The sequence below is a fragment of the Pan paniscus genome, chromosome 23, assembly GCF_029289425.2.
Source record: "Pan paniscus chromosome 23, NHGRI_mPanPan1-v2.0_pri, whole genome shotgun sequence".
Taxonomy (NCBI): Eukaryota; Metazoa; Chordata; class Mammalia; order Primates; family Hominidae; genus Pan; species Pan paniscus.
The window spans coordinates 45,561,669-45,633,492 of NC_085927.1; the positions used below are offsets into that span (position 1 = coordinate 45,561,669).

The window sequence follows — 71,824 nt, forward strand, 5'->3', positions numbered from 1 at the left end:
GGCCCAGCTGAGTCTGCCTCACAAGAGAAGGAGCAGGCTCACCCAAGACTTTTCTTGTCCAGACTGAACATCCCAGGACTTCCACTGAGCACCCTCCCCAGGCAAGGCAAGTTGGGGGCCTCAGTCTGGTGGAGAAAGACGGGCTCCGCCATCTTCGGTCTCCAGCCACTCTCACCTCTGGTGACATGCACAGAAAGAGAATGCTATAGCAAAGGGGATTCCAGCACCCACCTGCACAGGTTTGAGCCCCTCAGGCAGCTGTGCACCTGGCCCACAATTTTTATGGTCAGAAAATCCAATCTAGGTGACCTAGGAATTTGCCAGCCCTTGGACAGCTGACAATTCCCTTTGGTAAATCTGGGCTTAAGACACCACCAAGGGAGATCAAAGATGTGGCAAGAAGGAGAACTCTGGCTCCTCAAAGCCAGGACTCCCCACGATCTTCACTACTCTCTTCCTCCTCCTTCTGGGAACCAGCCTTTGGAGGCCAGTCTGGGCAGTGCCTCCCTCCTGCCAGCAGGCCCTCCCACCCCACCCCCAGCTTAGCTTGTGCCTCCCTGGCAGAGTCTACCCTCCTGGACCAGCGCCAGGCCAGGGCTCAGAGCAGGGCTGAGGCCTGGGAGTTGCAGGACCTGCTCAAGGCCCTTGATGGGGCAGCAGGACCCCCAAGCTTGCTCCAGACTCCCAGGAACCCACCCCCCAGGGCTGCTCCTCTCCAGCCCCTCAGCATCCATCATACTGACCACAGCTCCCCTTCTCCCCAGCTGTCCTCGCAGAGCCTCCAGCCAAGCGGCCAGGGCTGGGGGTGGGGAGAGGTGTCTTATAGCAGCCGGGGAGAGGCACAGGGAACTAAAAATACAGTTTACATGGCAAGGCTCCTCCTCTCCCTGCAGGCCCAGAGGGGCTTATTGGAGGAGGGCTGGCAGGGACACAACATCCTAATCCCCTAGTCAACAGGTGTGGCCTGGGACACCGACCTGCCTCCCCCCTCCCCCCTCCCCAGCCTTGGAGGCTCCGAGTGGCTTCTCCAGCTCCACCATCCACCTGTCACCTGGACAGAGACCAGCCCCGCCTCCACAGTCACCTAACCCCACATCCGCCCATCCTCCTCTTCCTTCAAGGCCCATTGCATAGGAACGGCTCCCCTGCCAGGACTCCTCCCACCCCGCTCTACCCCTTCCCAGCAGATGTGCCCTCTTCCCCACTCTGGCTCCAGCATGGGTGCAGCCTTCTCATCTCTCTTGCTTTGGGGTGCACCTGTCTGGACTGGCTTCTCCCCATTTCTACCCTGTGAGTGCCTCAGAGGCAGGAATATAAAAGCCACAAACTCATATTGTACTTAGTGCACACCAGGGACACCCCTCCTCCCAGCAGCCCTTTCTTTTGCAGGAGACACTTTTACAAGCCTCACTTTACACTTGAGAGAACTGAGGCACAGAGAAGTTAAGTAACTTACCCAGAATCACACAGCTAGGAAATACCAAGCCCAAGATTGGGACCCAGGCAGTCTGGCTTCAGAGTCTCTGCTTCATGGCTAAGAACTGGTCTAATTTGGAGTCCTTCCCCCTCACTCTCTCACCTGCTCTACAGTACCTAGCAAAGGACCAGGCCAACATGCTTTTTGATTGTTTATTTTTGGATTGAGTCTGCCCAGGGTTTTGGCTTGCTGGAGGCAAAGGCAAAGACAGTCGGTGACCTTGCCCCAGGGCTGACAACGGGTGCCCTACTGCCATCTAGTGGCAACAAGGAAAAAAGCCTGCACCTCTGCCCTTCCATCTGGGCTCTCCGTTTCTCAGTCCCTCAACCCAGCCAGCGGGGAGGGGTCTTTTTCTGTCTCTATATTCGTTATATTCATGGCGCCTTGCTTAGGAGACCATGGATGGCTTGCCAAATTATTAGATGAATTGTGATCTTTTAATATTGTGATCCAGGAAAAGTGGCATAACTTTCCAAGGGCGCTTTTTTTTAAATCTGTAAAATGGAAATTTTGAAAAGAATAACCTACCTCAAATGTCACTATGAGGACTGAAAAAGGGAGCACTGGCCAGGCGCGGTGGCTCACGCCTGTAATCCCAGCACTTTGTGGGGCTGAGGAGGGAGGATCACTTGAGGTCAGGAGTTCAAGGCCAGCCTGGCCAACATGGTGAAACCCTGTCTCTACTAAAAATACAAAAATTAGCCAGGCATGGTGGTGCACTCCTGTAGTCTCAGCTACTCAGGAGGCTGAGGCTGGAGAATCGCTTGAACCCAGAAGGCAGAGGTTGCAGTGAGCCGAGATCACACCACTGCACTCCAGCCTGGGTGACAGAGTGAGACCCTGTCTCTAAAAATAAATTAAATAAATAAATAAATAAATAAAATTAAGAAAAAGGGAGCACTGAATGTGGTGGATACATAGTGATAAAAGAAAAACTTCAGCCAAATTAAATGTAAAGGAGTTTAACAGAGCAATGAATGATTCGCGAGCAGGGCAGCCTCCCGAGCCAGAGTAGGCCTGGAGACTCCACAGCTAAATGGTGGAAGATTTATGGACAGAAAAAGGAAAGTGACATACAGAAAACAGAAATGAGGTACAGAAACAGCTGGATTGGTTACAGGTTGGCATTTGGTTTATCTGAACATGGTTCGAACAGTTGGCTGCATTTGATTGGCCAAAATGCGGTGATTGGCACAGTGTAGGCTATAGTCTGTCTATACCTCCACTTGTTATAGTTCATGATGTACAGAAAAACCTTTAGGCCCAACTGAAAATATGTAAGGAGGCGGCTAGAGGTTAAACTTTTTTAACAACAGTAAGTGCTCAATAATTGCTCACGGTGATATAAGGTATCCATGGTCCTTGCTCTCAAGGGACTCAAAGTCCAGTGGAGGAGATACCTCAGTGGGATCTGGAACGCAGCAGACATTTCAGCAAAGGCTTTGGAAGGGTGAGAAGGCAGTGCCTAGGCCTGGGAGGTGAAGGCCTTTGAGGGATCAATAGGAGTTTGTTCAGAGGTGATGGCTGGCCTGGATGTGAACGTATGAGGGAGCGTTCTGCAGAGTGTTCTAAGCAGAGGTACCAAACAGTGCTGCAAAAGCCTGCCGGAGACGCGTGGGGCAAGTGGGGCTGTGGGAGGTGACACCTACTGGGAAGAACCTTATGTGCCAGGCTCAGGTGATACCTGAGCAGTGTTTTGAAGGATCAATAGGAGCTTGTTAGGAGCAAAGTGAGGAAGGGATATTCCAAGCACAAGGACCAAGACAAGGACTTGGGGGCTCAGAACGGATAGTCACGTTCCACAGCACTCATGCTCACCTGGTGTGTGCCAGGCTCCGTGCTGGGCTCTGGGGGGACCAAGGTGACACCGGCTGGCCTCCGAGCATTGAGAGGTGGTAGGAGGGAGGGATGTGTGACCTAATGTTGTCAGTACTTTCTGATAAGGGCAATAATCGAGGTCATTCAGCATAGGGCTAAAGGCTTTGGAATGAGACTCCTGGACTCGGCCCTACCATGCACTACTTTTGTGATCCATGCAAAGTATCATAACTTTCCAAGGTCTATCTATAAAGTGGAGATTTTGAAAAGAATAACCTATCTTAAATATCATTGTAAGGATTAAAAGAGGGAGCACCCAGTATGGTGCCTGATACATAGTAAGTGCTCAATAATTGCACACTGTGATATAAGGTAGAGAGAAATCATGGAGTAGGGAAACATTAATTCCACCAAGGAATTAACATGTAACTGAGAAGGTGATGTCCGAGCAAGGTTTTGAAGGATCAATAGGAGTTTGTTAGGAGCAAAGTGAGGAAAAGACATTCCAAGTACAAGGATCAAAACATTCAAGGACACAGAAGTTGGTGTGTTAGGACTAGGTTTGGTTGTTGGTAACAGAAAACTCAAAATAACATGGCTTTAGCAAGAGAGTATTAATTTCTCTTTCATATAGAAGTCTAGAGGCAGGGGATTCAGAGCTGACATAGCACACCACAGTCTCAGGGACCCAGCTTCAATCTACCTTAGTGCTCTGTCATGTTACACATATGGCCTTCACCTCCTCATCCAAGATGGCTGCTTGAGCTCCAGCCATCGTGCCCTCATTCCAACCAGCAGGAAGGAGAAAGGGGTGAAGAAGGTTGTGCCCCTATCTTAAAGAACACTTTCCAGAAGTTGTAATTAATACTTTATCTTGCTGCGCATCCAATGGCCGTACCTCACTGCAGAGGAGGCTGGGATATGTAGTCTTTATTTCTACATGGCCATATCACCAGATAAAAATTGGAGTTTCTACTACTTAGAAAGAAGTGGGGAAGGTATATTAGATGAAAATGAGCGATTTCTATCATAGGAGACATAAAATAGCATGCTATGCAGGACGCGTAAATATTTTGGTGTTTCCGTGGTGGAAAAAGTGAAGGGGAGAGTGATGATGACAGAAATAAACAGAGGCCAGGCATGGACAGCCTTGGGAGCCACAGACATGGGGGTGTGTCCCCAGGGAGAGCCACAGAAGGGTTTCCGAGCAAGGGAGAGCCATGGTCTGATTTGCTGTCCTAGAAACATCACACTAATTGCAGATGTGATTAACATAATGGAGGGGACACGTCTGGAGCCAGGAGGCATTTCTCCCTAACATTTTATTATAAAAATTTTCATACATGCAGCAAAGTGGGAAGAATCTCACACTGAAAACCACCTAAACTCTACCACTGGCATTTTACTAAATGAATTTAATCATGTTTCTCTCTCCCTCTACGCACCCATCCATTCTTCTTGTTTTGTGGCATTTTAAATTGCAGACATCTATCTGATTCCCTGCAGAAACTCCATGCAGAAAATACATGACATGAACAAGAGTTCAAAATTTCTTTGCATTTTTTGTTTTGCTGTAAGATGTAAAATTTACATTTAATTGCACACGTCTTAAATATACATTTGCTGAGATTTGACAACTACACTCACTTGTGTAGCTCAAACTGTATTAAGTTAGAGAACATTGTCATCACCCAAAGTTCCTGCACGCCCCTCCCCAGTCAATCCTGGCCCCCTCACCTGCCAGAGACAACCACTGTCCTGATTTTTTTTTTTTTGAGGCGGAGTCTCAATCTGTCACCCAGGCTGGAGTACAGTGATGTGATCTTGGCTCACTGCAACCTCTGCCTCCCGGGTTCAAGCAATTCTCCTACCTCAGCCTCCGGAGTAGCTGGGACTACAGACACATACCACCGCACCCAGGCTAATTTTTTATTTTTATTTTTAGTAGAGACCGGGTTTCGCCATGTTGGCCAGACCGGTCTCAAACTCCTGACCTCAGGTGATCCACCCGCCTCGGCCTCCCAAAGTGCTGGGATTACAGGCATGAGCCACTGTACCTGACCCTGACTTCTTTTAAAACCACAGATTGGTTTGGGGAAGGCAGACATTTGAAAGCCTGTTGGGGGGCCATGTACTGAGTGGGGTGGGGTTCGGAGCTGAAGGAGAGGCAGGGCAGAGGGAGACAGGATTTCCAGGGCTTCCCTGCAGGTTGAACTTGGAGGCTGGAGAGAGTCATTTAACCAGAGTGCCCGTCATCTGAGGCCAGGAGTTGAGTTTCTCGCTGAGTGACCGGGCAGATGGTGGCGCCATTTACTAAGGTGGGGTACCCAGGAGGAGGACGGGCCGGGGGGTGGGTGGAGACCAGTTTCCTTTGGGACACGTAGCATCGGGTGTTCAAGGGGCATGTGCCTGGCAGTTGTAGGGATACACAGCCATCCCCAGGGCAGCTCCTTTCTTCTGACCCCTGTGGAGGTGTGAGCTGTCCTCTGGTGAGGTGGTGCCAGGGAGCGGTCGCCAGGTTTGTCCACCTCCTTCTTGGCCAGCTGGCACCAGCGTGTATCGGGCTCCCTCCACCAGGAAGGGGAGGTGCTCTCCTCGGTCTACCCTGAAGGCTGCACGAGGGGCGTAGAGAGGGCATGGGTGTGGTTACTTCTGGGTGGCAGGACATGGGAAAGGAGACCTTACTCCTTAGGGGAAGCTGGGGAGCGCAGGCGCCCGTCTGGGCAGTCTCCAGGCCAGGTCCTCTCCTTCCTTCTTCCCTCCCCAGCATCCTGCAGCCACACACATTCTCTCTCCCCAGGCACCGCCCATCCCTGTCCCAACACCTCCCACCATTCCCTTGAAAAACAATCAAACCCCAGCTCCCCCAGGAAGGAGGCGTCAGAGTCAGCTCTGCTCCAGGGAGGGCCCCCCAGGGAGGGGGCAGGAGAAGCAGAGAGGGAAAATGAAACCACGGTCACCCTGGGCTGCAATTAGGTTTTCTCTGGTCTCTCACAAATCAAACACAACCCACAGCAGAGCCATTTCTTCCTTAAAAGCCCATTTGTGGTTCACGCCTGTAATCCCAGCACTTTGGGAGGCCGAGGCGGGTGGATCACGAGGTCAGGAGATTGAAACCATCCTGGCTAACACAGTGAAAATCCATCTCTACTAAAAATACAAAAAAAAAATTAGCCGGGTGTGGTGGCGGGTGCCTGTAGTCTCAGCTACTTGGGAGGCTGAGGCAGGAGAATTGCTTGAACCTGGAAGGCGGAGGTTGCAGTGAGCCAAGATCACACCACTGCACTCCAGCCTGGGCAAGAAAGCAAGACTCTGTCTCAAAAAAAAAAAAAAAAAAAAGAAAGAAAAAAGAAAAAAGCCCATTTGGTACTCAGGAGATATTGCTATTCTTCCCATTAGCGTGAGTTGGACTCATTTCTTGGGAATCAATGCCCCATCCTTATTCTGCTAACACAGGATTGGGTTCCCCTTCCAGAGTTGCATCACAAAACATCCTGAATTTATCTGGCAATTTGGAGAAGCCTCAGTTTACCCCATCGGGCTGAGGGTTACAGTCTAAGCTATAGGAAGTGCCAGCGTAGAGGAGGCAGCAGACGTCACCTGGGGAGGATGTGAGGGAGGAAGAGAAGGACCCTTGCGGGGGTCAGCAGCATTTCAGAATTGGGAAGAAGAAGAGGAGGTGGGGAAGAAAACTTCCTAGAGGGGACGACAGGGTCAGGCCTGCATTTGAAGGGTGGATAAGAAGGAAGCCTCATGGGAGATGACGAGGACTACTAAGGGCTTCTTATGTACCAGGCTTGGGTGAGGGCAGAAATACAAATATGGCTGCCTACACTGGTGTGTTAGCATACTAGCTGCTGTAACAAACAGCCCCCAAATCTCATGATGTGTCCTTAGCCATGGCTCAAAAGATTTCGTTCTCATTTATCTCCCAGTCCAATGCAAGCTGAGAAGAGGGCTCTCCTGCACCCAGTGATTCAGGCACTCAGGCTCCCTCCCCAAGGACTTCCAAAACCCCCATCCCTCTGCATCCAGCAGGCAAACCACTGGAGAAAGAAATGAGGGTGGGCTGGGCAAGGTGGCTCACGCCTGAAATCTCAGCACTTTGGGAGGCAGAGGTGGGTGGATCACTGGAAGCCAGGAGTTCGAGACCAACCTGGCCAACATGGTGAAACCCTGTCTCTACTACAAATACAAAAATAAGCCTGACATCGTGGTGGGCGCCTGGAATCCCAGCTACTCAGGAGGCTGAGGCAGGAGAATCACCTGAACTCGGGAGGCGGAGGTTGCAGTGAGCCGAGGTCACGCCGTTGTACTCCAGCCTGGGCAACAAGAGTGAAACTCCATCTCCCAAAAAAAAAAAAAAAAGGGTGGAGGATCTTGTAAGGGGTTTTAGGGGGTATGCCTGAAAGTGGTGCTCATTGCTTCTGCCCAAATTCCATCAGCCAGATCACAGCCACAGGCACCGCTTACTTGGAGGGAGTTGTGGGAATGAGGTCTCTCTGTGTGCCCAGGAGGAAATGAAACAGGGTTTGGTGACTGTACAGCATTGCCTGCCCAGTCATGGCCCAAGATAATAATAATCATCCAGTGGAAAGATGAGAAAGGGAAGCTGGGAATAAAATATTTATATAAAGAATGTACCCTAATATTCCACACAGCGCATAATAGGTGCTCAATACTTTTTCAAGTGAGTGCTGTATCACCACTGATCAAATACACAGGCGCTGGGGCAGGTTCCGGGGGCTGGGGAGAGGGTTGATGGCACAACAGAGGCATGAAAGGTGGTAAGAGCAAAGTTAGAGAAGCAGGAACGCACGTGGAATGTTCAGAAAACCCAGAGAAGACCAGTTTGGCTGGGTCAGAAGTTTTGTGAAGAGGATGGGTCACGGAGGCAGTTGGAATGTGGGCTTGGAGGGCATGGGGAATGATTTTGAACTTGAAGAATGTTGGCGGCTCTCAGCAGGCCCTGAGGAGTGGCTGTGGTTGTGGGGTGGGGTGGGGGTTCCCAGGCATCCTGGATGAATCATCAGGGTCAGTTAAAATTAGTCACCACGACCCCGCAGGGGAAGCCAAAAGACAGTTGTGTGGCTTATGTGGTAGCTGGGATTTGCCTCGCTGGGGGATCTTTGGCCTTCCTAGTTTGGAGACGGGGGAGCAGAGGACGGAGAGGAGAGGAGGAGGAGGGGAGGAGGAGGGGAGGAGGAGGAGGGGAGGAGGAGGAGGAGGAGGGGAGGAGGAGGAGGGGAGGAGGAGAGAAGGAGGAGGAGGAGGGGAGGAGGAGGAGGGGAGGAAGTGGAGGGGAGGAGGAGGAGGGGAGGAGGAGGAGGGGAGGAGGAGGAGGGGAGGAGGAGGGGAGGAGGAGGAGGGGAGGAGGAGGAGGGGAGGAGGAGGGGAGGAGGAGGAGGGGAGGAGGAGGGGAGGAAGTGGAGGGGAGGAGGAGGAGGGGAGGAGGAGGAGGGGAGGAGGAGGGGAGGAGGAGGAGGGGAGGAGGAGGGGAGGAGGAAGGGAGGAGGAGGAGGGGAGGAGGAGGAGGGGAGGAGGAGGAGGGGAGGAGGAGGAGGGGAGGAGGAGGAGGGGAGGAGGAGGGGAGGAGGAGGGGAGGAGGAGGGGAGGAGGAGGGGAGGAGGAGGGGAGGAGGAGGAGGGGAGGAGGAGGAGGGGAGGAGGAGGAGGGGAGGAGGAGGGGAGGAGGAGGGGAGGAGGAGGGGAGGAGGAGGAGGGGAGGAGGAGGAGGGGAGGAGGAGGAGGGGAAGGAGAAGAGGAGGAGGGGAGGAGGAAGGGAGGAGGAGGGGAGGAGGAGGAGGGGAGGAGGAGGGGAGGAGGAGGAGGGGAAGGAGAAGAGGAGGAGGAGGGGAGGAGGGGAGGAGGAGGAGGGGAAGGAGAAGAGGAGGAGGGGAGGAGGAGGAGGGGAGGAGGAGGAGGGGAGGAGGAGGAGGGGAAGGAGAAGAGGAGGAGGGGAGGAGGAGGAGGGGAAGGAGAAGAGTAGGAGGGGAGGAGGAAGGGAGGAGGAGGGGAGGAGGAAGGGAGGAGGAGGGGAGGAGGAAGGGAGGAGGAGGGGAGGAGGAGGGGAGGAGGAGGGGAGGAGGAGGAGGGGAAGGAGAAGAGGAGGAGAGGAGGGGGGGAGTAGGAGGAGGGGAGGAGGAGGGGAGTAGGAGGAGGGGAGGAGGAGGAGGAGCCCCACTCCACCCTGCCCCCATGGTGTGCGAGCACTAAGATGGCCTGGGACAGAACTGGATACGACACAGTTTGGGGAGCTCTTCTGAAGGCTAATAATGGTAAGTTCAAGTACACATAAATGTCTTTCTCTCTCAAGGAACAGTCCCAGGCTTAAAAGCCTTGTGGGGCTGCTCCACCAAGCGGCCCTGGTTCTTCCTGTGGCATTGCTCAGCCCCGACCCACACATCCACATTCCAGCCCCAGCCAGCAAGGAGGACCGGGAAGGGAGGGCACATCCCCTCCTAAGGGAAGGCCCACACTCAGCTCAGTCCTCACTGGCTGGAATGTGGTCACATGGTAAAGCCGGCTGCAAGGGAGGCTGGGAAGCCTTTTTAACTATGTGGCCATGGCACAGCTAAAACTTGGGGATCCTATCATTAAGGGAAGAAAGAGAGAAGGGAGACGGGGTATCTAAGCAGAGAAGCCTGAGCTTTTCCTGCTGGTTCCCCATGGATTGAGGGTATCGTGCAGGGTCTGACATTCCCGGGTGCTCCGCTGATGGGAGGTGGAGTTGTGGAGGTGGCTGGTGGTCCCTGGAAAACTGGTAATTGAGACAAAAGAGCTCTGAGCCCAAAGATTCAGCACGTAGACGCAAAAGGTCCTGGCCATGAACTTGACAGCAGAAGACCACAGAAGGCCCGGTGGACCAGGTACACCTCAGCAGGCGTCCAGGTCCCCAGAACAAAACAGTCATCCTGGAGCAGACAGCAGGAACCTGGGGACGCCCCAGCATCTGCACACCTGTCCAAGGGCCCATCTTCCCGCCTTTGCTCTCCTCCCATCTATCCAGCACCACCTTGGAGAGGAGTAGGTGTGGAGGTAGCCAAAGGAGGAAACTGAAATACTGAGTATATACCAGGAAGACTAAGATGCCATTGTTGGCTCATCTAAGTTGCCCCCTGACACGCTGCAGTGAGAGAAGCTTAAAAACAAGAGGCAGTGTCTTACAGTGGTCAAGGGTGTGGATTCCGGAGCTCGACTACCTGCATTTGAATCCTGGTTTCACTGCTTGCTGTGTGACCTTGAGAAAGTTACTTAATCTCTCTGTTCCTCCTTTCTCCATCTGTCAAATAGCAGTAAATAGAACCTGCCTCAGAGGGTGTTGTGAAATCTGAACTACTTATAATACTTAAAACTATACCTCATACGGAGTAAGCACTCAATACACATGGGCTATTGGTCTCAATTATAGATAATAAAGAAAACACATTTTTAAAACATCTGCGTTGAAATGATTTAAAATTTTACCTGTTACATGATGAGTGAATAAGAGCTGTGAGGCCGGCGAGGGCAGGTACTGTATCTATCTTGCATTGCCATTGCTCAGTTCAGGGCCAAGTTCATGACAATGCCAGCCTCACCACCACCACTTGGGGCACCACACCCTAAGCACATACCGCTGGCCTGTCTGGGTCCAGTAGCTTTGAGTCCTTTATAAGCAGTGGCTCATTTAGTCCTCATGAGCATCTTAACTAGGAGGTACTTGGTAATAATTGCTGAATAAAGGAAATGCCTTCCACCCAGGACAGGTGAATAATGGATGGAAAAGTGCTTTGTAAACTGTAAAGCAGGCTACTTGTGAGGATGCAAACACTTAGGACCCCTTCCCCAAGGGCCTAGGATTCTGTTCTACTTTCGGCTTGGCTGTTACCTTGGGAGGAATGCACCCTGTGTTCTAGAATTTTCCCTCCACGTGTCCCTCTTTCAAAATGTAGCTGTCTTGGTGTTCGAGACCAGCCTGGCCAACATGATGAAACCCTGTCTCTACTAAAAATATAAAAATTAGTTGGGGGTGGGCCAGTCACGGTGGCTCATACCGTTAATCCCAGCACTTTGGGATGCCAAGGTGGGTGGATCACCTGAGGTCAGGAGTTCGAGACCAGCCCAGCCAACTAAAGTAGAGACAGCCCGTCTCTACTAAAAATACAAAAAATTAACTGGGCGTGGTGGCGGCACCTGTAGTCCCAGCCACTCAGGAGGGTGAGGCAGGAGAATCACTTGAACCCAGGAGACAGAGGTTGCAGTGAGCTGAGATGGCGCCATTGCACTCCAGCCTGGGCGACAAGAGTGAAATCCATCTCAAAAAAAAAAAAAAAAAAAAAAATTAGCCAGCCTTGGTGGTGCACACCTGTAATCCCAGCACTTTGGGAGGCCGAGGTGGGTGGATCACCTGAGGTCAGGAGTTTGAGACCAGCCTGGCCAACATAATGAAACCCTGTCTCTACTAAAAATACAAAAATTAGCCAGGCGTGGTGGTGCCCACCTGTAGTCTCATCTACTCGGGAGGCTGAGGCAAGAGAATCGTGGAGGCAGAGATTTCGGTGAGCTGAGATTGTGCCACTGCACTCTAGTCAGGACAACAGAGTGAGACTCGGTCTCAAAAAAAAAAAGTAACTGTCTTGTGTATCATTTTTCCTCACAGTTTGTCTTAGTAGTAACTGAGGGAAATTCACCCCTCTCCCGCCCCTGACCTGAGGAATTTTCTTTCAACAAAGGCCAGGAAAGGCTTGATATTCAGCCCCAAAGGAAGGACCCTTTACTCCTATTCCGCTGTAGACTGGACTCCCTGACACTCTGGCATTATGCCCTGTGGACTCATCTGCTTCCACCCTCCCCAGCTGTGCAAAGCCCATGCACTGAGGGCCTCCTCACGGGGCGCCTTCTCCAAGGAGGCTCCCCAAGATCTCCAGCTCCAAGTAGACGTCTCCCTGCAGGCCCCATCCCCTTCTTCCTGGCAGGATACTAACTATGGCCCTTGTCATAGCTCTGTGGGAGGAAACACTGTCTTTATTCATTGATTGATGGATGCAGTAATTCATTCATGAATTCACTCAGCGATACCTATTGAGTACCTCTTCTGTATCAGGCATGACAGCCACAGTGCAAACACAGTGGCCAGCACATAGTATGGGAACAAACACTGACTGAATTTCAGGTGCCAAAGCCAACATGTGGAGGAGATATTTGGGGACTAGGGGTCTCTTTCTACTCTGCTAATATACGCACTGCCTGGGTGGGTGAAAGGCAGTGTTGCTTTTCAGTTTATAATGAAGGAAGGAAGGGAGAAATGAGAGGAGAGGGAGAGAGAGAGAGAGCGTGTGTGTGTGTGGGGGGGTGCGTGTGTGCGTGTGTGTGTGTGCATGTGTGTGTGCGTGTGTGTGTGCATGTGTCTGTGCATGTTTGTGCACGCGTGTGTGTGTGCGTGTGTGCATGTATGTGAGTGTGTGCGTGTCAGTATGTGTGTGTGCAAGTTCGTGTGTGCGTGTGTGTTAGTGTGTGTGCATGTGTTCACGTGTGTGCAAGAGTGTGTGCATGTGTGTGTGTGCGTGTGTGTGAGAGAGTGTGTGTGTGTGTAGTGTGCCTGGACGTGCTTATGTAAGCATGTGCCTGGGATCATGGATGTGTCTCTCTAAGGGTGTGACGCCCAGATCTTCAAGGATGTGGAGAATCACTCCATTTGCTGAAGAAGGGAGTACTAGCTATGGGGAAGAAGACAAATATATACACAGCAGGGTGAAAACTTGAACAGGGTTCAGGGCAGGGAGTGGCTGAATCATAGGGTGCAGAGCGGTAAGAGATGGATCGTGATGCTAGACAGGTGGGCAGGATCCAGTTGTAGAAAGCTCTGACATCATGGCCAAATCCTAACCACCCTCTAAGCCCTGACGCAAAGGACACGCCCTCCAGGAAGCCCTCTGTTGTTGTCTTTTGTTGTGTCTGTTTCACCAGCACCCTCCCCTTCTTCCCTATTAGGAACTTGCTGCATTTGGCTCGCCCTGCCTCTTGACCACAGTGACTTTGCTTCTGAACTGAAGTTCAGAGATGGACACATGGTCAAGCCAGACAAAGCCGAATCTTCCCTGAGACTTTTCTGCTAGAGTTCTTGGAAGGACATTGCCATGTAGCAAGGATGTGAGTTTGGGATTGCAGGTGGCCCCTGGCCTGAAGAACCAAATCAAACAGAGACAGGGGACAGCCAAGAGGTTCAGCAAGATGGAGCCCTGATGATTTTTTCTAAATCACAGGACCCAGCTCTACCTAAAGCCATCTGCACTCTGGACCTTCCTGCTAAATCATTCGTTCATTCAACAAATAGCTATTGAAGCCAGGCGCAGTGGCTCACACCTGCAATCCTAGCACTTTGGAACGGTGAGGTGGGTGGATCACTTGAGGTCAGGAGTTCGAGAGCAGCCTGGCCAACATGGTGAAACCCCGTCTCTACTAAAAATACAAAAATTAGCTGGAAATCGCTTAAACCAGGGAGGCAGAGGTTGCAGTGAGCCGAGATCATGCCATTGCACTCCAGCCTGGGCAACAGAGCGAGACTCCATCTCAAAAAGACAAACCAAAACAAATAGCTATTGAATGACTACTACATTCATCAGAAATCTCTGGAGAAACAGAACCAATAGGAGAGTTAGGTAGATCGATTTATTATAAGGAATGGCTCACGTGAGTGTGGGCTGAGAAGTTCCATAGCCTGCCATTTGCAAGCTGGAGACCCAGGAAAGTCAGTGTTATAATTCAGCCAGAGTCTGAAGGTCTGAGTATCCTGGGAGTAGATGGGGTAAAGCCCAGTCTGAGGACAGAAGACAAATGTTCCAGCTCAGGCAGTGAGGCAGAGAGCAAATTCCCCTTCCTCCACCCTTTTGTGTGATTCAGGTCCTCAGTGATTGGATGATACCTGCTCACGTGGTGGAGACCATCTGCTTTACTCAGTCTACTAATGCAAATGCTAATCTCTTCCAGAAACCTCCTCACAGACACAGCCAGAAATAATGTCCAACAAAATATGTGGGCATCCCAAAGCCCAGTCAAGTTGACACGTAAAGTTAAATACCACACCTACTGTGTGCAAGGCACAGTCCTAAGTAGTAAAAATACAGCGGTTAAAAAAAAAAGTCAAAGATCCAACCAAATGGAGCTTACACAATAGTATGAGGGGATGGATAGAAACACAATAAATAAGATAAATAATAAAAATAGAAAGCATGTTAGATGATAAATCCTATGGAGAAAAATAAAGCAATAAAGTAGAGAAGAAGCATGGAGAATGTTGAGCAGAGAGTGGGAGATTCTTTTTTTTGAGACAGAGTTTCACTCTTGTTGCCCAGGCTGGAGTGCAGTGGCATGATCTTAGCTCACTGCAACCTCCACCTCCTGGGTTCAAGGGATTTTCCTGCCTCAGCCTCCTGAGTAGCTGGGATTACAGTCACGCACCACCATGCCTGGCTAATTTTTAGTAGAGACGGGGTTTTGCCACATTGGCCAGGCTGGTCTTGAACTCCTGATCTTAGGTGATCTGCCTGCCTCGGCCTCCCAAAGTGCGGGGAGTACAGATGTGAGCCACCGCACCTGGCTGAGATTCATTTTTAAATTTAATTTTAAAAGGTACTTTTAAAAATTTTTTTAAAAATTGGCCAGGCATGGTGGCTCACACCTGTAATCCCGGCACTTTGGGAGGCCGAGGCGGGCGGATCGCAAGGTCAGGAGTTTGAGACCAGCCTGGCCAACATGGTGAAACCCTATCTCTACTAAAAATAAAAAAAAATTAGCAGGGCATGGTTGAACGTGCCTGTAATCCCAGCTACTTGGGAGGCTGAGGCAGGAGAATCGCTTGAACCCGGGATGCAGAGGTTGCAGTGAGCCGAGATCATGCCACTGCACCCCAGCCTGGGCGACAGAGTGAAACTCTATCTCAAAAATGGAATCTCACTCTGTCGCCCAGGCGGGGGTGCAGTGGCATGATCTCGGCTCGCTGCAACCTCTGCATCCTGGGTTCAAGCAGTTCTCCTGCCTGAGCCTCCTGATTAGCTAGGACTACAGGCATGCACCACCCCACCTAATTTTTGTATTTTTAGTAGAGATGGGGTTTTGCCATGTTCCCAGGCTGGTCTCAAACTCCTGGCCTCACGTAATCCACCTGCCTTGACCTCCCAAAGTGCTGGGATTACAGGCGTGAGCCCCCACACCCGGCCCTTACTTTTTATTTATTTATTGGAGACAGAATCTCACTCTGTCACCCAGGCTGAATTGTTTAGCAGCACAATCTCTGCTCACTGCAGCCTCAGCCTCCTGGGCTTCAGGAATTTTCCCACCCCAGCCTCCCAAGTGGCTGGGACCACAGGCACATGCCACCATGCCCAGCTAATTTTTGTATTTTTTATAGAGACAGGGTTTCACCATGTTGCCCAGGCTGATTTTTAACTCCTGTGTTCAAGTAATCCAGCTGCCTCAGACTTCTCAAAGCGCTAAGATTACAGGAGTGAGCCACTGCGTCTGGCTTAAAATGTACTTTAAAATTTAATTTAAACGTATTTGATAAAGATTTGATAAAGATTCAGTGAGATAAAGGAAATATTTGATAAAGATTCAAAGAGATAAAGAGAGAACTACAGAAATACCTTGCAGGGTGGGGGGAAAGCATTTCAACAGAGGGAATAGCAAATATAAAGAAAGGCCCTGACGTAAAAGTATGTCTTACTTATTCAAGGTACAGTCACATTCCATGAGCCAAAAGTGATTTCTGTCACTTGCAATCAAAACATTCCTACCAGCCGGGCATGGTGGCTCATGCCTGTAATCCCAGCACTTTGAGAGGCTGAGGCGGGCAGATGTCCTGAGGTTGGGAGTTCGAGACCAGCCTGACCAACATGGAGAAACCTCATCACTACTAAAAATACAAAATTAGCCGGGTGTGTGGCGCATGCCTGTAATCCCTCCTACTCAGGAAGCTGAGGCAGGAGAATTGCTTGAACCCAGGAGGCAGAGGTTGCAGCGAGCCGAGATCGCACCATTGCACTCCAGCCTGGGCAACAAGAGCGAAACTCCGTCTCAAAAAAACACAAAACAACAAAAACATTCCTACTAATATAGTTTCCCTGATCACCCCTCAAGAAGCAGACCCTCTTCCCTCCCTCCCAGCTACCTGCTATCTGTGCCCCTGGCCACATTTACTATCAGTGCTTCACACAGCTGCCTTTATTTCAAATCATTTGTTATTCAGAAACATCATTAAACACCTACTATGTGCAGCATGCATGCTCACAGCCTGACATCGATACTGTCTCCCATTTATGAGTGCCATCAGGAAAGTTCAGAAAGGCTCATTTTTCCCAGGGCCACAGTCCCAGCAAAGGGCACAGTTGGGATGCAAACCCAGGCTTGTCCAAGCCCGAAACCCACGTTTGCAGACTTGGCATCCCAGCTCCATCTCAAGTTGAAGACACTGGGCATATGTTCTGGAAGAATGTCAACTTCTCCTTTGGAACTCAGGTGCAATTCAAGCCTGTAAGGAAAGCAATGCTTTCAATAACAAAGCTTCGGCCAAACAGTACAGCAATCGCTTTACACACAGCAGCTCATTTCATTTCATAAAGCCCTTGTAAGGCAAGGTTTGCTATGTGCATTTTCAGGTGAAGAAACGGAGGCTCTCATGACCCTGCTGCAAACTCACCTGACTGGTCTGTGCGGCTCCTTGTTCCCACGGGTTCTTAATCCCCTCCTCTGAGTCCCGCAAAGCACTTTGCATGGGGCTAGGCTTTGCTCTCAGCAGCCCTTGCTCTCACCAGGGCACCCCCCGAGCTGAAATCCCTGAAGCCCAGAAGCCCCTCTGCAGAGCCAATGCAGTCCCTAGAAAAGATGCTGGCTCAGATGGAATCTTAACCCTGGCTCCCTGTCCCAGTGGGAGATCTGAGCTTCCTGGGGGTGGCCCTGTCAGAGCTGACATCCCACCCACCCTGCTCTGTCCCCTGCAGTTCCTGAGGGGCTCATCCTTCCCTATGTTTGAGTTTCCATCCTCCCACCCCACCCTAAGGCAGCCAGGCCACTCCCCGAGACTGGGAGCCCACTCCAGCCTGGGAAGCCTGGGTTTAGGTGCAGAAGGCGCATCAAGCTGGAGCTGGAAATGCAGTGATCTTGTGCAGGTTTTGGCTTCTCCACTCACTTGTGAGCCTCGGGGTGGGGGCCAAGTTCAGTCTCTTAGTTGCTCCTCTACCCAACAGGAGGCTTCCTGACCTCATCAATGCTCTCAGAGACAGTGCATTAGTTTACCAGGACCGCTGTGACAAACGACCACAGCTTCGTGGCTTAGAACAACAGAGATGTATTCTCTCATAAGTGTGGTGGCCGAAAGCCTGAAATCAAGGTATAGCAGGGTTGGCCCTGCCGGAGGCTCCGAGAGAGAATGTGCTCCATTCCTCCTTTAGTGTTTGGTGGCTGCTGGCAATTCTCGGCTTGCAGCTGCGTCATTTCAGGCTCTGCCCCCATCTTCACATGGCCCTCCTCCCTGTGTGTCTCTGTGTGCTCTCCTTTTCTGTCTCTTTTAAGGACATTTTCATTGGATTTGTTCTTAAATCAGGGATGATTCCATCTCAAGATCCTTAATTACATCGGCAAAGACCCTGTTTCCAAGTAAACTCACATTCACAGGTGAAGGGGATTAGGACTTGGACATCACGTTTTGGGGTCACTCTTCAACCCACTGTAAATGGGAAAACGCAGGCTCAGAGCAGAATGGATTGGCTCAGGATCCACGGTACATTTGGGCAGCCGAAGGACTGCCCTGCTCTCCCGACGCTGGGCCAGTGCTCTGCCTGTAGCCCCCCACTGCCCCGGGTTTCCAAGACTCTCTGGGAATGTGTTCAGTGAAAAAAACATCTGGAGACTGTCTGGGCTCAAGAGTAACTGGGAATGTCATCATGGGAGGGAGTTTCCTTTCCCGGATGGCTCGGTGCCTGGGGCCGTGGCTGGCGTGCAGGCCTCACTCTGGTGAATAGGCCATGTCACACCCTGATCACAGAGTCACTGCTCTCATCCACTGCTCTGCAGAGGCCAGAGTCAGCCCCAGACGCAATGAGAATGGTGAGAGGACTGAGGTCCCCCTGCTCTCTGGGTCACTTTCTTCTCGGGAGATGCTTCCTGCTCTCTTTGGTGAGAACCAGAGAACACTGCATAAAATTTAAACTGATTAATTCTGACTCTAAATCCTTGGCTTTTAGAGACTTCACGGCAGAATGGTTAGGATTCTGGCCTCGGAACCCAGTCTGCCTGGGCTCAGGCCCCAGCTCCGACATTTGCTGAACATTTAGTCTTGGGCACAGTTTTCTTCTCCAAGCCTCACTCCTCTCATCGGTAAAACAGGACAATGGCAGACTGACCTTTTAGAGTTATTAAAAGGATTAACCAGCTGGGCACAGTGGCTCACACCTGTAATCCCAGCACTTTGGGAGGCTGAGGTGGGCAGATCACCTGAGGTTGGGAGTTCAAGACCAGCCTGACCAACACAGAGAAACGCCGTCTCTACTAAAAATACAAAATTAGCCAGGAGTGGTGGTGCATGCCTGTAATCCCAGCTACTGGGGAGGCTGAGGCCAGAGAATCGCTTGAACCCGGGAGGCGGAGGTTGCGGTGAGCCGAGATTGCACCATTGCACTCCAGCCTGGGCAATAAGAGCTAAACTCTGTCTCAAAAAATAAATAAATAAAATAAAATTTTTAAAAAAACGATTAACCTGAGCACATATAGCAATGATCGCAGAGCCCATAGTAAGACCAGCAAGGATGGCTACTGCTATTGCACCATTCATTATGAGCCTGAGGTATAAATAAAGGCAAGTGTCTCTGTAATCAAGTTCATAGGACTCCCAGCCCTCAGCTTATCCTTGCTAGAAGATTCTCTCTTCTTCCCAGCCAGCACGCCAGCGCCATTCAGTCCCAGGGCTTTGCTTTTCTGTGCAAATCAGAATTCATGTCCACACCTTAGGGAATGACTACAGGTCATGTCAATATTGGTTTGAAGAACTTCTAAGAGGTGGGGAGGGATAGCATTAGGAGATATACCTAATGTTAAATGACGAGTCAATGGGTGCAGCACACAAACATGGCACATGTATACATATGTAACAAACCTGCACATTGTGCACCTGTACCCTAAAACTTAAAGTATAATAATAATAATAATAATAAAACTTCTAAGAGAGAGAGGTGGAGAGACCAGCTCATCTGATGTCGTCATCTGCATTCAGTGCTGGTCCGCAATGGGAAACAAAAGAGGTATGTTCTTGCCCTAATAAAATAACCTAAGATCCGCCCATAACACCTATCGCCAAGGACAGATGCCTGTTAGGCCCCTTCTTGTCATGTGTGCTCCCCCCTCCATGGCACTCTGAGTGCAGGTCAGTGGTACAGATCTTTGGGGGACAAGCTGTTTGTAGGGGCTATAGGAGCCTTGTCCATCTCAGCATCAATGCAAGACTCCTGCTTCTGGTCATCTACAGGGAAGGAGCGAGGGGACTTCTTCCCTCTTTTTTTTTGTCTTTTCTTTTTCTTTTTTTTTTGGAGATGGAGTCTCACTCTGTCGCCCAGGCTGGAGTACAGTGGCACAGTCTCAGCTCACTGCAACCTCCGCCTCTCGGGTTCAAGCAATTCTCCTGCCTCAGCCTCCTAAGTAGCTGGGATTACAGGCGCCCACCACCACACCCAGCTAATTTTTGTATTTTCAGTAGAGACGGGGTTTCGCGATGTCGGCCAGGCTGGTCTCGAACTCCTGACCTCAGGTGAGCTGCCCTCCTTGGCCTCCCAAAGTGCTGGGATTACAGGTGTGACCCACCGCACCCAGCCGACTTCTTCCCCCTTAATTCAGAAGACTTCCTGGCCTCTCTGCAAATTTGCCTTGTCCTTAGACAGTAACCCTTGAGCTCTGCACAGCACAAGATAAGATAGGAATTTGAGTAGTTCTGTGTCAAGTCAAATACTTGCCTTCTTTCCCATGGGATTTTGGAATCTAAGCTTTAAGAATTTTAGAGACTTAAAGAAAAATAATCTTCACCTTAAATGCAGAAACGTGTGGGACCTCCTGGCAGCCCAGATGTGGCTGTCACCAGGCACTGCCTTGAGCCTCACCCTAACCAGCCCTTCTTCAGGGCCACAGTAGAGTATCCAGGCCCACAGTCAGAAGGAGCTGGCAGCATCCCAGGGCCATAGGGAGACCATCCTGACTGGATGCCAGGCAGCAACAACCAAATAAAACCCCATTTGCTTTGTGGCTTCTGCCCTGGTCCCACACCTTGCCAGTGCTTTCTGGCCCATCTGGCCTCTTCCCGGCTCCATACCTACTCCATTGCCAGATGCTATGGTTTGCCCTCTTGCCCCAAAAACTGCTTCTCCTAAGGACTGGAGCTTGTGTTCTGTCCTACCTGCTTTGCTCATGGAGGACTGCTCAGTTTAGCTGCCAAGCCCCACCCCTCCACAGGCCCCCACCCTCTCTGGGATTCTGGTGCATGCGATCTTCTCCAACTCATTATATTTGAAGCAGACCTACTATGAGCTGTGAAATTTAGGTCCCTTGGAGTCAACAAAGGTTCACTGTGCTAGGTGCTAACTGCCAAGGAGAAAAGATGTAGGTCCTGCTCTGATGTCACCTAGCAATGGGTAGAGAGGTGGGAGAGCTTAAGCTCATTGCCACTGAAGCTAAGTCCCTTAGATAAGGCAGGGGGCCAGGATGAGAGTGAGGGAAGACACTGAGAGCGACAGGAGGCAGCCAAAGGACCAGGCAGATGGGGCAGGTCCTTGGTGAAACCCTACCTTCAAGCCAAAACACAGCCTGAAGGCTGAAAGACCAGACTTCTGGTCCTGGATGAAACCCTCAACCCAGAGTGAGAACATCTGTTCCTGTTTGCCCACCCTTTCCCGATTGATTCTTTCTGAATAATGCTTTGTAGCCAGTTGAATGTTGCCTTTTCTAATACTGCCTACAGCCTGCCCCTCCCCCATTCTAAGCCTATAAAAGCCCAGACTCAGCCACAGTGGAGGAACTTTCCTGCCTTTGGATAGGGGGGCCACCCACGTGTCACCTCTCCACTGAAACTGTTTCATCACTCAATAAAACTCCTCACCTTGCTCACTCTTCAATTGTCAGTGTATCCTCACTCTTCTTGGGTGCGGGACAAGAACTCGGGAACTGGTACACAAGCCAGACTCAACCACGGTGGGCCGACTGAGCAGGCCATCTCATGCAGCAGGTGGCATGGCCAAGAGAGGCCCAGGTGGGGCATTGCCGGCCAGAGGTCCCCGGCTTGCAAAGTGACCAAGAAAAAATCCTGTGTCAAAACCAATGTATATTTTTTGTGATTGGCCTTCTTGGGATGCAAGGGGCAGTCTGAAAAAACAATCCACAGGGCTGGGGAGCAAATAAGGCTTGGATACAAAGCAACAGAGATGCAAAATACTCTTTGAATCATAGCATCTCAGCAAGAATCACAGAATGGTAGATTCTAAGGGTCATAGGATCACAGCCAAGAAAAGGACCTTGACTTATCCAAGGAGATCCCCTTGTTTTGCAGATGTGAAAATGGAGGCTTAGAGAGGGAGGGGCCCTGGTGTTTCAAGGGGAGCCTGCCCTGTCCCACACTCATTCCTGAAGGCTGAGGCTCCTCCTGCTGGAAGACACTCCCTTCTGGAGCATCATGAGGTCACAGGGGATCCCTGGCTAGCCAGCCAGAGCCCAACTGCCCACACTTGCAGGGGAAACAGCATATCCATAGCCACAGTGGGAGCAGAACTAGGTCTGCTGCTCCTCGGTGGCCTGGTGGACTTTCATCCTTGGCCACAGCAAGGCTTCCTGGAGCCACAGACTCAGATGGCCTGTGGACTTTCATCCTTGGCCACAGTGAGGCTTCCTGGAGCATGTCCAGCAGTTCCCTATGTACAGACACAAAGCCTCTGGGGGAGATAACACCATCTTCAGCCCAGCAGAGATGGAGTCCCGGTGGTCGTGGAGGGCAATTGCCGGAGGGGCCCATTCTCTGTGATGCATGTGGAGTGATGGGAAGCCCAAGCCTAGAGAGGTTATAGGACATCCTAACATGGATTCTTCTAGCTGGAGCAGAGTGGCTGCTAAGCCAGGGTACTCAGGGCACCCAGAGGCCCCCACCTTGGAAGACCAGCTGCCAGGAACATGCCACTTCACAAAACGCTATCGGGGGTCTCTGGGCCACATCAGAGGTAGCCAGCCCTTTATTACCTGACACCCCTTCCCCCAGAGAGGGCATTCGCCAGCTGACTCGTACAGAAGAGCACCCCATTTATTGGGTGCCCTTTTTACCTCTCTCCAACCTCATGGCTCAGTGAGGACTTTCTGGATACTAGAATACTGCTTTTGTTATCGGAGAGGGAATGTAACCTGGACTGAGGAATCAGAGAACCAAATAACCCCAGCCACAGAGACCAGTGGGATACGGAACACAGGTTAACCTAGAGAGACCTTTCCAAAGAATTTTCTTACTGGATCTGGTGGGGAAAATGCTCTTGCATCTCCAATCCAGGAACTAGAAGGACATGAATTGTAATAGACTTGAAATTCTCTTCTTTCTGTTATGGAAAAAGCCCACCTGTAGTGGGACAGAATGAGGCTGGAAGAGAGAGAGAGAAAGAGAGACAGCGAGAGAGCTACAGTGGGGCTCCTGGTCCCTGAATCTGGAGCTGCCTGAAACCTTCTGGGTTTTCCTTTGATTCTGTGAACAGGTCAGTAGCTCTCAAGCATTCTGTCTGTGACCCATTTCACAGTGCAATCCATAACACACACACACACACACACACACATATATATAAGTGTGTGCATCATCACTATATGGATATAATTTCCATGAAACAATACTTATACCCTTATTATGTATGATATACTCTGATATTTTTTACTTTATCTCATTTCATTTTCTTTCTTTCTGTCTTTTTTTTTTTTTTTTTTTTTTTGAGATGGTCTGTCTCCCAGGCTGGAGTGCAGTGGCACAATCTCGATCACGGCTCACTGCAGGCTCAACCTCCTGGGCTCAAGTGATCCTCCCACCTCAGCACCCCCCATCCCCCATCCCCCATCCCCTCAACACACACACCAGTCTCTAGGACCATAGACGCACCACCACACCCGGCTAATTTTTGCATTTTTTTGTGGAGACGAGGTTTCACCATGTTACCCAAACTGGTCTGACTCCTAGGCTCAGGCAATCCTCCAGCCTCAGCCTCCTAAAATGCTGGGATTACAGGCATGAGCCACCATGTCCAACCTCATTTCCCTTTATTATTTATTGAGACCCACTAAGCTGATTTCATGACACAGTAAATTGTGACTTGCAGTATAAGAACAACCAAGCTGGATAAATGGCTTCCTTGTTTTTGCTTACACTGCTCCAAGATGATGTGTCACTTGCAACCTGCTAACCAAAATGCCAACTAACCTTGCCTCTTGCACAACCTGTACCTCCTGTTCCAGCCCCTGCCCACCCCCACCCCACACCTGGCCAGGCTACCACAAGGAGAGCAGTTTGCAAACTCACCGATCATTCAGCCACAGAGCAGAGATGTGGACTTCTGTGATGTGTTTTAGTGCAAAGAACTGGAGGCAGACACATTTGGGTTCTACGCCTAACCCTAGTCATGTCAGACACTGTGATCTTGGATGAGGTCCTTGGACCCATGAACATCAGTCTTGGCAGCTATATATTGGGCTTGTGCTCCCTGCTTCATAGAAGGAACATATGGATAAAATGAGATGATGAGTGAAATATTCCCAGCATGTGCTCCACATGTAACATTCTGCACATGGAAGTTCCCATCCCTCCAACCCAGGATGCCAGACATCTTCATTTTTAATCCAGGGTAGAAAGAAAGAGACATCCCCTCTCTCACTCTCTCAGATCTCTCATGAAAGATGAATCCTTGGGGCTGGGCGCAGTGGCTCATGCCTGTAATCCCAGAACTTTCGGAGGCCGAGGTGGGTGGATCACCTGAGGTCAGAAGTTCAAGACCAGCCTGGTCAACATGGTGAAACCCCGTCTCTACTAAATATACAAAAAAATAGCTGGGGGTGGTGGTGGGCGCCTGTAATCCCAGCTACTCAGGAGGCTGAGGCAGGAGAATCGCTTGAACCAGGGAGGCGGAGGTTGCACTGAGCCGATATCGTGCCATTGCACTCCAGCCTGGGCAACAAGAGTGAAACTTTGTCTCAAAAAAAAAAAAAAAAATGAGTCCTGTGTATATAAAAATGGTAATGATGGCCAGAGTACCTGGTGCGTGCATCAACCTTTACCATTGTCAAGATAACTCATTCCGCTGGGCATGATGGCTAACACCTATAATCCCAGAACTTTGGGAGGCCAAGGCGGGTGAATCACCTGAGGTCAGGAGTTCAAGACCAGCCTGGCCAGCATGGCAAAACCCCATCTCTACTGAAAATGCAAAAATTAGCCAGGCGTATTAGCACATGCCTGTAATCCCAGCTACTTGGAGACTGAGACAGGAGAATTGCTTGAACCTAGGAGGCGGAGGTTGCAGTGAGCCGAGATCGCACCACTGCACTCCAGCCTGGGTGACAGAGCGAGACTGTCTCAAAAAAACAAAACAAAACAAAAAACAAACAAACAAAAAACTTCCTCACAAGAACCCCGGGAAGGAGATGGGATGGAAGTGGGTGAGGGTTAGTTGCTGTGGGCCAAGCAACAAGGGTGTGGCCATGTGAGGCCTGGCCCTTTTGGTGGTCCTGGGTTCAAGTTCAGTGCTCCACTCTCCCCTTGTAATGGCTGCTTCCGTGCTTCTCTCTGGCCTGGGCTCCCAGGATCCTGAAACTGCTTCCAGGCAAAGCAATGGAGGTCATGATAGAACTTTTGCTACCTTTGGCAAATTGCAGTCTCGGGGCAGCGTTTGCTCAAACTCTAGGCAACCTCCGCCTCCTAGGTTCAAACTCTCCCTAAATGCTGTAGCCAGAGAGAAGAAAAGAAATTTCTAGAATCCAAGAATTTCAGGGTCAAAGTGTGCTTCAAGGCCTTTCCCCCATCCCAGGACGGATGGTCCCTGCTTGTGCCAGGGGCCACTGGGCCGAGGCGTGATGAGCTCTCTGGGAGGCAGACAGCCTGAGCCCAGAGTGGGTTGGTTGTGGCTGCAACACAGAAAACCTGCAGCTCCTCAGAGAGGTGCCAAGGCAAACCAGAACCCAGGTGTCCGGGAGCCAGCAATGCCTGCTGGGAGGGTCACAAAGGACCCTCTTTGTGGGCCAGTGGAACCCCAGAGGGCCAGCACAAGCCCCTGCTCCCAGGTGCCATCTCCGAGGCAGGCAAATTTCTTTCTTTCTTTCTTTCTTTCTTTTGAGACAGGGTCTTGCTCTGTCACCCAGACTGGAGTGCAGTGGTGCAATCTCAGCTCACTGCAGCCTCAATGAGAGGCAAACTTTTAAGAAAACATAAAAAGCCCTGATAGAAAATTTGAACTTAAATTGCCTGAACATTCACCCCCAAATGACAGACTTTACCTAAAGATGTGTGTGTGTGTGTGTGTGTGTGTGTGTGTGTGTGTGTGTGTGTGTTTTTGAGACAGAGTCTCACTCTGTTGCCCAGGCTGGAGTGCAGTGGCACAATCTCGGCTCACTGCAACCTCTGCCTCCCAGGTTCAAGCGATTCTCCTGCCGCAGCCTCCCGAGTAGCTGGGATTACAGGTGCCCGCCACCACACATAGCTAATTTTTGTATTTTTAGTAGAGACAGGGTTTCACCATGTTGGTCAGGCTGGCCTCGAACTCCCGACCTCAAGTGATCCACCTGCCTCAGCCTCCCAAAGTGCTGGCATTACAGGCGTGAGCCACCGCGCCCGGTCCGAGAGTGTGTTTTAAATCACAAGAAACTAAGGGGCCTTCAGGCAAGTTTGTTTCTTTTCAGCAGGTCTTGGGTCCCTTGAGGGAAGGGAAGTGGACTCTAGGAAATTAAGCGACTCCATACTTTTGTTCATCTGAGCTATAGGGTGGATGTTTTCTGTCCCCTTACGTAAGCAGCACTTCCTGCCTTTGGCTACAGAACATTTTTCTCACATGGCATCTCTTGGGGCGATTGTTTCACAAGAGCCCTGGTGGTAAACACTGCCCCCATCCAATGGCCGGTCTGGCCCCTGAGACTCCCAGGACCGAGCAGTGACCACAACATCTGGGTCCGTTGCCAGGGAAAACAACAGGCAGGCCTGGGATGGCTCAGTGGCCCCAGCCAGGCAGCCAAGTCCTCCTCAAGGTCAGGCTGTGTTTAGCGTGTTCCCCAAGCGTGGGAGGCCAGGAGCAGGGGTGGGTTGTGGAATCCGGGATGCCACGGTTGGAAAGGCCCCTACAAGACCCAACTCAGCAGCCCTTAACCCCTCATTCCTGCTCGTAGGGCCCAGGGACAGGAGGTGGCCTCTGTCACAGCAAAGCCAGGACTGGCTAGGTGGGCCACACCTTCTGCAAAGCAACAGCCTCCAATGTGGTCTCAGCTAGGGGTGGTGACTGGGGACTTCTGGGCATATAAATACAAACAAACCACATGGCTTCTGATCACAATTTGACACAAATGCTAGAGAGACACAGATCTCAGCCCGTAACCTCACTGTGGGCTCATTCTTGTAGACACAGAGCCTAGGACTGGTTCTTAGCTGTGTAATCACAAACAACCCACAACTTCTAGAAGCCTGGGTTTCCTTTTCCTTAAAGTGGGAGACAGAGTATCACAATCCTATATCTCCAATCCTTGAGGCCAGATGCATGTCAGAGTTCCTGATTTGGGGGATTTTTAGAAAGGTAATGGGGTGCAGGTATCATGTACTATGTAACCCACGCACCCCCAGCAGCCCTCCTCAGTCAAACATATTAATATTTCTGCAGTGACTGTGAATATTCAAATTAAGCAGGAGACATAAAAACCATAGGTGAATTCATGCCAGATCAGGTCAGGTTTTGCCACTAAATGAATAAATTATCATTTTTTTTTTTAAGTTTTCATTTTGAGGCCAGGTGCGGTGGCTCACGCCTGTAATCCCAGCACTTTGGGAGGCCAAGATGGATGGATCATTTGAGGTCAGCAGTTTGAGACCAGCCTGGCCAACATGGCAAAACCCCATCTCTACTAAAAATACAAAAATCAGCCGGGCGTGGTGGCAGGTGCCTGTAATCTCAGCTACTAGGGAGGCTGAGACAGGGGAATAGCTTGAACGTAGGAGGCGGAGGTTGCAGTGAGCCGAGATCGTGCCATTGCACTCCAGCCTGGGCAACAGAGCGAGACTTCATCTCAAAAAACAATAATAATAATAATAATAAAATAAAGTTTCCATTTTCAGAGGATTCTGCATTCAGAGTTATTAGCCCTTTAATGCTGTGCACCTCATAGGGTTGTTACCCACATCAGCGTCACGTAAGATGCTGTGGAGGAAAGCAGTTTCAGAACAATCAGTGATGACAGCTACTGTGAATCCACTATTCAACAGGCGCCCCATCGCTTGCTCATGGGCTCCTCACCATAGCTCTAAGCCACAGGAGCTATTTTCATACCCCATATAGGTCCATCCTATAACACAGCCAGGACAGAGACGAGAGACTCAGGCCTCCTGACTTTGATTCTGCTCTTTCACCTCGTTGTTCATCCAATTAGAGAAACTGGCAAAAAGGAAACTGAAAGTGACAGCTAGAGCCCATGATTTCCTGGAAGAGCCCTAGAGCTTTGCTTTTTCTCTCCTGCAGCACTTAACCGAAACCAGTTTTGCAATCAATTCCTGTTCAAAAGCCACCCTACTCTTCCTATCCGTCTTTCTCCAGCCCAGACACTCACAGCCCCCTGCCGGACCAGGGGACCTCGGAGAGGCAAGGACAGAGGTTCAGGAGCTTCCTCTCCCTCGGGACCCAAGGCCACAAAGGAGAGCTCCGTGGAGAGAAGGTGAGACGGCAGGCAGAAGTCGGGGGAGGAGGGGGCTGCTGCTCTGGTCCCTGAAGGACAGAGCCCCCAAGGGGTTGGCTTTAGGCACCTGACTCAGGGAAAAGAGCTGCTGTGAAAGCAGCGGGGTTCAAATGCCAGCCAGAGCTTGGGGAGAGTCTGAGGATTAACTTCTCCTGTGTTAATCCTGGTAGGTTTCCCTCCCTTACAGCCATTTCAGGGTTAAATCGAAACATGATAAAGCATGCGATGTGACTAGCCAAGTTGCATTTGTCCCTCCACTGCTGGGGATCCGAGGGCTTAGGCAGAGGGGACCTGGCCTTTAGAAAGCAGATGATTACATCAGCCACAGGCGTTTCCCTAGAAATTCAGTAGAGGAGTGATTTAGGGGTGTCATCTCACAAGAAAAAAGGTGCTGGGTGAGTTGTCTAGAAACTGCAAAGCCAACCTACAGAGTTTTCTAGATTGTAGATTTATGTGAAGTTGTTTGGGGAAGAGGGTGAGGGAGTTTTTGATAAATATTAGGGTGACTAGGCCAGGCGCAGTGGCTCATGCCTGTAATCCCAGCATTTTGGGAGGCTAAGGCAAGCGGATTGCTTGAGCCCAAGAGTTTGAGACCAGCATGGGCCACATAGTGAGACCCCGTCTCTACAAAAAATCAAAAAATAGCTGGGCGTGATGGTGCACACCTGTAGTCCCAGCTACTTGGGAGGGTGCTGAGGTGGAAGGATCACTTGAAACCAGGAAGTCAAGAATGCAGTGAGCAGTGATCGCACCACTGCACTCCAGCCTGGGCAACAGAGTGAGACCCGGTCTCAAAAAAAAAAAAAAAAAATCTAGGGAGATTATCTTGAAGCTGTGTTTTCAAAGTAAGCAGATTTTTCTTACTTAGATTGTGTATCTGCAGAAGTTGGTTTTGTGGGGGAAGGCAGGTAAGGAAAGACTGTCATAAATATCCTGTAAGCTTTCAAATGAAAATAAGTTCTCAAATCCTCTCCCAATAAACCTCTCACAACCAAATCCTCTCGCAACCACCAAAAGCAGGTCAGAGGGGAGGGAATGGGACCTGCTTGGATGAGTTTCCTGCTGTTACCTTTGCCCTGCATCCCACAGGACTAATGTAAAAAAATGAGAGAGGTATTGGCGGATGCTGGTAAAAAATGGGGTTCCAGACCAGAGTCTCTTACCCCCAGCAACCTTGTCATGTTCAACCAGGTGATCCCTGGTTGTGGGGGCTGTCCTCTGCATCGTAGGGTGCTTGGCAGCATCCCTGGCCTCTGCCCTCTACATACCAACAGCAGTACCCTCTCCAGCTGAGACCATCAAAAATGTTTCCAGACATTAGCAGTGTCCCTGAGGAGCAAACACGCCCTGATTGGGACCAACTACTCCAGACTCTGCGTGGCTGGAATTGCACAGGCTTTCCTGCTTACTGTGTGACACTGGCCTCCCTATGTCTCAGTTTGCACCTCTGTAAAATGGGCATCATCTTAGCACCGATCTCACTGGGTCACTGTGTAAAGCAGGTAGATGTATGTCTGGTGAAAGTAAACTCTTACAGGTGCCAAGCCCCCTAAACCAAACCTAGCTTCACATACCAAAGAGGGGAGAAGGTTTTTATCTTTGAAGCATTCATTCTTTTTCATAGACTACCCCAAAGAAATAACCAAACATGTAGACAGACGTCTATATAAGGATTTTAACCAAAAATTATAAATACAAAATTTTAAAATAACTGAAAACAACCCAAAGGTTCAACAGTGAGAGAGTTATTGAATGTGTAATGATACATTCGTAAAATGAAATGCGACATGGCTTCTATGTATCGCCTGGGGAACTACTAAGATACAATGTTAAGTGACAAGAATTCACACAAACTACATGAACAGCATGCATTTCCATATGGTGAGCGTAAGGTGGATTTTATAATTTATTTCTAAATTTTCAACCTTAAACTTGTATTCATGGTTATAAGTGAATGGATGAATGAATGGCTATAAATGAATGGCTATAAAAATTTGTGTCCTGGGCTGGGCATGGTGGCTCATGCCTGTAATCCCAGCACTTTGGGAGCCCGAGGTGGGTGGATCACCTGAAGTCAGGAGTTCAAGACCAGCCTGGCCAAACTTGTGAAACCCCATCTCTACTAAAAATACAAAAATTAGCCAGGTGTGTTAGTATGTGCCTATAATCCCAGCTACTTGGGAGGCTGAAGCAGGAGAATCGCTTGAATCTGGGAGGTGGAGGTTGCAGTGAGCCAAGATCGTGCCATTGTACTCTAGCCCGGGCAACAAGAGCAAAATTCAGTCTCAAAAAAAAAAAAAAATTAAAAAAACATAAAGAATTTGTGTCCCTTCAGAGTGTGTGAGGGAGGATTTTTTTCCTAACTTTTTAGAAGTGGAAGGGAAGAGGATGAGAGAAGGGAGGATGAGCTGAGGGAGAAGCCATACCTAGGAAACAGCATTTCTGCCGTAAGCGCTGGACCAAGTACCAAATGTAGGGAAGAGATGCAAAGGAATGTATTGGCTTCCCTAGGGCTGCTGTCAGAAAGCACCACAAACCAGGTGGCTTCAAACAACAGACATTTAGTGTCTCACAGTTCTGGAGGCTGGAAGTCAAAAATCTCAGTGCCAGTAGGGCACACTTCTGCTGCAGGCTCCAGGGAGACCATCTGTGCCTTTTGCAGCCTCGGTGGCTTCTGACAGCACGACTCTAATTTCTGCCTCTGTCTGCGTGCAGCCTTCTTTGCTGTGTCTCTCTCTGTCACCTCCTCTTCTTATAATGACACCAGTGATGGATTTCAGGGCCACCCTGAGTCTAGGATAATTTCACCCAGAGAAATGTATACATGTGCCCTGTTGGTGTGCTGCACCCATTAACTCATCATTTAACATTAGGTATAACTCCTAATGCTATCCCTCCCCCCTCCCCCCACCCCACAACAGGCCCCGGTGTGTGACGTTCCCCTTCCTGTGTCCATGTGTTCTCATTGTTCAATTCCCACCTAGGAGTGAGAACATGCGGTGTTTGGTTTTTTGTCCTTGCGATAGTTTGCTGAGAATGATGGTTTCCAACTTCATCCATGTCCCTACAAAGGACATGAACTCATCCTTTTTTATGGCTGCATAGTATTCCATGGTGTATATGTGCCACATTTTCTTAATCCAGTCTAGCATTGTTGGACATTTGGCTTGGTTCCAAGTCTTTGCTATTGTGAATAGTGCCACAATAAACATATGTGTGCATGTGTTTTTATAGAAGCATGTTTTATAATCCTTTGGGTATATACCCAGTAATGGGATGGCTGGGTCAAATGGTATTTCTAGTTCTAGATCCCTGAGGAATCGCCACACTGACTTCCACAATGGTTGAACTAGTTTACAGTCCCACCAACAGTGTAAAAGTGTTCCTATTTCTCCACATCCTCTCCAGCACCTGTTGTTTCCTGACTTTTTAATGATCGCCATTCTAACTGGTGTGAGATGGTATCTCGTTGTGGTTTTGATTTGCATTTCTCTGATGGCCAGTGATGATGAACATTTTTTCATGTGTCTTTTGGCTGCATAAATGTCTTGTTTTGAGAAGCGTCTGTTCATATCCTTCGCCCACTTTTTGATAGGGTTGTTTGTTTTTTTCTTGTAAATTTGTTTGAGTTCATTGTAGATTCTGGATATTAGCCCTTTGTCAGATGAGTAGATTGCAAAAATTTTCTCCCATTCTGTAGGTTGCCTGTTCACTCTGATGGTAGTTTCTTTTGCTGTGCAGAAACTCTTTAGTTTAATGAGATCCCTTTGTCAATTTTGGCTTTTGTTGCCATTGCTTTTGGTGTTTTAGACATGAAGTCCTTGCCCATGCCTATGTCCTGAATGATATTGCCTAGGTTTTCTTCTAGGGTTTTTATGGTTTTAGGTCTAACATTTAAGTCTTTAATCCATCTCGAATTAATTTTTGTATAAGGTGTAAGGAAGGGATCCAGTTTCAGCTTTCTGCATGTGGCTAGCCAGTTTTCCCAGCACCATTTATTAAATAGGGAATCATTTCCCCATTTCTTGTTTTTGTCAGGTTTGTCAAAGATCAGATAGTTGTAGATATGCAGCATTATTTCTGAGGGCTCTGTTCTGTTCCATTGGTCTATATCTCTGTTTTGGTACCAGTACCATGCTGTTTTGGTTACTGTAGCCTTGTAGTATAGTTTGAAGTCAGGTAGCGTGATGTCTCCAGCTTTGTTCTTTTGGCTTAGGATTGACTTGGCAATGTGGGCTCTTTTTTGGTTCCATATGAACTTTAAAGTAGTTTTTTCCAATTCTGTGAAGAAAGTCATTGGTAGCTTGATGGGGATGGCATTGAATCTATAAATTACCTTGGGCAGTATGGCCATTTTCATGATATTGATTCTTCCTACCCATGAGCATGGAATGTTCTTCCATTTGTTTGTATCCTCTTTTGTTTCATTGAGCAGTGGTTTGTAGTTCTCCTTGAAGAGGTCCTTCATATCCCTTGTAAGTTGGATTCCTAGGTATTTTATTCTCTTTGAAGCAATTGTGAATGGGAGTTCACTCATGATTTGGCTCTCTGTTTGTCTAATATTGGTGTATAAGAATGCTTGTGATTTTTGCACACTGATTTTGTATCCCGAGACTTTGCTGAAGTTGCCTATCAGCTTAAGGAGATTTTGGGCTGAGACGATGGGGTTTTCTAGATATACAATCATGTCATCTGCAAACAGGGACAATTTGACTTCCTCTTTTCCTAATTGAATGCCCTTTATTTCTTTCTCCTGCCTGATTGCCCTGGTGAGAACTTCCAATGCTATGTTGAATAGGAGTGGTGAGAGAGGGCATCCCTGTCTTGTGGCAGTTTTCAAAGGGAATGCTTCCAGTTTTTGCCCATTCAGTATGATATTGGCTGTGGGTTTGTCATAGATAGCTCTTATTATTTTGAGATACGTGGCAAGGACCTTCTTGCTGTGTTATCCCATGACAGAAGGCAGAAGGCAGAAGGGCAAGAGGGCGTGTGCGAGAGAGGTGAAGGAAGGAGGCTGAACTCTACTACTACCCTCAATACTCACACCAATTTACCTCCTTCTGGTCACCAAAATATGTGAGTTTTTTTCCCTACACCAAGCAATTCTCCACTTCTTTATGAGAACAAACTTGGCATCCTACAGTTTAACTCAATTCTGACACTATCTCCTTGGAGATACTATCAGATCCCCCAGGTTAAGGGCTCAGTCCCATAAGACTGCCCCTACTTCAGACACCAGTTGTAAGTGGTGGGTCCCCAGGTTGCCCACAACTTTTGTCCAACTTGGTGACACATGGAAGATTTCCACAACTCCCTCCTCAGTTTCAATAATTTGCTAGAACAGCTTGCAAAACTCAGGGAAACACTTATTTACAATGACTAGTTTATTATAAAGGATCCAACTCAAGAATGGCCAGACGGAATTGATGCACAGGGCAAGATATGGGGGAAGAGACGTGGAGTTCCCATGCCCTCTCTGGGCACACCACCCTCCAGTTACCTCCATGTGTTCACCAACCCAGAAGCTCTCTGAACCCTGTCCTTTCGGGTTTCTATGGAGGCTTCCTTACACAGGCATGATGGATTAAAGAAACTATGGGCCATTTGTGGTTAACTCAATCTCCAGTCTCTCTCCCCTCCTGGAACTCAAGGGGTAGGGCTGAATATTCCAACCCTCAAATCACATGGTTGTTTCCCCAGACAACCAGCCCCCCATCCTTGGAGGCTTTCTAAAGTCACCTCATTAACATAAACTCGGGTGTGGCTAAAAGGGGTCAGTTATGGTTAAGAAAAGATGCTCTTTTCACCTTTACTGCTCTCATCGCTCAGGAAATTCCAAGGGTTTTAGGAGCCCTGTGCCAGAAATGGGGATAAGAACTCTCTCTCTCTCTCTCTCTCTCTCTCTATATATATATGTATATATATACACACACACACACACACATATATATACACACACGTATATGTAATTATATATCTATATATAATTATAAATCACAATATCACAACATATTATGTTCTTGGGAATACAATTTGTACAAAGGGGCCTTGTAAATTACTGCTTTGTTTGGTGAAAATGATCCTTTAATCATTACAGTCTATGTGGTCATAATAACCGTGAGAGAACAGAATAAGCTACCCCAGATATGCCTCTTTGTCATAGGGATTATTGAGGCGAAGGCAATTAAGAAGCAGCAGATGCAGGAAGGTTCTCTGTCCTCTCTCTATTTGCCTAAAAGCAAGATCTAAATTTACAAAGGTCTTTCTATCAAGGAGAATAAAGGTTAACCACTGAGAACTTTAGACCCTTATAGGCCTGGAGATGGTACCAGAGGAAGCTGCGTAACAAAACTTACTGACTAGTTTCTTTCTATCCTTCATTTCCTATTTATTTGTCTGCCCACAATTTGGTGGCCCTCAAGATGCAAAGTCTTTTTTCTTCATCTTGTCCCTTCTCTAAAATTTTATAGTTCTTTGTTGAAGGTGGCTATATAAGCAGGGAGTTCTAAGCCACTCCTTTGAGAATTATTTATTCCCTGGTGTCTCCTACATACACTTAAGAGGTACATATTAATCCACTTCTGTTTGTTTTTCTCTTATTAATCTGTCTTGGGTTACAAGGGTCCTAGCTGAGAACTTAGAAGGGCAGAGGGAAAATTATTTTTTCCTCTCTTATAATATCCATCTAAGGAATCACTCACCCAGGTCAAGATGGAGAAAAGGAGATTTCCTTGTACTTCCTTCTCCCAGTAAATAATCGCACTACCCGAGAAGAAACCTCGATTCTGACTTCTACAACCAATTCATTTGCATATTATTGAGTTTCATATAAATGGAGCCATTTGTTTGATTTCTTTCACTCAATAATAATGTCTGTGAAATTATTCCATGTTGTTTGGGTATCAGTAGTTTTAAAAATTGTTATTGCTATGTGGTATTTAACTATATAAAAAACTATAATTTGTTTGTTTATTCTTCTGTTGATTGATGTATTTGAGTTGTTACCAGCCCTTGGCTATGTATGGGAGGAAAAGTAATTTTTTTCTCAACCCTCATAAGTTCTTAGCTGGAACAGACTCCTGTAACCCAAGACACATTAATGAGAGAAAACCAAGCAGAAGCGTATTAACATGTCTATTTCATATGGACATGGGAGAGATCCAGGGATTAAATAATTCTCAAAGAGGTAGCTTTGAATTCCAGCTTCAATACACCTCCAACAATGAACAGTACATTTTTAGAGAAGTAGCAAGACAATGGAAAAAGGTTTTGAGTCTCCAGCAGGAACAACTTGTGGGAAAGTAAGTCAATGTCATCTTTGGTGATCAAACTTTATCCTTCTTGTTAGTGAGGAGACGAGGGACAGCTTTACCTTTGTCAATTTATGTCTTGCTTTTAGGCAAAAGAGGGAGGGTGGAGAACTTTTCTTGTACCCACTTCTTCTCAATTACATTTGGCTCAAAATAATCCTTATGCCAAAGTGGCATATTTTGGGATGGTGTATACTGCTACCCTCCAATGTAGAGGTAAAAATGTATTGAACTGACTATTTCACTGCATGCATTTATTGTATGTAAGCTACACCTCAACATACAATTTTAAAATAATAGTTTGCAAATATTTAGTATGCTATATGGTTGTTATTTTGATAGTACATAATCCAAAATCCCTCCACACCTGAATTTCATAAGGTTTCATCATATGTGCAGTAACGTTGTTTTTCTACATTCCTGACCAGAAAATCATTTGACTCCTGGGGACACAGATTTGCTGCCACAGAGGCTGATGGACAACCAGGCGGAGAGAGAAAGTGAGGCTGGTGTTGGTTTGCAAAGGTAATCCAAAGGGCGAAGTCCCCAGGGAGAGGGCTGGTTCTGTTGAAATGCTGCAGGCATCCTCACGATAAGGAATACATGTGCTCTGATAGGATTAGCTGTTAAGTGGGCCTTATTTTACCGCTGGTCTCCATTATGCATATGAAAATCTGTTCCCCTAGGGAAAAAAATACTTCATGGAGCTAAAGTAAATATTTTGGAGAGCAAGTCAAGATTAAGTCAGGCACATGGCTTTGGGCAATAGGACTCCAAAGACAAAAACTGCTCCACTCTGGGGCCTCATCTCTGCAACTCTCTTGAAGACAGGAACTCCATTTCTTCAGCTCATATATCATCAAGGAAGGAAGCCATTTGGTGTTAACAAAGTAATGAATTTAAGCCCAGTTGTCTGTAAATCAGCAGACGTAGCACCACCGGCCTCCTGCACAATGTGTGCAAGTAACAAATATTTGCTGAGTGAATTAGGCGAACTCTATGTGTAATATGTCACGGAACTGGACTGAAATGTTATCCAATGCCAGTAGACATCACCACAGGATTTACTGGAGCAGAGGTGTTCACATGTGAGACGCTTGGTTTAATTAAGAAACACATGAAGTCAAGCTTCTGTTAGTTATCAACCATGCTAAAACCAAAAACTTTACAGTTCATACACAGTGGCGTTGTTGATCTTTGCAGCTACATATCTATTTGCTATTTCTTTTTGTCTAGCATACCTTGAGGAAACACAGAGATCAGGGTGGGCTAACCTATGGCATCTTTTATGTCTGGGGTTCTTTGTCAGGGCCACCCTGCTTGCCTTCATCCCACCCCTTCCCCATTGCAAGCCCTGGTGACCTTCTGCTCTGTTAACTGATTTACATCTGTGGATTAATAGATAATTGTGCCTAAATTTATTAATTCATTAACACTTAAAACATATGCTCGATGGTATATTTAGTTTCTAATCTTTCCCACTGAGGAATTGTGTGTGTGTGTGTGTGTAAAGAGAGATTTAAAGATAAATACATTTATGGACATACATATACTTCAATGAGGAGGCCCTGACATCAACTGACAGGTGAGAGGAAAGGCAGAAAGCACCAAGTTTAGGACTCAGAGCCCACCCATTGCTCCATCTTTACCTTGCATGTTCCTTTGGGAGTGTCCTCTTTTCTCTCTGGGCTTGAGGCCCCCCACTGAATCATAAAGGAGATGGCCCAGATCCTCTCCAGGGCTCCCTCCAGCTCTGATGTTCTTCTTTGGGCCAGGGCATCTGTTATCACCAGGTCTCCTCGGCTCACCCTGAAGGAAATGCACAAATGGCACCTTGCATGAGAAAATGCCCCAAGCAGCAGGCTTTGCTCTCACCCTGATGCAGCTCTGCCTTGAAGGTCAAAGCCAACTGGTCTGGCAAAGATCCCTTCGTACTTCATCCTGTAAAATGTTGGAGGAAGAGGGGCCTAGGTCTCTTTGTCCCAAACTTCTTCCATGAAGGACCAATCCCATCTGCTTGAAGGGTCAAGTAAAGCTGACCAAGAGCAAGGAGAGCATTCAGGACATGAATAATAATTTATCTCAACTCTCAATGTGCAACTCCTGATAGAAGCAAAGACACACCCCAGAGTAACCAGATTCAAGGTCATTAGAGTGGAGGATGTATGATGCAATATGGCCCCCTCCACCCTCCTACTCACTTCTACACATCTGGGACTCTCATCCCCTGCCCACCACCTTGTCTTCTCTTTCTCCTACTTTTCCCAGAACTCTCCTGCCATTGTTCCCAAGTTCTTTATCTTGAGTGGGGTTTTAACATTTCCCCACTGCCCCTCCTCTGCAGCAGTGCTGTGCTTTCTCTGAACAAGGCTGAAAACATACCTCAGGACTTAATTTTCCTTCCCCATTCCTTGGCCAAGGCTGGAGTGATTCACATTTGTCCTTCCACATGCCCCTCTTATGTGTTTCTTTTTTCCATGGAACCAGTAGTTTTCAGCAAAGGCTGAACTACTCTACAATGCTCTAGGACTTTTCAGGGGATTTTGTAGGGAGGTACAGGGAGGATTCGAAGCTGAGAGTGGCAAGAATATCCAAGAGCCACATGGGTTTTCCCATCTGGGAAGCTGAAGCAAAATCTTTATTTCATTTCTCCTCAGGGATGAGGATGACGCTCCTCTGTGTGAAGACGTGGAGCTACAAGACGGAGATCTGTCCCCCGAAGAAAAAATATTTTTGAGAGAATTTCCCAGATTGAAAGAAGATCTGAAAGGGAACATTGACAAGCTCCGTGCCCTCGCAGACGATATTGACAAAACCCACAAGAAATTCACCAAGGCTAACATGGTGGCCACCTCTACTGCTGTCGTCTCTGGAGTGATGAGCCTCCTGGGTTTAGCCCTTGCCCCAGCAACAGGAGGAGGAAGCCTGCTGCTCTCCACCGCTGGTCAAGGTTTGGCAACAGCAGCTGGGGTCACCAGCATCGTGAGTGGTACGTTGGAACGCTCCAAAAATAAAGAAGCCCAAGCACGGGCGGAAGACATACTGCCCACCTACGACCAAGAGGACAGGGAGGATGAGGAAGAGAAGGCAGACTATGTCACAGCTACTGGAAAGATTATCTGTGATCTTAGAAACACCTTGAAGTATGCCAAGAAAAACATCCGTGCATTTTGGAAACTCAGAGCCAACCCACGCTTGGCCAAGGCTACCAAGCGTCTTCTGACCACTGGCCAAGTCTCCTCCCGGAGCCGCGTGCAGGTGCAAAAGGCCTTTGCGGGAACAACACTGGCGATGACCAAAAATGCTCGCGTGCTGGGAGGTGTGATGTCCGCCTTCTCCCTTGGCTATGACTTGGCCACTCTCTCAAAGGAATGGAAGCACCTGAAGGAAGGAGCAAAGACAAAGTTTGCGGAAGAGTTGAGAGCCAAGGCCTTGGAGCTGGAGAGGAAACTCACAGAACTCACCCAGCTCTACAAGAGCTTGCAGCAGAAAGTGAGGTCAAGGGCCAGAGGGGTGGGAAAGGATTTAACTGGGACCTGCGAAACCGAGGCTTACTGGAAGGAGTTAAGGGAGCATGTGTGGATGTGGTTGTGGCTGTGTGTGTGTCTGTGTGTCTGTGTGTATGTACAGTTTACATGAATGTTCCTCAGGACATGGCATACAATGGCCTTGGAGGTCCAAATAATATCAAGTACATCTTGGAGATGAGGGTGCCTGTCCTGGACAGACCTGGGCATGCCTTCTGTTTCTCCTTCAATGCTCCTTAAGGCCTATGTGCTGGGAAAAGGGTCTTCCCTGTTTGTTTGTTTGTTTGTTTGTCTGTTTGTTTGTTTGTTTTGAGACAGGGTCTCTGTTGCCCAGGCTGGAGTGCAGTGCCGTAATCTCGGCTCACTGCAACCTCTGCCTCCTGAGTGCAAGCAAGTCTCCTGCCTCAGCCTCCCAAGTAGCTGGGATTACAGGCACACACCACCACGCCCAGCTAATTTTGATATTTTTAGTAGAGACAGGGTTTCACCATTTTGGCCAGGCCGGTCTCGAATTCCTGACCTCAAGTGATCCACCCACCTTGGCCTCCCAAAGTGCTGGGATTACAAGCGTGAGCTACCCTGCCCAGCCGGGTCTTCCCAGTTTTAACAAAGAGGTCACTGAGCCACAGGCGGAGTTAGGAACTAAATTGTCTCCTCCTCCAAATTCATATGTTGAAGTCCTAAACCAAAATGTGGCTGTATTTAGAGATGGACCCTTTGGGAGGTAATTAGGGTTGACTGAGGCCATAGGGTGAGGTCCTAACCCGATGGAATTGACTTCTTTATAAGAGGAGGAGGAAATACAAGAGGGCCTCCCCACCCCTGCTGCACACCTACACTGAAGGAAGGCTATTTGCAGATGCAGCAAGAAGGCAGCCATCTGCAAGGCAGAAGAAGAGAGCCCTCACCAGGAACTGAATAAGTCAGTCAGTCTGGGACTTCCAGCCTCTAGAACTGTGAAACAATAAATTTCTGTGGTGTAAGCAACTCAATCTATAGTAGTTTGTTACTATTTTGTTATAGCAACCAAAGATGACTAAGCCAGACAGGTTATGTCACTTGCCAAGTGTCTTAGTCTGTTTGTGCTGCTGTAACAAAATACCTTAGACTGGGTAATTTACAAACAACAGAGATGTATCCAGAGATCCACAGTTCTGGAGGCTGGGAAGTCTAAAATCAAGGCACCAGCAGATTCCACATCTCGTGAAGGCTCACTCTCTGCTTCACAGATGGCACTGTCTTGCTGTGTTCTCACATGGCAGAAGGGGCAAACAAGCCCCCCAGGGCCTCTTTTATAAAGGCACTAACTCTATGCCTAAAGGCAGGGCCCTCATGACTCTATCACCTACCAAAAGGCTCCACTTCTTTATACTATTGGAGGGGTAGAAGGAACTTCCTTTCTAGACCTTGAAGGTTTAAGAATTTGAATCTAGATATTCAGAGAAGGACTGTGTGGTAGATAGAGCTCCCTCTCCCCTCTCCCCTCTCCCCTCTCCCCTCCCCCCTCCCCCGTCTCCCCTCTCCCCTCTCCCCTCTCCCCTCTTTCCACGGTCTCCCTCTGATGCCGAGCCGAAGCTGGACGGTACTGCTGCCATCTCAGCTCACTGCAACCTCCCTGCCCGATTCTCCTGCCTCAGCCTGCCGAGTGCCTGCGATTGCAGGCGTGCGCCGCCACGCCTGACTGGTTTTCGAATTTTTTTGGTGGAGACGGGGTTTCGATGTGTCAGCTGGGCTGGTCTCCAGCTCCTAACCGCGAGTGATCCGCCAGCCTCGGCCTCCCGAGGTGCCGGGATTGCAGACGGAGTCTCGTTAACTCAGTGCTCAATGGCGCCCAGGCTGGAGTGCAGTGGCGTGATCTCGGCTCGCTACAACCACCTCCCAGCCGCCTGCCTTGGCCTCCCTAAGTGCCGAGATTGCAGCCTCTGCCTGGCAGCCACCCCGTCTGGGAAGTGAGGAGCGTCTCCGCCTGACTGCCCATCGTCTGGGATGTGAGGAGCCCCTCTGCCTGGCTGCCCAGTCTGGAAAGTGAGGAGCGTCTCTGCCCGGCCGCCATCCCATCTAGGAAGTGAGGAGCGCCTCTTCCCGGCCGCCATCACATCTGGGAAGTGAGGAGCGTCTCTGCCCGGCCGCCCATCGTCTGAGATGTGGGGAGCACCTCTGCCCTGCCGCCCCGTCCGGGATGTGAGGAGTGTCTCTGCCCGGCCGCCCTGTCTGAGAAGTGAGGAGACCCTCTGCCTGGCAACCGCCCCGTCTGAGAAGTGAGGAGCCCCTCCGCCCGGCAGCCACCCCGTCTGAGAAGTGAGGAGCGTCCTCCCTCCTCATCTGGGAGGGAGGTGGGGGGGTCAGCCCCCCGCCTGGCCAGCCGCCCCGTCCGGGAGGTGAGGGGCACCTCTGCCCGGCCGCCCCTACCGGGAAGTGAGGAGCCCCTCTGCCCGGCCAGCCGCCTCGTCCGGGAGGGAGGTGGGGGGGTCAGCCCCCCGCCTGGCCAGCCGCCCCGTCCGGGAGGCGAGGGGTGCCTCTGCCCGGCCGCCCCTACTGGGAAGTGAGGAGCCCCTCTGCCCGGCCAGCCGCCCCATCCGGGAGGGAGGTGGGGGGGTCAGCCCCCCTCCCGGCCAGCCGCCCCATCCGGGAGGGAGGTGGGGGGGTCAGCCCTCCGCCCGGCCAGCCGCCCCGTCCGGGAGGGAGGTGGGGGGATCAGCCCCCTGCCCGGCCAGCCGCCCTGTCCAGGAGGTGGGGGGGGCGCCTCTGCCCGGCCGCCCCTACTGGGAAGTGAGGAGCCCCTCTGCCCGGCCAGCCGCTCTGTCTGGGAGGGAGGTGGGGGGGTCAGCCCCCAGCCCGGCCAGCCGCCCCGTCCGGGAGGGAGGTGGGGGGGTCAGCCCCCCGCCCGGCCAGCCGCCCCGTCCAGGAGGGAGGTGGGGGGTCAGCCCCCCGCCCGGCCAGCCGCCCCGTCCGGGAGGGAGGTGGGGGGTCAGCCCCCCGCCCGGCCAGCCGCCCCGTCCGGGAGGGAGGTGGGGGGGTCAGCCCCCCGCCCGGCCAGCCGCCCCGTCCGGGAGGGAGGTGGGGGGATCAGCCCCCCGCCCGGCCAGCCGCCCTGTCCGGGAGGTGAGGGGCGCCTCTGCCCGGCCGCCCCTACAGGGAAGTGAGGAGCCCCTCTGCCCGGCCAGCCGCCGCCTCCGGGAGGGAGGTGGGGGGGTCAGCCCCCCGCCGGGCCAGCCGCCCCGTCGGGGAAGTGAGGGGCACCTCTGCCCGGCCGCCCCTACTGGGAAGTGAGGAGCCCCTCTGCCCGGCCAGCCGCCCTGTCCGGGAGGGAGGTGGGGGGTCAGCCCCCCGCCCGGCCAGCCGCCCCGTCCGGGAGGGAGGTGGGGGGGGTCAGCCCCCCGCCCGGCCAGCCGCCCCGTCCGGGAGGTGAGGAGCGCTTCTGCCCGGCCGCCCCTACTGGGAAGTGAGGAGCTCCTCTGCCCGGCCACCACCCCATCTGGGAGGTGTACTCAACAGCTCATTGAGAACGGGCCATGAAGACAATGGCGGTTTTGTGGAATAGAAAGGGGGGAAAGGTGGGGAAAAGATTGAGAAATCGGATGGTTGCTGTGTCTGTGTAGAAAGAGGTAGACATGGGAGACTTTTCATTTTGTTCTGTACTAAGAAAAATTCTTCTGCCTTGGGATCCTGTTGATCTGTGACCTTACCCCCAACCCTGTGCTCTCTGAAACATGTGCTGTATCCACTCAGGGTTGAATGGATTAAGGGCGGTGCAAGATGTGCTTTGTTAAACAGATGCTTGAAGGCAGCATGTTCGTTAAGAGTCATCACCACTCCTTAATCTCAAGTACCCAGGGACACAAACACTGCGGAAGGCCGCAGGGTCCTCTGCCTAGGAAAACCAGAGAACTTTGTTCACTTGTTTATCTGCTGACCTTCCCTCCACTATTGTCCTGTGACCCTGCCAAATCCCCCTCTGCGAGAAACACCCAAGAATGATCAATAAAAAAGAAAAAAAAAAAAAAAAAAAAAAAAAAGAATTTGAATCTATAAAACAAGCTGACAATAGACAGATTAACAGGAGAAAAAGCATATACATTTTTTAATGTGGGCCAGATGGCAGAAGCTTAAATAGCACCCCAAGCTACAGGAAGTGAGGCCTCTGATGGGGAGGTAGTGACACAGGCTGTGGGAGGGGGTAGGGGGAGGAAGTGTGTGGTGAGCAAAGTTTGCCTTATTACACTGATAAAGTGTAATTACACTAATAAAGCTGGATCACCTGAGGTTAGGAGTTTGAGAACAGCCTGGCCAACATGGCAAAACCCTGTCTCTACTATAAATATAAAAATTAGCCAGGTGTAGTGGCAGGGCACTTGTAATCCTATCTACTCGGGAGGCTGAGGCAGGAGAATCGCTTGAACCCAGGCTGTAAAGGTTGCAGTGAGCGAAGATCGTGCCACTGCACTCCAGTCTGGGTGACAGAATGAGACCCCATCTCAAAAAAAAAAGAAAAAAAGAAGAATACAGTCATGTATCTCTTGGTGACAGGGATGCATTCTGATAAATGTGTCATTAGGCAATTGCATTGTGGTGTGATTATCACAGAGCGTACTTATACAAAACTTAGATGGCATAGCCTACTGCATACCTAGGCTATATGGGAGAGCCTATTGCTCCCAGGCTACGCACCTGTACAGCATGTGACTACTGAATACTATAGGCAATTGCAGCACAATGGGAAATATTTGTGTATCTAAACATATGTAAACAGAGAAAAAGGAAAGTAAAAATATGGCATAAAAGATAAGAATTGGCTCTCCTGTACAGGGCACTTACTACGAATGGAGCTTGCAGGGCTGAGAGTTGCTCCAGATGAGTCAGTGAGTGGTGAATGAATGTGAGGGCCTAGGGCATTACTGTATACTACTGTAGGCTTTATAAACACAGCACACTTAAGGTACACAAAATGCATATTAAAACATTTTCTTCCTTCAGTATATTAGGCAATAGGAATTTTTCAAGTCCACTATAATCTTATCAAACCATGGTTGTATATGCAGTTGACCGAAACATTGTTATTGGACACATAACTATAGTTGAAAGAATAAGCAAAAAGTCTATCTAGGTGTGCTGTCTTGAGCAACTTTTAATTATTCTCCTGTCCTGCAATATGAGTTAATCTTCTCTGATCGATGTAGATTCCAGGAAGGGGTGTCCAGGACAATTGCCTTCCTTCTGGAGAAACTTCCCTTAATAAATAAGAGAACTTCAAAGAAAATCCCTCCCTGTGCTTTGGAAGGGAAGGGAAGGGAAGTGGGCAGCAGTGGGTCAGAGACAGACCTTTGTTCTCTTATTTCTGAGGCCCTTCAGTCTCCTTTACTCAAAGCACCCAGCATGCCAAAGCACCCTATTTTAGGGTATCTTTTTCTGAGCCCTAAACACTGTGTTGGGGATGTCAACTGTGACAGGAAAATATCTTGGGGCCCCAGAATCACTAAGGAAAACTCAAGCTTAGGGAAACTTCTTAGGGCAAACCCACCTCCCACTCTATTCAAAGTTATCTCTCTGCTCACTGAGATAGATACATATCTGATTGCCTCCTTTGGAAAGGCTAATCAGAAACTCAAAAGAATGCAACTGTTTGTGTCTCACCTATCTGTGACCTGGAAGCTCCCTCCCCACTGAACCAATGTTCTTCTTACATATATTGATTAATGTCTTATGTCTCCCTAAAATGTATAAAACCAAGGTATGCCCCAACCATCTTGGCCACATGTCATCAGGACTTCCTGAGTCTGTGTCACAGGTGTGTCCTCAACCTTGGCAAAATAAACTTTCTAAATTAAGCGAGACCTGTCTCGGATTTTCTGGGTTCACATTTTGGAAACCATGAATGGATTCTGGGTGGAGATGCCCCTGACCCTTGACAAATCTATCGGTGCTTGGTACCAGCATGAGCTAACTTTATGGCTCAAACCAATAGGACAATTTGCTGAGGTCTGAGAGGACTCCCTCCAGAAAATCCCTGATCTCTTAAAATTTGGTAGAGATCGGAAGTTTATTTTGCTGTACAACACCTCTTTTTTTGGAGTTTTACTTGCTCCCAACAAGGAAGGCAAGTTTTCCTGCTTTCATGATGATGGAAGGCAGGTGATGTTTTTATGGAGTTTCAGCTTTCTTCCAATGCACTTAGAGCACTCGGAAATTGTATAATTTGTGTGACCATTGTTAGTTTTGCTTAACTGTTTTGTTGTTTGTTTCTGTCTTAGTCAAATCTGAAGGGGAACCCTAAATTACGGGGTCAAGGACTCTGAAGTGGTAGGAAAACAGCCAGCTTAAAAAAATTTTTTTAAATTTTAATTACTATAGGGGCTTTATTTACATAACACAGCCAGCTTTTTGCTAGCCAGACCAAACTGAAAGAGCAATGGCTGTACTTCTGAAATAGCAACATTTTGTCCTAGCTGAGATTTGGTAATAAGATTCTTTTTTAAAAGTTTTTAAAGAAGCTCAGTGGTTGAAAGTCTGCTTAACTGAAACAGTAACATCCATGATGTGTGTTTTGTGCATGTTTGTATTTGAAAGGCCTTCATGTTTTTGTTTCTTGTTTGTTTTTCTCTCCTAAGACCTTGTCTTTTTTTTGTAGCAAAAGTTTTTTTTTTTTTTTTCCTTTTACTTCTCAGTTGACTGAATTCTGTTTTCACCGGATTTTTTGACTAAAATAGCTATTGCAACAAAGGCTACTCTTGGGTTAAGGAAGAATGTAGTTTCGTTTTATGTTTAATATCGCTCAAAGAAAAATAAAAGCATCTCCCTCTAACACCACTAGACTTTTCCTCTCTGTACCTTATCATGTAAATTTTGCTATTTGATTTTCACCTGGGTTGTTTCCTTTAATGTGCAAAAATTTAAGGCTATTTAGCTGACAACTGCCTAGGGTTGTAAAACAGGTTATCAAGAATCTGAAAGTCTAAGATAGGAAAAAAAGTGGGGGGGCATTATAAATCTATAAAATGTACTTCTATTGGCATGCCCAATACGTCTTTATATGTATGTATGTGTTGTGTACATGATGTTTTAGTGCTAAAAATATGTAAAAGCTACTTGGCTTAAAGAAAAATAAAAGTGCTTAAATCAGATACTAAAAAAGAAAAGGCTAGTCAAATGCTTTTTCAAATTTATGTAACTTAAGTAAAATCTTTAATAAATAAAGTAGCTTTAAAATTATTGGTAAAGTAGTATTAGAAATGTCTTAAGAATTGCCAGCATACATTTTTGTTTGCATTATATTAATCAAACAGTTTTATACTTATCCCTGCCAAATACCAGAAGGTGTCAAAATTTGGCATAGGGGTTATAAAACTATAAACCCAGCCCAAAACAGAATGATCTTTGCTTGTGTAATTTTTAATAAATAAGACATTGATATGGGTTTAATGAAAACAGCTGCATCTTGAATTTAATAAGATTACCATAACTTCTAATCCTGTGGCTTTAGGCAGTTTAGTCCACAGACAATAAGGAGGTTTGTTTTGGGGAAAGGACTGTTATTGTCATTGTTTCGAAGCTGAACTTAAACTAGGTTCCTCCCAAAGTTCATTCGGCCTATGCCCAGGAATGAACAAGGACAGCTTGGAAGTTAAGAGCAAGGTGGAGTCAGTTAGGTCAAATCGTTTTTCACTGTCTCAGTTGTAATTTTGCAATGGAAGTTTCATAACTTTAAATCATGACTATCACAGTTTTTATAAATAATCTAGGTAAACAATTAATAAAATAACTAGGTAAATGTAATGGGATAAATACTTATAGACCAACTGGACATAATTTAGAATATAAAGTCATATGAAATTAAATAATAGATAATTTATTATTTGGGTATTTTCCAATAAATATATCTTGTAGGAAAACATTGTTGCTTTAAAAAAAGTGTGTCCTTTTTTTAAAAAATGGTGAACAAGTTTTGTCTAATTCAAAGCTTATTAAAAGGTTATATATAAAACAAGGTAAAAGGAACCAGAAAAGAAAAAAATGTAAATAAAGTTATAAAAATAAAGAATTTTTTCAAGGTTAAAAAGCTTAAAAAGAAATAATTTTATATAAGAAAGAATTTTATATGGTAAATTTAGTCCTAAAATAAAATAACTGGTTGTTTAACAAGGAGGGATGTTCAGGACAAACCAGAAAGTCCAAGCTTGTCATGAACATTGGTGTAAGTCATGATAAGATTTTATATATGTATATATATACACACACACACACACACACCAAAAGCTTTTATATAATCAAGTTGTCATATTATTATTAAGTTTTGGTTTGCTTAGGGAAGAAAAAGCTAATTTTTTAAAAATCAAGGTTATTACATCCATGTATCTTCCTGTATATGCTTTTAAAGTCCTTGTAACATTGAGTTACAGGGCTTTAACTCCTGTGTCTGAAAAATCACAAACACTGATGACAATCAAAGCCTCATCTTAAGGCCCCGTAGAAGATGCCAATCAAAATAAACTGCATTCCTGAGGCACTAGGCAAGAAATTAAAGCTATTCAACTCCTCAAGGCCCAGGGACTATTGCGGAAGAGGTGGGCGCGTAAGATTGTAAGGGCCGATTTTGAAAGATCCAGTAAGTTCAGTTTCTCTATGAACTAATCATTCAAGTCAAAGGCACACTGATGCAAAATCAGTATATGGACCCCTGTGTCTGATTAGCAAGGTTTTCTTGAAGCATTAACCAACTCCTTCATAAAGGTTATAAAAGGCTTATGGAAGTTATATTTTATAATCAAGATTAAATCTTATAGTTTGTTTACAAGATTTTGAAAATCAAATGTGATTGGCTTCATGCTGTTTTTATTAGGGCTTCTTGTTTAGAAAGTTAAGTCACCTCTCTCAAAGAATGAAGGTTTTTGCTTTTTTTGAAATCCTTGAATTATCACTTGGATTAAATAAATGACTTTATGATGACCTGTAATTTTATTTTATACTATCAAGTGTTTTAAACCTTTTGCATTTGACAAGCTTTCCAAAATCAAATTATAAATTATGTATTTTTCTAACCTAATTAATCCTTTAAGATATTAGTTTCCCTAAAGTCCTAAAATGACATAATTTGGCTTATTTGGTATAAAAATTATATAGGAAGCATTGTCAAATGTGAAATGGTGTTTGGTTTTCTTTGGGCTGTATTTGTATAAATATGTTATTGGTGTATGTTCCAAAATTATGTGAAACTCCTGTAATTCTAATATAACTTAGTGTACATTATCAGTAATAATCATAATTGTTATATTAAAATTATTGTGTGCCACAGAGGTGACAAATTTCCGTGTCAGTTTTGTCTTTTGACTATGGCTGCCTTAAAACTTTTTTCTTCCATGCACAATTGTTGTTTTGGTCCTCTTTTTTAAATATATTTTTATTATTATTTTTGAGATGGGGACTCACTCTATTGCCCAGGCTGGAGTGCAGCGGCACGATCTTGGCTCACTGCAACTGCCACCTCCCAGGTTCAAGCGGTTCTCCTGCCTCAGCCTCCCGAGTAGCTGGGATTGCAGGCATACACCACCATGCCCAGCTAATTTTTTTGTATTTTCAGTAGAGATGGGGTTTCACCATGTTGGCCAGGCTGGTCTTGAACTCCTGACCTCAGGTGATCAGCCCACCTCGGCCTCTCAAAGTACTAAAATTACAGATGTGAGCCACACACCTGGCCTATTTTGGTCCTCTTTAGAAGGTGGTTTTATAATCAGCTGTAAAACTCCAACAGGTGCTCTTACAAGCAGGTTTCTGATAACTTTGGAGATTGTGACATCAGAATAGAGGGAAAAGTTTCAGGACTCATGGAGAGCTAAAATGTTCATGAGTATCAAGCAGAACAGGAATTAACTGCATAGACTGAACCAATCTTTTTGACTTTTTGCTTAAAATGTTTGCTGATCCTTTGCTTTGTGTTTCAGTCTTAAAACTTTTCTTTTGAGCTATTGACAGCTTTTAACAATTTAGTTTACTCCTATGACAAAATTTGGAGCATATTTGTTTCTCTCTACCTGATTTCTGCAGAATTCAGAAACTATTTGTAAGTATTCTTAACTTATGGTGATACAGTTATTTGCATAAGTGCATTAAGAATCTGTTCTAATTTGTAGCAGGACATGATTGGAGAAATTGGTTGTTTTACTAAGACTTTGACTGGAATGGTGTGCTTTCCTTTAAGGAATCAAACTTGACTTATGGAACCAATAAAGTCCTTGGAAAAACTGGCCCCATATTTTGTGTACACAGTCTCTGTACAGGATTTCTGACTTGTAGTAAGCAAAGAATGTCACTTTCTGACAGGCACATAAGCCCCAGGTTTACCTCAGAACCTCAAGAGGAGAGGAAATTCACCCAGTTCATAAGTATTTGATGGCACAAATCCATGGCTGGGCATGGCTTTAAGAAAGTCTTATCTGAGATTCCTCCCGTGGAACAAAGTTAATTGGTTCCAGAGGTTCAAAGCCAGAGTTGCTGTCGGTTCATTGGTAGAGATGCCATCACTGGGCAAGTGTTCTGAAAATATCTTATCTGAATAACAGCAGTCCTGGAGAACATCTAGGGACCTAGCAAAGCGAGAGATACATGAAGGACATAAAAACGTTTTTAGAAAGTCCTTGGAAACAGTTCTCATTTCAGACATGTAAGCATGAGCTAGGATGAAAAGTGATTTCATCCTGGTATCTGCAATTTTCACATTCATTAGGTTTCAACATATAAACTTTCAGGGGACACAGACATTCAGACTATAGCACCAAGCTGTAGAAGCTACATAGTTGTAGACCAGGGTCAGCAACCCAAGAAGCCTGACTTCCAAGCTGTGCTTTTAACTTCCCCACCATGTTGCACCTAAAGCTTTGGAGTTTTCCTGTGATTAGTGTTTTTGGTGTTGTTTTATTTTTTTTCTTACAGGAACTCTTGCAAGAAGAAAGGACTATGAGTTCAACTTTAGAGGGAGCCATGGGGACTAAACACAATTCTGAGGCCCCCTCAACCATCTAAATGGACTTCCTCCTGGGCCAGGACAGTCAAAAATTAAACCTGAAAGACTGGTTCAGGCCATGATGGGAAGTGGGAGTCGAACATGCCTCATCATACCCTCCAGCATTAACATCAACACAGACCTTAAGGCTGATAAGAAGCATTTACAATCTATTCTCTCTGAAGTCTTCTACCTGGAGGCTTCATCTGCATGAAAAAACTTTGGTCTCCACAACCTCTTATAACCCAGGCATTCCTTTCTATCGATAATTACTCTTTCAACCAATTGCCAATCAGAAAATTGTTATATCTACCTATAATCTAGAAGCCCCCACATCAAGTTGTTTTGCCTTTCTGGACAGGACCAATGTATATCTTAAATGTATTTGATTGATCTCTCATGTCTCCCTAAAATGTAAAAACCACGCTGTTCCCCGACCACCTGGAGCACATGTTCTCAGGGTCTCCTGAGGGCTGTGTCACAGGCCATGGTCACTTATATTTGGCTCAGAATAAATCTCTTCAAATATTTTACGGAGTTTAACTCTTTTTGTCAACACAAAGGTGGGCTTTTAACTACCCCAGGGGCCTCTGAGTGGGGTTACAGGGGACCAGGGCAGGGCTGGCAAGGCTGGCAGAGGAGAAACCCAGAGACTTACCAAATGGGAGGTCCAAGCAGGTCCCTTAGACTTGGGAGGGACAAGTCCACCTAAGAGGGCACTATCAGCCCTCACTAGTGAGTGTTGTAATGGTCCTCCTGCCCCCCATCTCCATCCTCATTCCTTCGCTGTAACTCAGTCTCTCTGCTTCTTCAGTTCCCCGTTTGTCAGAGGCGTTTGAAACAGAGCAACTCCATCTTGAATAGGGGCTGGGTAAAATAAGGCTGAGACCTCCTGGGCTGCATTCAGGAGGTTAAGGCATTCTAAGCCACAGGATGAGATAGGAGGTCAGCAAAATACAGATAATAAAGACCTTACTGATAAAATAGGTTGCAATAAAGAAGCTGGCTAAAACCCACCAAAACTGAGATGACGATAAGAGTGACCTCTGTTTATCCTCACTGCTACACTACCATTAGAGCCATGACAGTTTACGATGCCATGGCAACGTCGAGAAGTCATCCTATATGGTCTCAAAAGGGGAGGCATGAATAATCCACCCCTTGTTTGGCATATAATCAAGAAATAACCATAAAAATGGGCAACCAGTAGCCCTCAGGGATGCTCTATGGAGTAGACATTCTTTTATTCCTCTACTTTCTTAATAAACTTGCTTTTGCTTTACGTACTTGCCCTGAATTATTCCTTGTGCGAGATCCAAAAACCCTTTCTTGGGGTCTGGATTGGGACCCCTTTCCTGTAACATCTTTCTGGCAACCACAGAAGGGACTACAGTGCAGAAACCCTCAACCCAAAGGCTAACTTTGAGTAAGTGATAGGGTCCTGTAACATCTTTCTGGCAAACCCAAAAGGACAATACTGAAGAAACCTCCCAATGCAAAGGAAATAGACTACATCATTGATAGGCCGACCTTGGGCAAGTGGTGGGGTACCCAGGTAAAAGATGGGATTGGGTTAGAGGCCCAATTTAGGGAAGTTTGGGTCTCTGCTAAGACAGACTGGGTTAAAGGCCCCTCTTAATAAAAGGCAAGGATGCTTGACCAAACTTGGTTTAGAGGGCCAACTTAGGAGGGTTAGAGTCCTTCCTAAGATTTAGGGGGTTAGAGGCCCCTCTCAGTAAAGTCCCTCATGGTTAAGAACGGGTTTGGCACTAAGGGATGTTAACTGCCATTCTCTTTGGATTAATCTGCGTTGCACTCTTTGCTGATGGCTGTGGGTGACAGGATTAGGCATGTACAGGATCACGGGACATGAGGAGCTTTTTCTTCCCTAAAAGGGGAAACTTCAGAGCTGCTGGGCCTGCTGGAAAAGATCCCTTCTCAACTGACAAGTGACCGCCTGAACTTTTGATTCAGTGTCCGCTGCAATGGGCAGGTCTTTCTCTGGTCTCCCTGAGCGCCTTGCCTTCCCCACCCTGCCATAAGCAGTGCTTTTCTCCCTTCCCTTTCCTCTCTCTCTCTGTGCAAACTGGTCGAAGGAATGGTAAAATTCACTGTTTATCTCCTATAAACTTTTGATTAATGGGAAAAAGGATTCACAAGGCTAATCTTAAGCTGTAGTGAATCTGGTGTGTTTTGTGTGTCTTTCTGTATTGTTCTGTCACCAAGAGGGGTACCTTAGGATAAAACATGGGCTTAGGACACCTGTAAGCCCATTTTCAGATGGCCCAGCAAACTGGAAAGTTACAAACTTTTCTGCAGGTCCCTGAAAAAAATTGAATGAGGTTTCCTTCTTGTCCTGTATGTCCTTGGGAACTTGACCTTATAACCATGTGGCTGTGCTTTCTTTTTTCACAATGGTGACCTGGATTCAGGGTCCAATTCCTGGCTTAGGGGATGAGTCCTTTATCTTCTGTCTGTCTGTGTATTTATAAGGGTTGTGTGTGTGATGTTTATATATGAAGGAGGTTTGATTAACTTGGTTTAATAATAATAAGAGCTTAAATAAAATATTTTGTCAGAAAATTAAAAAGTATAATGCCTTTTATTTAGTTCGTGTAACTTTAACCTTTGGGAAACAAAGACAGTTTTGAAGATTATTGGTAACATAAAAATATTTTTAAAAATGTAAACATTTGGTCTAAATTATGCAGGTCAGATATTAGGTTTACTAAATATAGTAAGGTCATAAACTGCTTCTTTGGCTTTTAAAAATTGTTCAATATATTTTGGAGTATTAGATTCTAGATAAGGCCTGGGACGTGCGGCGTTAGCCATGCCCTCTAGTTATGTTGGAAATAGTCAGATCCTCTGGTAGCCTAGTCTCCACACCTGGTACCTAATTAATATCACTTACTAACCAGGTTTTTCACCAAAAGTAAAAGTTGTTAAGAGTTAACATTGTAACATGTAATTAAGACTACTAAAGAAACAGTTCCACAAGTAAGGCCTATAAGGAGAGTGAAATGTGTTTTTGGTTAAAAAAAAAAATTATAAGAAGTCACGGGAGTGTGAATTTTTTTTTTTTTTTTTTTTTTTTGTTTGAGACGGAGTCTCACTCTGTTGCCCAGGCTGAAGTGCAGTGGTGCGATCTCGGCTCACTGCAAGCTCCATCTCCTGGGTTCATGCCATTCTCCTGCCTCAGCCTCCCAAGTAGCTGGGACTACAGGCGCCCGCCACCACGCCCAGCTAATTTTTTGTATTTTTTAGTAGAGACGGGGTTTCACCGTGTTAGCCAGGATGGTCTCGATCTCCTGACCTCATGATCCACCTGCCTCGGCTTCCCAAAGTGCTGGGATTACAGGCATGAGCCATTGTGCCCGGCCATGAGTTTTCTTTACTTTGCCTAAAGGGTTAGAGGATTATTTTAAGTTAGATAGAATAAAGCTGAAGGTTTAAGCAAGTTGTGGAAGGTTTATTTAAAAAATTAATTGTAAGAGATTTTGTGTGTGAATATATTGGCTAAAGTTGAAAAGGCATTATTCAGTTTTTCCATAAATTAAACATTGGAATAAAAGCAAAACAGGTTTTTGTTAGAGCAAAAACCTGCTTATGACCTGCTCTTTAACAAACATTTGTAAAGGGTTATAAAAAGTTTATGAGAATGTTACCTTATGGTCAAACATTAAAATTGGGTAGATATGTCTATAAGGTTTTATTAAGAATTGGGTTTGACATCAATAATACACTAATGCAACAGTGACATTTGGCTGATTTAGTATAAAAGTCATAGAGGAAGCATCATCAAATATGAAATGGTGTTTGGCTTTCTTTGGGCTGTATTTGTATAAATGTTACTGGTATGTGTTCCAAAATTATTTTTTTAAAAAACTCCTATAATTATGATATGACTTAGAGTATGTTATTAATAATTACAATTGTTATATAAAATCATTGTATGCCACAGAGGTAACCAAATTTCTTTGTTTACCATGTTTTTGACTGTGGTTGTCCTAAGATGTTTCGTCACCCACAAACAATTGTTGTCTTGTTTTAACCCTCTTTAAAAGGTGGTTTATAATCAACTATAAAACTCTAACAAGTGTTCTTGAGTGCAGGGTTCTGATAACTTTGGAAATTGTGATATCAGAATAGAGGAAAAACTTTCAGAACTCTCATGGAGAGCTGAAATGTTCATAGTTATCAAACAGAACAGGAGTTAACTGCATGGAGTAAACCAGTAGAAGTTTGAAGGAATCTTTTGCTTTTTACTTTGCTTAAAATGTTGCTGATCCTTTGTTTTGTCTTTAGAGACAAGGAAATTTTTCTTTTGAGCTATTTACAGCTTTTAACAATTGAGTAAAGTATACTCCTGTGAACAAAATTTGGAGCATATTTGTTTCTCTCTACCTGATTTCTCCAGAATTTGAAAACTAGTTGCTAGAATTCTTAACTTATGGCAGTATAGTTATTTGCATAAGTGCAATTAGAATCTGTTTTCTTTTGTAGCAGGGCACAATTGGAAAAACTGGTTATTTTACCAAGACTTTGACTGGAATAGTGTGCTTTCCTTTAAGGAATCAAACTTGACTTGTAGAGCCAATAAAATCCCTTGGGAAAACTGGCCTGATACCTTGCCTCCACAGTCCCTGTATAGGGTTTCTGACCTGTGGTAAGTAAAGAATGTCATTTTCTATCAGGCCCAGGGGTCCCAAGTTATCTTGGAACCTCAAGAGGAGAGGAATTTACTCAATTCATAGATATTTGAGGGTACAAACCCATGGCAAGGCTCGGCTCTAATAAAAGCCTTATCTAAAATTCCTTCTATGGAACAGAGTTCCATCAAAGCCAATTTACAAAGAGCTTATGTAAAAAATAATTATTCTTGCAGCACTTTAGACAAATAATTAGGCCAAGTATAAAAAGGCAAATTGATCTTGCCATAATTTGTCTTTAGTCAAAATGGGAAACTGGAGAGAGAAATACTATGTTTCAAAAACTATGGTACACTTGTTATTAAATTCTAGTCTCATCAGTTGTTTTTAAGTTTGTTTCTGCAATTTAGGCTAACCCTGCTTATTCCTGTAAACCAACCAGTGATCTCTGACTGCTGCTTAAAAGAAACAAGACAGATGGGTAATGTAAAATGTGAATCAATATTCTAATTCTGCCTATCAACCCTGTATCAGCTTGGCTCCAACAGTTGCCCAGTTCATGGAAAGCCTTCTAATTTAGTTTACTTGGAATAATTTTACTTATTTTGCTTTACAGTTGTGGAATATATTGCTATTGAAATCTTGTTGTGTAGGAATAAGGATATGCTTACTCAATGTTTTCTTAAACACTTATTAATCTTCCAGATATCACCTCTTGTCGAAACTCAGAGTTAGGAATGGCCATTACTATGCTGATGCTTTCTGACTGAGCTCCTCTCTACCCTAATACAAAGGACTCTCACAGTTAGGTAGGAATATCATCACCCCTATTCAGTCTGAAGAAGTTACAGAAGGTGGATCTTAGTCCCTCCGCAACCCTTATGATTAAGGGTTCTCTTATAAAAGGGAGGAGGGAAATGTAAGAGGTGTTTAAACCAGAGCAACTCCATCTTGAACAGAGGCTGGGTAAAATAAGGCTGAGACCTCCTGGGTTGCATTCCCAGACAGTTAGGCATTCTAAGCCACAGGATGAGACAGGAGGTCAGTACAAGATACAGGTCATAAATACCTTGATGATAAAACAGGTTGCAATAAAGAAGCCGGCTAAAACTCACCAAAACCGAGTTGGCGATGAGAATGACCTCTGGTCGTCCTCACTGCTCCACTCTCATTAGAGCCATGACAGTTTACAGATGCCATGGCAATGTCAGGAAGTTACCCTCTATGGTCTAAAAAGGGGAGGCATGAATAATACACCCCTCGTTTAGCATATAATCAAGAAATAACCATAAAAATGGGCAACCAGCAGCCCTCAGGGTTGCTCTGTCTATGGGGTAGCCATTCTTTTTTTTTTTTTCTGAGATGGAGTCTTGCTCTGTTGCCCAGGCTGGAGTGCAGTGGCACCATCTTGGCTCACTGCAATCTCTGCCTCCCAGGTTCAAGTGATTCTCCTACCTCAGCCTCCCTAGTAGCTGGGGTTATAGGCATGTGCCACCACACCCAGCTAATTTTTGTATTTTTAGTAGAGATGGGGTTTCACCATGTTGGCCAGGCTGCTCTCAAACTCCTGACCTATGATCCACCTGCCTCGGCCTCCCAAAGTGCTGGGATTACAGGCATGAGCCACTGCGCCCGGCCCATTCTTTTATTCCTTTACTTTCGTAATAAACTTGCTTTCACTTTACTCTGCGTACTTGCCCTGAGTCCTTTCTTGTGCAAGATCCAATAACCCTCTCTTGAGGTCTGGATGGGGACCTGTTTCCAGTAACACGTTCACTCACCTGCATGCACAGTCAGTCCTCAGTAGGCCTGTATTGTTTTATGCCAGCTTCTATAGTAAGAGCCAACGATAAGACGGGAGGATTCCTGGGAGAAATGTATTTTGTGTTCTCTCTTCCATATCAACTCACCCTCTTGTTGCCTCTCTGTGTTCTCTTCCTCCCCCACCCTGGCAGTCATCCTGGCTGGGATCCTGGGTCTCCACAAAAAAGGATGTCTCTGGAACCTGCTCAACCACATTCCAGTGGGAAGGAGAGAGCCCTTCTGCATGCCCCCAAGACTCAAATCCTTGAAGCTCCTTCAGGACTTCAGAACATGTAGGAGTTCTCCTGGCTGCCCAGCTCACCTATCTTAAAAATATATATATTTTAATTTTATATGATTTAGCTGCTATTTTGAAAATAGTGCATAGACATTAAATACATTTTTTTGAATTCAGGAAACTAAAACATAGGAAGAAATAATGCACTAATTAAGAGTGACAACTGTTGGTATTTTGGCATAGAAATTCCTTCCTGTGCTTTTCTTGCTTTGGGGGCTAAAATGCTGGCTTTAGGTCATTAGACTACCTGCTGGGGACCCTTTCTCAAGGCTGCATTACAAAATATGCATTATAACATATGTTTCTGCAACCCACTGAGTTTTCTTTCTAATTTCCAATTTTCTCATTTGCCTACAGATCTGTAACTTTGTGTCTTGCTGTTCTTACTGTAGTTGAAGAAATAGGCAAAAAGTCTATCTAGGTTGGTGTCTTAAGTGGCTTTTCATTGTTCTCCTCTCCTGCAATACGAGTTAATCTTCTCTAGTTGAGGTAGATTCCAGGAAGGGTGGTCCAAGACAATTGCATTCCTTCTGGACAGAATTTCCCTTAATTAAACAAGAAAACTTCAAAGAAAGCCCTTCTCTCTGCTTTGGAAGGGAAGGGGGCAGTGGCAGAAAGTCAGAGAGAGACCTTTGTAAACCAAAATAAAATTCAAAGCCCCCCCACCCCAACAACCATCTGAATGAACTTCTTCTTCTTCCAGGTCGGAGCCCTCTAAATTTAACCTGAAAGACTGGTTCAGGCCATGACGGGAAGCGGGAGTTTGGACATGCCTCAGTATGCCCTCCTCTCTTTTGGAATTCAGGAAAAGCCAACCAGCATTTCACATCAACACAGAACTTAAGCCTGCTATCTGGAGACTTCGTCTGCAAGATAAAGCTCTGGTCTCCACAAACTTTTTTTTTTTTTTTTTTCCGAGACAGAGTCTCACACTATTGCCTAGGCTGGAGTGCAATGGGGTGATCTCAGCTCACTGCAACCTCTGCCTCCCGGGTTCAAGCAATTCTCCCACCTCAGCCTCCTGAGTAACTGCGACCACAGGTACCCACTACCACACCCTGTTAATTTTTTTTGCATTTTTAGTAGAGATGGGGTTTCACTATGTTGGTCAGGCTGGTCTCAAACTCCTGACATCGTGATCCGCCCGCCTCAGCCTCCCAAAGTGCTGGGATTACAGGCCTGAGCCACTGGGCCTGGCCCTATTGTTAATAATTCTTTCAACCAATTGCCAATCAGAAAATTTTTAAATCTACCTATAACCCTATAAACTGGAAACACCCACCTCCCCAACAAGTTGTCCCAATGTTGGAAGTAAATGCTCAGTGCCACCAAGTGAAAATAGCACTCAGGCAAAAGTTTTCTCAGCAAGGCAATTTACTTCTATACAAAGGTGCATCTCGCAGATGGAGCAAAGGCAAGAGCACACTGGAGAAGGGAGGGGAAGGGGGTCTTATTCCTAATGCAGCTAGTCCCTACTGCTGTGTCTTTCCCCTATTGGCTAGGGTTGGACCATACAGTCTAAGCTAATTCCAATTGGCTATTTTAAAGAGAGTGGGGGTAAGAGCCAGAATGGTGGGGTGAGTATTTTCAGCGGGAAGGATGGTTACAGAGCAGGTGACTAAGGATGACTAGGGACAGAGCAGGTGATAGAGGATAGGAGGGGATTGTTTACTGAAACTAGGGGCAAGGAGACATAAAGAATGAGGAAGTTAAACTTTAAAATAGAGAACAAAGAACAGGGGAGCTGAGCATACTGATACATTGGTTCTTTGGAGAGGATCTCAGAACTCATTGTACTTAACAATTTTCTCCCTCTTGAATTTTAAAGGAAGTTAACAGGCTAAAACCTTTGAGGAGGAATTTATTATATCCTGCACCAGCTTTCCAGACTGGACCAATATATATCTTAAATATATTTGACTGATGTCTCATGTCTCCCTAAAATATATAAAACCAAGCTTCACCCTGACCACCTTGGGCATAAGTTCTCAGGATCTCCTGATGGCTATGTCATGGACCATGGTCACTCATATTTGGCCCAGAATAAATCTCTTCAAATATTTTACAGAGTTTGACTATTTTTGAGGCCTCTGCAGTATTTTCTACAGTTCAATGCTTTAGTTTACCACAGGTGTTTTTTTCCTTTTTTTTTTGAGACAGAGCCTTGCTCTGTCACCCAGGCTGGAGCGCAGTGCCACAATCTTGGCTCACTGCAACATCCACCTCCCAGATTCAAGTGATCTCCTGTCTCAGCCTCCCGAGTAGCTGCGATTAGAGACACCCCCCCACCATGCCTGGCTAATTTTTGTATTTTTAGTAGAGATGGGGTTTCACCATGTTGGCCAGGCTGGTCTTGAACTCCTGACCACAAGTGATCCACCTGTCTTGGCCTCCCAAAGTGATGGGATTACAGGTGTGAGCCACTGCACCTGGCTGAGCCCTCCTGTTTTGTTCTTTTTCAATATTGTAATGGCTATTCAGAGTCCCTTAAGAGTCCATATAAATTCTAGGATGAATTTTTCTACTTCTGCGAAAAATGTTGTTGGGATTTTGTTAGAGCTTACAATGAATCTGTTGACCTCTTTGGGTAGTATTAACATCTAAACAATATTGTCTTCCAATCCATGAACACAGTATGTCTTTCCATTTATTGATGTCTTCTTTAGTTTCTTTCAGCAACATTTTGTAGTTTTCAGGATACAAGTCTTTCACCTCCTCGGTTAAGAGGCACTAACAATTTAAAGCTGGTTCTTGTCCACAGTAGTTCCCTACAGCAAATGTGAAACACAACTCATGTTGCAGTTTAAAGGTACCGAGTACAGCCCTGGCTGAGAAACTCTGTAAAAGGAGAAAAAAAAAACTTCCCCAGCCCCAGCAACCAATACCTAAAAGATTTGTAAGCAGAAATTTTCATTCCTGTAATTTATTCATTCTCTCAGCTGCACCTGTTTGTTAAGGCCACAGGGGCTGTCATCAACTAAGAGCTATTCCGGTAAAGCAAACAAACAAACAAACAAAAAACCCTGGCTCTATTTTCAGCAGCTACCCAGCTCTGTGGGTGCCAAGTCCATGACCCCGCATGACTTTTGTAACCCAAAGCCAAAGGCCGGAATTTAGGCTCAGGCAACACAATCTCTGGGTGTTATTTTGCCCCTTAAATTGCACTCTTTGTACAACATTTCTGGCCCCATGCAATAACCCAGAAATAGACACAAGAATTAGGCAGATGGAGATAGAAATAGCGCCTTAATTACTGATGAAGATGTTAGAGAATGAGGTTCCTTCTCTCCGAGCCATGTGGGCTTATGAATATTTCACCCCACCACTGGACAGATTATCCATCCCTGGAGCAGGAACCCTGGACAACTGCGTGCCTCTCCAACAGGGCTTGTCTCTCTGACACCTGCAGCTTGAAGGAGCAGAACTAAATACGTGCTCTCCTGTATGTAGGTAGATCCTAAGGAAAGTTGAGAAGAAAGGGCTGAGCTAGGCATGATTCCACTCCTTCAAAGATTAACAGATACATTTCACCCCCTCCCTGCAGGAGGCTGGGAGCTTTGCTCCCATAAAAGTTCCAGCACATAGAAACAAGAAAAAGCAAAATAAGTGTTTCCTCCTATATAAAGCAATTTAAAACCTTAATTTACACCCATACATTTGCTCCTTACAAGCAAAGAATAAATTTATTTCAAATGCTTCGGGATCATTTGTAAAAATATATCAAGCACTAATCTACAAAGAAAATCCCAATAAGATTTTTTTAAAGTAATTATAGAAGCTGCCTTCTATGACCATACTGCAATAGAGCTGTAACTTAACAATATAAGGATGATCAATTTTTTGCTCATTTTCTATTTTAAATTAGGTTTTAAAATATGAAGTGTGCAGTTTAATTAATGTTTACCTACTTATCCACCACATAACTACCACTTGATGAAGATACGGAATGTTTCCAGCACTCCAGACAGCTCCCTTTTATTCCCATCCGGTCCATATTCACTGTATATGCTTTCTATGGATGCTGCAATAAATTACCACAAATGTAGTGGCTTAAAACAATACACACTTATTGTCTCACAGTTCTGTAGGTGAGAAGTCTAGGTAAAGCTCAACTGGGTTCCCAATCTTATCTTGGCCTTTTTTTTTTTTTTTTTTTTGAGATGGGGGTCTCGCCACATTGCCCAGGCTGGTCTCAAACTCCTGGGCTCAAGCAATCCCTCTGTCTTGGTCTCCCAAATTGGTGGGATCACAGGAATGAGCCACCATGCCCAACCTTGTCTTAGCTTCTGATGGGGCCAAAATCAAGGTGTTGGATGGCCTGGGCTATTGTCTGGATTCTCCAGGGGAGAAACTGCTTCTAGGTGCCTTCATGTCATTGGTAGAACTCACTACTTCTCATGATTTCCAGAACAATGACTCAAGTCCTTATCACACTTTGAGACTTCTGACTTCCTCTTCTGCCGCATCTCTCTACCTCCAGCCACGGAATGTTCTCTGCTTCTAAGGGCCCGTATGGTTAGATTAGTCCCATCCAGATAATCTCTGTCTTTTAATGTCAACTCATTAGTAACTTTAATTACATCTGCAATGTCCCTCTTGCCAGGTAACATAGCATATTTATAGTTTCTAGGGATTAAGATGGGACATTCTGGGAAACTGTTATTCTGCCTGCCATATCCACTCTTCTGATTTGTCACCATTGATTAGTTTTCCTTGTCCTTGAAATTCATATAGATAAAATCATACAGTACTCTTTTGTACTCAGAGATATATCTGTGAAATTCATCTGTGTGGTTATGTGTAGCTTTAGTCAATTATTTTTTACTGCAGTGAAATTCCGTTATATACCAAAATGCATTCTTCATTCTAATGATGAACATGCTTGAGGCTATTATAAATAAAGCTGTTATGTATATCCCTGTTAATGTGTGTGATATGGTTTGGCTCTGTGTCCCCACCCAAATCTCACCTTGAACTGTAATAACCCCCAATGTCGTGGGAGGGACCTGGTGGGAGGTAATTGACTCATAGGGGCAGTTTCCCCAATACTGTTCTTGTAGTAGTGAGTAAGTCTCACAAGATCTGATGGCTTTATAAATGGGAATTCCCCTGCACATGCTCTCTTGCCTGCTGCCATGTAAGAAGAAGCCCCTTTGCTCTTTCTTCATCTTCCACCGTGATTGTGAGGCCTCCCCAGCCATGTGGAACTGTGAGTCCATTAAACCTCTTTCCTTTATCAATTACCTAGTCTCAGGTATGTCTTTATTAGCAGCATTAAAACAGATTAATACAGTATGTTTTGGTAGTTTTATACACTCACTTCTCTTGCACATATAGCAAGTAGTAGAATCACAGTTTGTAGAGTGTACATATTTTAGCTTTAATAAACACATCTGAAGTGATTGTATCTATTTTCATTCCCACCAGTAATGGTTAGAGTTCCAGTTGTTCCACATCCTCACCATCATTTGTATCGTCACTAAAAAATTTTAGTCAGTTCGCTGAGCATGTAGTGATATCTTTGTGATTGTGATTTTAATGTATATTTCTTTGATGACATATGTTTGTTTGTTTGTTTGTTTTTGAGACGGAGTTTAGCTCTTGTCATCAAGGTTGGAGTGCAGTGGCACAATCTCAGCTCGCTGCAACTTCCGCCTCCGGGTTCAAGGATTCTCCTGCCTCAGCCTCCCTAGTAGCTAGGACTACAGGTGCATGCCACCACGCCTGGCTAGTTTTTTGTATTTTTAGTAGAGATGGGTTTTCACTGTGTTAGCCAGGATGGTTTCGATCTCCTGACCTCATGATCCATCTATCTCAGCCTCCCAAAGTGCTGGGATTGCAGGCGTGAGCCACAGTGCCCGGCCTCTTTGATGACATATGATACTGGTATCCATGTGCTTATTGGCCCCTTTAATCTCTTTTTTTGTGAGATGCCTGTCCAAGCCTTTTGCCCATTTTTATTCTGTTATTTTTCTTATTGATTGAAGAATTTATTTTATTTTTTTTACATTGAAGTCTTTTGTCAGATATATTTATCATAAATATCTTCTCTCAGGCTGTGGCTTGAGGCACTAACAATTTCAAGGTGGTCCCTAAACTGATAGTGTCTTACTGATATATACCCTCTTACTGGTATATGTATTTTTAAATTTTTGGTACAATATATATAATATGAAATTTACCATTTTAACCATTACAAAGTGTACAGTTCAGTGGCATTAAGTACATTCACATCGTTGTGCAACCATCCCTACCATCTATCTCCAGAACTTTTTTCATCTTGCAAAACTGAAACTCTCTACCTATTAAACAATAATGCCTCATTCCCCCTTCCCCTATACACTGGCAGTCACCATTCTACTTTCTGTTCCTATGAATTTGATTACTCTAAATACCACATATGAGCAAAATTATGCAGTATTTTTTTTGTGACTGATTTCTCTCTCTCTCTCTCTTTTTTTTTTTTTTTTTTTGAGACAGAGTCTCATCCTGTCGCCCAGGATGGAGTGCAGTGGCATGATCTTGGCTCACTGCAACCTCTGCCTCCTGGGTTCAAGCAATACTCCTCAGCCTCCTGAGTAGCTGGGATTACAGGTCCATGCCACCACACCCAGCTGATTTTTGTATTTTTAGTAGAGATGGGGTTTTGCCATGTTGGCCAGGCTGGTCTCAAACTCCTGACCTCAAGTGATCCACCTGCCTCAGCCTCCCAAAGTATGGGGATTACAGGCGTGACCCACTGCACCTGGCCTGGCTTATTTCACTTAGCATAATGTCTTCAAGGGTAATCCATGTTGTACCATGTGTCAGAATGTCCTCTCTTCTCAAGGCTAACTAATATTGGATATATATATTAGGTTGTTGCCAAGGTCATTGTGGTTTTTGCAATTAAAAGTTAAAAATTAAACAAAAACTGCAATTACTTTTGCACCAATCTTTGTTGTACCACAGTTTGTTTATCTATTCATCCATTTGATGCAGGGTTTTTGCTCCTTAGTTCAGCTAAATCCAGGTTTTTGTCTCACGACCAAGAAAAATTAGGCATGCAGACACATTGAAGGGTGAGGAGGGCAGAATTTACTCAGTGAAAGGAAAGCTCTCAGCAAAGAGAGGGGCTCTGCAAGCAGATTTCCATTTCACAAATTGAATACCGGAGCCACTAGACACAAGCTGAAGAGGTCAGGATCCTCCCCTGCGTAAAGTGTGAATTTCTGGTAGCTCCACCCCATTCCCCCAGGGAATGTGGGCCTCCAGTCTGCTATGGGTATGCCCAGGCAAGCCCCCTGTGCAGGTTCCCTTATCTGCATAAAGTGTCTGGTGTAAACATCTGGTGATTACATCTGGTGATTTCATCTGGTGTAACCTGGGGTGGGTCGGAGTTTCTCCAGGGACCCTTTCCTATCTGCCTCAGCATTTGGCCATCTCCTGCCTCTATCACATTTACACTTGGGTTGCTTCCTCCTTTTAGCTATTGTAAATAGTGTTGCTATAAACATGGGTGTACTCTTACTGGTATATTTTAATGTACAAAATTTCTTAGTGAAGTCCAAGTTATAAATGTTTTCTTCTATCTATCAGTTCTTTTAATGTTGTGTAGAATATTTGCATATCCCTAGATCGTGAACATATCCTCCTCTGATTTTTTCTGTATGTTTTATTGTTTTATTTTAAGCTTTAAATCTGTCATAATCAGCAATTGATTTTTATGTGTGATGTGAGGAAGGAATCAAGATACACTTTCTTTGGCTGGGCACAGTGGCTCATGCCTGTAATCCCAACAGTTTGGGAGGCTGAGGTGGGTGGATAACATGAGGCCAGGAGTTCAAGACCAGCCTGGCCAACATGGTGAAATTCCATCTCTATTAAAAATACAAAAATTAGCCAGGCATAGTGGTGCGTGTCTGTAATCCCAGCTACTCAGGTGGCTGAGGCATGAGAATCACTTGAACCTGGGAGGTGGAGGTTACAGTGAGCCAGTATTATGCCACTGCACTCCAGCCTGGGAGACAGAGTGAGAACTTATCTCAAAAAAAAAATTTCACTTTTTTCCCATATGAATATCTAATTGATCATCACCATTTGTGGCAAAGACCTTCCTTCTCCTACTGCATTGCAGGGTGCCTTTGTTGTAAATGAGGTGATGGTACAAACACAAGGTTAAACAAATAGACCAACAGAACTTATACAGTTTGTTTCTGGATTCTCTGTTTTGTTCCATTGGTCTATTTGTCTGGCCTTGTGCAATACCATACTCTTAATTACTGTGGATTTACAATGAATCTTTTAGATCTTGTGATGTAAATTTTCCAACTTGTTCTTTATCAAGATTGCTTTTGTTACTCTAGGTCATTTTTATTTCCATATAAATTTTAGAATCAAATCAACTTGTCAGTTTCAATAAAAATATCTGCTAGTATTTTATTGAATCTATAGATCAATTTGAAAATAATTGAATTCTTGACAAAACTGAATTTTTCAATTCATAGTATCTCTCCAATTATTTAGGTCTTTCACTTATTTTAACAATGCTTTGTAGTTTCAGTGTCATGAAAATTATTTCCTGGATATATTCTTAGGTATTTGATGTGTTCTAATATCATAAATTATTTATTTCATTGTATTATTGTTTGTCTCTTAGTATGAAGAAATACAATGCATTTCTGTATATTGACCTGGTATCCAGGGAGCCCACTAAATTTATTATAATCTAATGGCTTATCCGTAGATTATTTTGGATTTTCTACATGTACAATTACAGTTGAGCCTTGAACAACATGGGTTTGAACTGTATGGGTCCCCTTATATGCAGATTGGAGAAGGGATGAGAGAGAGCGAGAGAGAGAGAAGGAATGAGAGAGAGAGAGAAGTGATGAGAGAGAGAAGGCGAGAAAGAATGAGAGAGAGAGACAGGATGAGAGAGAGAGAGAAGGACAGAAGGAATGAGAGAGACAGGATGAGAGAGAGAGAGAAGGACAGAAGGAATGAGAGAGACGAGAGAAGGAGTGAGAGAGAGAAGGAATGAGAGAAAGAGAAGGAGAGAAGGAATGGGAGAGAAGGAATGAGAGAAAGAGAAGGAATGAGAGAGAGAGAAGGAGAGAAGGAATGACAGAGAGAAAGAGAGAAGGAATGAGAGAGAGAAAGAGAGAGAAGAAATGAGAGAGAAGGAGAGAAGGAATGACAAAGAGAAAGAGAGAGAAAGAATGAGAGAGAGGAGAGAAGGAATGACAGGGAGAGAGAAGGAGAGGAGGAGAGAAACTGACATGGACTCTGGTGGACATTTGTAAAACATCACAGCCACCCAGCACTTGATCGGTAAACTCACTTTCCCAGCCACCAAATAGCTGGAATGAAGACATAGGTGATCTGCCCTGGGATGGAATTGGAAGCTGACTTGGAGCTGGATGCAGTAACTGATGTGTCCTGATCCCCTTTTGAAAAGAGTATTTTTGTGTGTATGTGGGCTAAAAGGGGTTTATAAATATTATTTTCTGTTACTTTGTTTTGTTTATTTAAGTGTGTGTGTGTGTGTGTGTGTGTGTGTGTGTGTGTACTTGCTGATGTTGGGTAGTCAAAGGCTTTGTAGACTTTGGTGATTCTTTTTGCCCAGTAAACACTTTTCCTCCATTTGGGGGCGCTCCCTGCTCTATAGCTCTTGGTGGGACGTGGCAATAGCCTCTGACTACAGAAATCAGATACTCATTCCCAGCCTCTCTTGATGCAGAGATGCAGCCAAACAGATGTACCCATATTAGACTTCAAATCATGAGCTCCCTCCAGAATCTATTCTGGGGATAATGGCAGCAGTTACATCCTGTTTCCAGAGCCAACAGCATAAGAGGCTGTAGTCGTGTATCCAGCATTGGTCACGTTGGTGACAATGGTGCTGAAGTCAGAGCTGTCTGTGCCTACCAGTGCTTCCCACTAAACCACTTTTCAGTGTGATTTTGGGTGCTGTTCCTGAGGGTGTTGCTTCTGGACACAGATTGTATATAGGCCATTTTTCCTTCTCTCCTAGAGAGCTTCTGAGATACCTAATATTTGGTAATACATTGCTTTTCTGATTAAGCTAGTTTGGGTTCACTTTGTTAGCAGCTAGGAATGCTGACTGGTTCAGGAATGAATTAGGTCATATAATGAAAAGTCCAGCGATGGCCCTGCTTCAGGTAAGGTTGGTTCTAGGTGCTCAACTATATACTAGGACTTTTTTTTTTTTTTTTTGAGGCAGAGTCTCACTCTGTTGCCCAGGCTGGAGTGCAGTGGTTCAGTCTCAGCTCATTGCAACCTCCACCTCCCAGGTTCAAGTGATTCCTGCCTCAGCCTCCCAAGTAGCTGGGATTACAGGCAAGTGCCACCACACCCCACTAATTTTGTACTTTTAGTAGAGACGGGGTTTCACTATATTGGCCAGACAGGCCTTGAACTCCTGATCTCAAGCGATCCGTCCCCCCTTGGCCTCCCAAAGTGCTAGGATTACAGTCATGAGCCACTGTGCCTGGCCTAGGACTCCTGTCTCTCTCAGGTCTGCTTTCCTCCACGTGGGTTTCTTTCCCAGGAATGACCTTTGTACAACATGGAAAAGATGACCATCAGAGATCTAGATTTACCTTGTCCTTAAACTAGCAGCCCCAGAGGGAAGGGCGTCCATCTTTCCTACCTATTTCTCCCACAGAAGTCCTGGGAATGGCTCTGCCCAAAGCACCAGCATGGCAGAGGTTCTGCAGTTAGTGTCTGAGAGCCTTAGTGTTTCAGCAATTTTTTTCACAGCTTCCCTAGGTCACAGAAATACCGAACAGTTCCATTACCAAGTGGCTGGGTCCAAATGGTTTGTGAACCTCTGCAATCCACTCATGGGATAGGCCAGCTGAGTCAGGCACCCACCTCTGCAAAGGAGGTGCACCCATACTTCCAGGAAGAAAATTATGATGGGCAAAGTATAAAAGATATCCACCATTCCTCTGTCCTGATGGAACAGCCTTGGCAGGCCTGTGTCTGGTAGATATAAACAGAGTGTGCGCGTGTGATAGGTAGCAGATGATCAGCAGAAGGGCTGGCCTGGGTCTGGGGCTCTGTGGAGCGCATCTGGTTTATTTATAGGAGGCTCGTAACCCAACCTGGATCCTATTACGTCACCTGTAAAAACAAGCCACACCACCGAAAATGGAGGCCCAATGCCGATTCATGACCCTGACAGCTCCATCCTGAGGGGGCGGGCCCGGAACGTGAGTACTGCATTTGGAATGAGGGATGCGGAACCGTGGGAAGGGACAAATCAGTTGCATGTATCTTTCCTTTTTTGCCCAAAAACCCAATAAACACACCTCTTCCTTGTTTAGTTCCTGTGCTCTGAGGGTGAATTGCAGCATGTCTAGAATGAAACTGAGCGGTTGTACTAAACTTGCTGCCTGGCACTGATGTTGGCCAAGGCGGGAAAGCCGATGAATAGTGTCGCTTTGTAGGCAGGGGGGCAAGGAGGAGTTTGGCGTGGTTTGTACCAACTTGTCAGCATTGTTTATTGATAACAGTAAGACTGATTTTCTCCTGGTGAGACCCCCAGAGAGCTGTGCTGCAGAAGCTAGTTATGTAACAGGAATTTGTGTATGTGACCTGTGAAACATAAAAAACCCCAGCCGAGACTCTCTTTTGGGCCCCTTAGTTCTGTGGTGCTCTGTGCACCTGCCAAGGGTTCTGTATCTGAAAGAGGAAGTGCATTTTGCCATGACCATACAGTAGAGAGGACAATAGAAACCCAAACCGGCCCTGCCAGACCCCTTGCTGTGAGCTGGCCATAGCTGTGATGCACATCTTCTTCTTCTTTTTTTTTTTTTTTTTTGGTCTCTGTTGCACAGTGGAGTCCAGTGGCATGATCATATCTCATTGACGCCTCCAACTCTTAGGTTTAAGTGTCCTCCCACCTCAGCCTCCTGGGTAGCTAGGACTAAAGGTGTGTGCCACCACACCTAGTTTTTGTTTGTTTGTTTGTTTGTTTTGTTTTGTTTTGTTTTTCTTGAGACAGAGTCTTCCTCTGTCACCCAGGCTGGAGTGCAATGGCATGATCTCCGCTCACGGAAACCTCTGCCCCCTGGATTCAAGCAATTCTCCTGCCTCAGCCTCCCAAGTAGCTGGGATTACAGGTGTGCACCACCACACCCAGCTGATTTTTTGTATTCTTAGTAGAGACGGGGTTTCACCACGTATGCCAGGCTGGTCTCAAACTCCTGACCTCAGGTGATCCACCTGCCTCAGCCTCCTAAAGTGCTGGGATTACAGGCGTGAGCCACTGCACTCAGCCCAGGCCTAGTTAATTTTTAAATTTTTTGTAGCAATGGGAATCTCATTCTGTTGCTCAGGCTGGTCTCGAACTCCTGGTCTCAAGCAATCCTCCTACCTCAGCCCCCCAAAGTGCTGGGATTACAGGTATGCACCACCATGCCCTGCACACATCCTGACTTTAATGTTAGCTGTACAGTGCTCCTTTCTCTTCAAGAATCTATAGATTTGTAAGCACTGTCATTTGGAGCCCTATAAATCATTAGCAATAAATCCTGTAACTGGCACTCTTAGTGCAGTCCCTAAGGTTAAAATGACTCGATTCTGTCTAATTGGGCTGAGAAGGACATAGATGTGTTAGTCTCTAGTTTCTCAAGCTAATCCAGATGCCATTCTGCTGATAGAGGATTCGCATTCAAAATGTCTATAGATATTGCCAGACTCTGATGTCTACCAGTAACGTGTGGACAGGCCTTTTGCACTACACTGTCATCAAAATTCGAGGTACTCAATCATTTGCATTTTTGCCATCTGAGAGGTGAAACATTTGATGTCATTGCCTGCAATTGTACTTGGCAAAATCAAGCATGCCAGGAAGGGAGTGCAGCTTGCCTATCTCCCTTGGTTTCCTGAGGAGGTTGCCTGAAGTGTAGTGCTCTCAGCAGCCCCTACGGAGTGAAGAATGCATTATTTCAGAGGAGATCAGAGCAAGCCAGAACTTGTGGCTTTTACAATATTTTAGTTTGGGGTCAAGGGTTGATCGGCATTCAAGATTCATTCTTGGGCTGGGTGCAGTGGCTCACACCTGTAATCCCAGCACTTTGGGAGGCTGATGGGGGTGGATCACTTGAGGTCAAGAGTTCAAGACCAGCCTGACCAACATGGTGAAACCCTATCTCTACTAAAAATATAAAAACATTAGCCGAGTGTGGTGGTGTGTGCCTGTAATCCCAAATACTTGGGAGGCTAAAGCAGGAGAATCACTTGAACCCGGGAGGCGGAGGTTGCAGTGAGCCAAGATCACGCCACTGCACTCCAACCTGAGGGACAGAGCGAGACTCCATCTCAAAAAAAAAAAAAAAGATTCGTTCTTGTGACATATAAGGGAATGCTTCTATATCACAGGTACATCCCACCACATCCCACTACTTACTGCACCATCGCACCCACTTGAGGTTTCAGTGCAGCAAGCCTGGCCATGCCCTACCACACCTCACACCTTTTCAGATCTGTGGTCCATTTTCTTTCTGTCTGCCTATACTTTTCTTGTTAATTTGTAGACACTCTTTACATATGATGCATATTAACCCATGGTCTGTCACATGTACTGCAAATGTATTCTTCAGTCAGTCATTTGCCATTTTACTTTCCTTGTAGTTTTTTTTTTTCTATTCAGAGTTTTAAAATGTGACATAGACATTTTCCTTTAGGTACCTGGATTTCATGCCATGCTAAGAAAGGCCTTTATTCATCCAACATTATAAAAATGTCCTACATTTTCTTCTGGTATTTTATACTTTTATGTTTTATGTTATCAAATAAGAAAGGATGCTATTTGTTATACAGTATCATGTTATGTTTGTATAGATATATGTTATTAATATAAGTCTTCCAGAAATTGTATGAAATTCCTAGAAATCTGATATGTCCTGGTATAATGTTATCAGCTTTAATTCCAGTTATCTTAAAATGTCATATACCGCATGAATAACTAAATTTTCTTATGAAAATTCAGATGAACTCTCATGAGATCATTAACCATGGCCATTTTAATTTTTTTTGTCATCCACCAAGCAGTTATCATTTACTCTGATGCTTTCCTGAAAGCACTTGCAAATCGCTATGACACAAAACTTCAAGAGATTCATAAAAAAAAAGACTCAAGCACAGGTGTCTGATAACTTTTAAATCACACTGTTGAACCCATTAAACTGGGGTTGTTCTTAGCCTTACAGCCCTGTGAAAGGGAGCTGGATGACTTCATAGAGACTTCAGAGAAATTGCTACAACAGTTTATACCTGGACAACCTTGGTGCCTGAGGCTGTGTTGGCCACACAGAAAGTTCACCAGAAACCTGATGATATCACCAGAGACATCCAAGCTGCAAGCCGGGAACACCCATCAGATTGAAACTGCCACACCAGAAGAAGAAAAAACAAATGCTATTTCTATGTGAATACATCAGGAATAGATGCCCAAATCTTGGATCTTTAGAAATATAAAAGGCCAGGTCCAGGTGCTCCACCAGACGTGGGAAATACCGTCAACTGATCTAGTTAAATCAAGAGATTAAATCTCGGCTCTTGGGGACCCTAGTTTCAGGGTACTTTCCAAACTCTTGGCATTATCCTGTCATTAGTCCTACTGATAACATTTCCTATATGTTGCTTCTCTCAAGAGTCTTAAATGCTTGTGAGCAGCCACTGACTCATCACATGATCTCAGGAGGATGGAGGAACAAAAACTGCTTCAGTTGGAATTGTCAAAAAAAGAAAAAAGCCTACTGAAACTCTGCTTCATGATCTTCAGACGGCCATGGAGACAAAGACATGTGGAAACCGAGTGTAGCGCTCAGCAGTGGGTCACACTCTGAGTCCGACTGAGAGAATGACCCAAATTGGGCAGTTGTTAAAAAGAAACAGGAAAATAGATGGCCAGGTGTGGTGGCTCACGCCTGTAATCCCAGCACTTTGGGAGGCCAAGGCAGGCGGATCACTTCGCCAACATGGTGAAA

General features: G+C 46.2%; 1 protein-coding gene across 1 annotated transcript; it reads left to right on the forward strand.

The window, feature by feature from the left end:
• Positions 1–27,744: 27,744 nt before the first annotated feature.
• On the forward strand, positions 27,745–50,599 carry APOL6 (apolipoprotein L6). Its single transcript, XM_003821514.6, has 3 exons — positions 27,745–28,221; positions 35,981–36,077; positions 38,210–50,599. Exons 2-3 carry the CDS (start codon positions 36,028–36,030, stop codon positions 39,189–39,191), a joined length of 1,032 nt encoding a protein of 343 aa, XP_003821562.1. The 5' UTR covers positions 27,745–28,221; positions 35,981–36,027; the 3' UTR covers positions 39,192–50,599.
• The last annotated feature ends 21,225 nt before the right edge of the window (positions 50,600–71,824 follow it).

Coding starts and splice junctions, on each gene's coding strand:
- APOL6 (XM_003821514.6), top strand. CDS start 36,028: ATGGACAACCAGGCGGAGAGAGAAAGTGAGGCTGGTGTTGGTTTGCAA. Junction 36,078..38,209: donor GCTGGTGTTGGTTTGCAAAG/GTAATCCAAAGG, acceptor ATTTCTCCTCAG/GGATGAGGATGACGCTCCTC.